The sequence below is a fragment of the Cyprinus carpio genome, chromosome B15 (assembly GCF_018340385.1).
Source record: "Cyprinus carpio isolate SPL01 chromosome B15, ASM1834038v1, whole genome shotgun sequence".
Classification (NCBI taxonomy): Eukaryota; Metazoa; Chordata; class Actinopteri; order Cypriniformes; family Cyprinidae; genus Cyprinus; species Cyprinus carpio.
In genome coordinates this window covers 5,532,484-5,604,572 of record NC_056611.1, presented here as the reverse complement: position 1 = coordinate 5,604,572, position 72,089 = coordinate 5,532,484, and the positions used below count along the sequence as shown (strand labels likewise).

Genomic DNA, 72,089 nt, shown 5'->3' with positions numbered 1-72,089 from the left:
AACCACGGCTAGTGGTGGGAACGTTGTGCCAGGTCCAGCTTATGAGCTGGCCAGGGGAGATTATTGCTACTCGTCCCAGTGCTGCCAGTGACCAACAGGCTGTAGTTTCCTCACAAGTTGGAAGTGTTGATGGGGTAGAAGAGGTGATCCAGCAAATGGATCTCTCGCACCTCTCTGTAGAGGAGCAGAGGCAGGTGAAGGGTCTGTTGGGTAAATATAAATCTGTATTTTCAACAGATGATTCTGATTTGGGGTGTACCAACCTGATAACACATGAGATCCCACTATTGGATCCGGCTCCTATACGGCAGAGGTATCGTCGTATCCCTCCTTCTGACTATGTGGTGGTTAAAGAACATGTGCTACAACTGCTTGCAAGTCAGGTGATTAGGGAAAGTAGTAGTCCCTTTGCTTCTCCCATAGTTGTTGTTAAGAAAAAAGATGGCAGAATACGGTTGTGTGTCGATTACCGACAGTTAAATCAGAGGACTAGGAAAGATGCCTTCCCATTGCCCCGCATCGAGGAGGACCTTGGATGCCCTTTCTGGGGCTCAGTGGTTTTCAACTGTTGACCTAGTAAGTGGCTATAACCAGGTTCCGGTGGCAGAGCAAGACAAGGGTAAGACCGCTTTTTGCACACCCTTTGGGTTATTCGAATTTAATCGGATGCCCTTTGGGTTGTGCAATGCCCCAAGTACATTCCAGCGGTTGATGGAACGCATGTTTGGGGATCAACGATTCCAAACCTTGTTGTTGTACTTGGATGACATCATTGTCTTCTCGACCAGTGTAGCCCAACATCTTGTGCGATTGGAGTTGGTTTTCAGCCGTTTGCAGCAGGAGGGCTTAAAGGCCAAACTGGACAAATGCTGTTTTTTCTGTCAGGAGGTCCACTACTTGGGGCATGTTGTTTCAAAAAGAGGAGTTTCTACCGACCCGAGTAAAGTTAGCACGGTGGCAGAATGGAGGCGGCCTAGCAATGCTGCAGAGTTACGATCTTTTTTGGGCTTTGTGAGTTACTATCGGCGTTTCGTTGAGGGGTTTGCCAAGTTGGCTGCTCCTCTGCATCGCCTAGTAGCAGAGTTGGTAGGCACAAAGAAAAAGAGGGGCTCAGGCAGACCCTTAGAGAGCTGCTGGACCCTAGAGTGTGAGCAAGGGTTCCAGTCTCTCAAGGAGAAATTGGTGGCCGCCCCTGTGTTGGCCTATGCTGATTTTTCTAAGCCCTTTGTTCTTGACATTGATGCTAGCCACTTGGGACTGGGGGCGGTCCTTAGTCAGGAGCAAGGTGTGACGTTACGTCCAGTGGCCTATGCCAGTCGAGGGCTTAGGCCTACAGAGAAGAATATGGAGAATTACAGTTCCATGAAGTTGGAACTCCTCGCCCTTAAATGGGCGATGGCAGAAAAATTTAAGGATTATCTCCTGGGCCACCAGTGTACTGTCTATACAGATAACAACCCACTGAGCTACCTGAATTCAGCTAAGCTGGGTGCAACTGAGCAGCGTTGGGTGTCCCAGTTGGCGATTTTTGATTTTGAAATCAAGTATCGCCCTGGTCGGGTTAATGGTAATGCCGACTCATTGTCAAGGCAGTATTCCTCTTGTGTTCCGACACAATCCTTTGGTACCTCATTGCCGAAGACACTCCGCACAGTTGACACCCGCCAGGAGGTGGAAGGTGAGTTGGTAGGGGCAGAGCAGCATGCTATTGCTGCCTTCCCATCCCGTTCTAAGGAAGAGCTCCGGCAGATGCAGTTGGATGATCCAACCTTGAGGGGATTCCTTGCATTTTTTTTTCCAGAAATAAGTATCCATCTAAGGTGGAGCGACAGTTAATGTCAAAGTCTGGGCTTGAGCTCTTGCGACAATGGGGCCGATTGTTTGTTAAGGAGGGGTTGCTGTACCGCCGCCTCCAACTTCCTGATGGTGGGGAGGAGGTAGATCAATTGGTATTACCAGAGGTTTTATGGAATGAGGTATTTAGGCAGTTCCACAATGGGCATGGCCATCAAGGCAGGGAACGGACCTATGAGTTAATTCGTAGGAGATGCTATTGGCCAAGTATGAGTGCCTACGTTCAAGAGCATTGTCAGAACTGCAGGCAGTGTACTATTTCAAAGTCCAGTTATCCAGTAGCTCGTGCTCCCATGGGCCACTTGTTGGCATCTAAGCCCAACCAAATATTGGCCGTTGACTTCACCTCCTTGGAACCATCTAGTGATGGACTGGAAAGTGTCCTAATTATGACAGATGTATTTTCCAAATACACACTGGCTGTGCCAACTAGGGACCAGAGGGCTACCACAGTAGCCAATGTTCTGGTCCAGGAGTGGTTCTATAAGTTGGGTGTGCCAGCCAGACTTCATTCCGATCAGGGTCGGAATTTTGAGAGTGCAGTAATTGCCCAGTTGTGTCATCTTTATGGGATTCAGAAAACTCACACGACCCCGTACCATCCTCAGGGTAACGGACAGTGTGAAAGGTTCAATCGAACACTGCACGATCTTCTTCGTTCCCTTCCACCTGAACAGAAACGTTCCTGGACTCAGCACTTGGCGCACGTGGTCTTTACGTATAACACCACTTGCCATCATACCACCGGTGAATCTCCTCATTTTCTGATGTTCGGACAAACTCCGCGGTTGCCGGTGGATTTTCTGCTGGCAGGAGTGGAGGATCCAGGCGGGGGTAGTGTGGAAGATTGGGTGGCTAGGCATCAGAAGGGGCTAAGAGTAACCTATGGATGGGTAAAGGCCTGTCTTGAAGCCGCTGCAGAACATAGAAAGAACTTGTATGATCAGACAGTAAGGGGTCAACCACTAATCGAGGGCCAGTTAGTACACTTGCGTGAGTGTGGAGTTTGAGGCCGGAATAAGATTCAGAATCATTGGTCTACTGCTTTGTATAAAATAGTAAGAGCTCCTCGGGAAGGTGGTCAGGTGTATAGTATATCTTCATTGGATGAGCCTTTGAGGGTAAAACATGTGCATAGGTCTCTGTTGAAGCTGGCTCCTGAAATGGTACAACAGGCTTATCATATGGATCTGGGCTTACAGGGACAAGATTTTCAGGAAGGTTTGTGTGATGGGGACTCTGTGATTGTGCTTATTGAGCCTTCACCACCTATCCCTGTAAATGACACCTCTGTGGAAATTGTTCCAAATGTGACATCTGAATGTACCCTCCCTTTGGTTTCAGTTTTAAATTCACCATCTAGTGAGGCCTCTATCGTGGGAGCGCAGGGTGTGCGGAGATCAACTAGGATAACGGCTGGCAAACATTCGAATCGTTATCATTTGCCCAGGACCCTAATTGGTGATGTATCTGCTAGTGTATCACTACCAGCTGAGAACTCCCTCCTGGAACAAGGAGGGGATTGTCATTTCCGCCCTTGGCTGTAGAAGGTTAAATCATTGGGACAATGATTGAAAATCTCGGGGTAGATTGTAGTGGGATTGCCCCTTTAATAAGTCTGCATGGCCCCTTTAAAAATGGCGCACTGATTGCATAAGGTGGGTGGGTACGTTAGGTAATCACGTAGCTATATAGACACAGGTGAGATGTAGTTTCCTCATGACTTTGTATCGATGTGACCTGTTTGCGTAGGTCTTGTATCTCCTTCACTCCTCGGTAAAGGTAGGTTTTGTTCAGCTGGAGAATTATAGATGGAAGGGAATTATAGACTTCGAATATGGGTGTTTGTGGGAATTTAACTTAATTCACATGCTTGATTTAATGTGCTTGTTTGGTGTAATTTTAGATTATTCGGTTACGTTCGGGCATTGCTAGTGAGCATGTGAGTGTTATGCACGTCAAAGGTAATTTTATTTTTCCCTTCCCCTATTTGTTATTTTTAAAATGGGAGGGGAGTGGGGAGGAAGTAAATGAAAACATCTTTATTTGTTTTACAGAAGTTGCTAGCTGCTGCTTTGCTGTGGCTTAAATGCCGTTTCCAATTTTGGGACGCAGAATTTTGTGTGCGCACGCGATTGCACTGAACGTCTTCGCGGTCGCCTGTATAACGTTCGCGTTGGATGCGCTGTAGGACCATGGCCTTTGATTCTGGCGCCACCTGGTGTTCACTGGTAACTCCATCGTGTTTGTTTGTTTTTGTGTTTAAGTGTGTGTGCAATGGAGTTTGATTGAAATTGACTTTGTTTCAGTTCAAGTTGCTTCATTGTATTTTGTTTATTAGGTTTTGTTTATTAACCAATTTATTTAGTTTATATTATTTTGGTTGGTTGTATTTCTTTGTCTTGTTTCACACTGATGCTGCTCCATTATGTAGTTGAGATTGTGGTTTATGTCTTTTTGTTCTTTCTGGTTTTGGTTTATTTGGTTGATGTGGAGTGGGGTTAAATTTATTGTACTTTTGGTTTTTGGTTTGAAGTGTTTTTTTTTTTGTATTTTGTTTTATTATGGAGCAGTGAAATGTGTTATGTCAAGACATAATTTCAAAGAAAGAAACCTCCTTGTTAAGTCTATCTGTTTTTGTGAACTGTTCTTTGTGTATTAGATTTCCTTTCTTCGTGTGTGTGTTGCCCAGTGCAAGGGTGGTTGACCTATGTGAACTGACTAACGATGCCCATTGGGCTGATTCATTCACATTGATTAACGTGTTTTTTTTTTTATTGATGTTGAGCTCAAGTTGTTTTAATTTAGAAATAAAATTGTAGCTTGTGGTTTGGTCTCTGCTTGTCCTTTTCATTTAGTTGGAAGCCTGTTATCGGGGAGGCTTCAAAATTGGGGTCTTGAGTACGGGCCTTACTAGTGTAAGTTGATCGAGTCATACGGTCACAAGTATTTATGTTATGTTATGTTATGTTATGCTATGTAAATGTTGTATTTTCAGAATTATTTTTAGTGGGGGATGGAAATCTAAAAGCTCGCCTAGGGCCCCAACAGAGCCTGGGCGGCACATACTGGAAACTAGAGAGCTGTTTTATTTGAAATGTCACAAAGCATGCACAAAAGTGGAAGCAGTCGATTGGTGGAGCATGATGATGATGTCATGGGTTTGAGACACACAGAGATGGCATACTTTGAAAGCTTGAATGATAGGATGGGGAAAGAAAGCCTCATAAAACACAAAGGTTTTCCCCTGACTGTTCCAGGATAAGATTCAAAACTCGGAGACCCTCACGAGAGCGAAGGAATGAACGACATTTAATTAACTGATTGATGATAGTAGTAGTTGAAGTAATAATAATATATCATCATAAAGCTCTTTCTGATTCTGAAAGTGTAAGAAACAGAGCAGCCAAAAGCCTGTGAAAGAAGCTCTGTCAAATGAAGCAGCCTCAATAGTCTTGTCACACGGTCCTGCTTGTAGTAAGGGTGCTGAAAAAGGAGGAGAAGTAAAGGAGTCTTTAATTAGCATCAACATGCTTAAACCATTGACAGCAAAATTTATCCTAATTGAGGGCTTATAAACACAAGGATCCCACGAGTAAAGGAGATGAGTAATATCACGCAGGTCAACAGAATGAACGATGGTTAACTAATAATGAGAACAGGAAATGAACCAAATAAGGACAGACAGGAACTAAACCGAAACCAACACCTGACAAGTCTCAAAGTCATGAGCAAAACTAAATGTTTCTCTCTCTGTTTAGGCTACCTATTAAATTAAATGTGCCTGTTAAAGTGTGGCGATACATGTCAGTATGAATATCAGTGTGATGTAATAGAAGAATAATATACACATATATGATTAATGGGTTTTCATTTTATTTAATTGAAATAATTTGTATTCTTAACTTTACTTGTATATTCGGCATTTAAAATGTAATCGAATAAGTGTGAATGAAAACCAGTTTGTAAAGTAAGATCACGGGGTTTGAACAGAGCAACACGCAAAGCGAAATGGACTTGAAGCGGCTCTCACAGACCGATTGCTGTCATGACATCAAAGTACCGCGAAAGCCTCCTGCTTTCTGATCGCTTTGGTGGCACTTTGATGTCATTGATACTTTGATACAGCGATCGGTGTGCGCAGCGCCTCTTCAAGTCGACACAGCTTGAGGCTTATTTGGTCGTCAGTCACGTGACTCTGTGAAAGCAGTTGTGAAGACGGTGCTGCGTGCTCGATACGTGCCTCCAGGCTTCTTCAGTGTTGTTTTCTTCAGTGATATTTTACTTGTCAATTTGAACCAGAAGTGAAGCATGTTAGGTTTTTAAACAAACAAATACATATATAGACCTACATACATACATACATAAACATAATCTACATAGTTTTTCTCACCAAGTTGAATTCCGAACATTTTATCAACTTATTAAAATACTGATGATCTCAGAGCTCTTTATCTGCACTTCTTCGTGTTTAGTTTAATAAGCTAATCATGATGACCAGAATTATTCACAAGTTCCAGAAGGTGGGATTAATTTACTGTTATTGCTATGGTATATGCATTACATGTAACAGGGACACATTAAAATAAAGCACGAGTGTCCATTACTGCTCCTGCCCTTACCAAAAAGAAATATACTTTGTTTATTTTATTAAGTTAAGTTCAAGTATATTTTTTTAAATATTTTTAAGTATACTTTATGTAGTAAGTATACAAATACCAGTGTACTAGTAGTATACTTGTAAATGTACTATTTCAATACTCCTTGGGACTAAATTGGCCCACTGTCTAGTATATAAAAGTACACTTTTAAGTATACTTTAAGTATAACAGTAGCAAACTTTGAGTACACAACTAGTTTGCCTCTGTTTGTAGTTTGTACTGCAACTATACTAAAAGCGAACTTATAGGTATACTGATAGTTTATTAATTAAATACTTGTAGCATTTTTTAGTACACTTTGAAGTATAGTCTCAGTAAACTAGTACTTTTATACTGTAAGTATACTCAGAAGTTTTCTTTAAGCAAACTTTACATCATACTTTAAGTAAACTACTATGTCACTTTTTATTAATTTGTATATATTTTGTTATATGAAAATCTGAAGAGACAAAACATGAAAAAGAAAGAACAGGATGCTGTTTTATGTCTGATGATCATGTACAGAAGATGATTATAGCGCCCCCTACTGTATAACAACAAAACATTCTCGGAGCATAAAGCTAAAATAAAATTTAGACTTTTTCCAAGTATAAGTCAAGTATATTTAAATGTTATTTTAAGTATATTTCTGAGAAGTATATAAGAAGTAGACAAAGTATACTTTTCTATTTTTTAGTTTAAAAGAATAGCACACTTGAATAAACTTGTGGAGGAGTGGAATATCATTGTGTCTCAGTGAAGTATCATTAATTAATCCTTGCACATCAATTAAGATTACAGTATACAGACTTTAGAATAATTTTATGATAGATTTTTTTAGCAATCAAGTCGTGTTTTTCTATCGGCTGTTTAGAATCAGAATGCAGATTTGCGAATGAAGCACTGTTTTGATCTAATTGGTCAAACGGGTTTGCAATAACACCTGAAACTGTTCGTGATTCACTTTGATTCTTTTGGACAGTTACTCATACAATCGATCATTTGCAGTGGTTTCCTCACACTAAAATAGTAACAGGCAGAGCTGGGTAGACACTGATCACATGTTATCCGGATTACGTAGACTAATCAGATTCCAAAAATTAACTGCTTGTTATTCAATTAAATTACTTTTTAAAATATTCATGATCAGACTACAGTTACTTTATATTGATTACATTATTAAATATTATTCTCATAATAGCAATAAATTATTTACATTTTTTTATCCTCCCTAATTTTTCTTTTTCATCTTTTAATTTTCCTTTTTAAATAAACTTACCATTTTTATAGATTTGAAATGCACAAATTGATGTTATTTCTTATTTATATGTAATGCAGGGATTTCCTAACTTCATTGTCATCTGAACCTTGTTTATATAATATTATATATTTTTTGAAGTTGAACATTTGAATGTTCATGGTTGGTCAATTGTCACATGGCATGCTGGTATACAAAATATTTCATCTTTTTTTTTTTTTTTTTTTTTTTTTTAATTTTTTATATATATATATATATATATATAGATAGAGAGAGAGAGAGAGAGAGAGAGAGAGATAGAGATTTTTTTTATTTTTATTTATTTTTATTTTATTTTGCATTTTCATGGTTTAATTGATTATATGCTTTTCATTAAACCCCCTGCGGTTTCTTCACAAACCCCAGTTTGGGAAACCTTGATGTAATGTAATGTGTAATGCACTTCATGTTTTTAATAACAATGAATGGAATATATTGTCTTTCTCTTTGATTTTTTTTTTTCAATATTGTACAATATTATCCTATTTAAATCAATTTGATAAGCGAATTGGGTCAAAGGTTTTACCCATATATAACATTATAATATTACCCATGTGTAATACAATGGATTATGTTACTAATTATTAGTTTTTGTCATGTAATTTGGAATCAGTAACAGACTACAATGTCAATTAAGTTGACATTTTAGAAGATCTGGTTGGTCATTTTACATTTTTATTATTGTTAGATAAAGAAGTAAACTCTGCTCTGGATGCTGATTCAACATTTGACTACTGGATTTTGTTTTTGGTTTCATTTTCTTTTGGACTCTTCGTTCGTTTACCTGTCTTTTATTTCTTTGTTTCTTTAGTTCTCATATGCTAATTTGTTTGCATTGATAATGTTCATCACCTGTGCCTTGTTTGGTTGGTTCTTTACCTGTGTGTTTATTCCCTCACTTTTCACAGTTCAGTGTCCGGTATTGACTTAAACATTGTGATGTTTGCAGAGCTGGCCTGTTTATCTTCTGTCAGATCTCTAGTTGTGATCTTTGTTCATTTGTTTAAATAAAGAAAAGTTAAGCTGCGTGTAGATCCAAGCTTCACCTCTACCCTTTGGGGGTAACGCATTACAAGTAACACAAGTTATGTAATCAGATTAACTAGTAAAATAACACAATACTTTTTAATTTCCAGGGAAATTTCTGAGTTACTTTTGCAAATATGAAATGCCAGTTACTTTGTTTTCTAGTGTATTGACTGACAGCTCTCCTGAAGCACAGCTGAAAGGTTTGTTTGAGCTTTTGAATTTGAATTTGCAGCCTGAGGCATGTTCATTTTACTTTTGATCAGTAAGTAATCTTCCCAGCACTGGTAACGGCATATTATATAAGACAGAAAACAAAAAGAGCTCTGGATGAGGTGGATATTTGACTTGCAAATGTCTTCTATAGTGTGTTAATAACGAAGCAGCTCTTTCTTGCCTGTGCAGCTTGTGAACCACTCTGACACTGTAGTGCAAGTAAAGATGATTCATTTCCGTTTATATCCATATGGGTGTTTTTTGCTGCCCTGCACTGATGAAAACTGGCTCCAATCTCAATTAAACACCTGAATCAGCAAAACAAGGTCTTCTGGAAACTTCCAGGCAGATGAGTTGGAGTAAGTTACAACAAAACTCTGCAGGATATTTGGCCCTCCAGAAGCAGAATTGTACACCACTAAAAATAAAGTGCTACCTATTAAGAAGGCATCACTGGAATGTTGTTGAACCACCAAGTCCTTCTGTTTGACCTCCCAAGTTTTTTCCTCCTATACTGGTGGAATTTGTCGATTAGTGTGACCAAACAAAGAAATCTTTGAGGAACAATAACAAAAGAGCTGTAGCTAGGAAAGTAAGATCAGGCTCTCTTACCACTGTTTGCTTTAGCTATGGATTTTTTTATAGACAGCATTTTCCTAAAAAGGTTTTATTAAACCAAAACTTTGGAAACACTTTATTTAGGCCACATCAGACATTCTGCTAACTATAAGTGACTTTGCAACTCCATGTCATCTAGCAGTCATTATTAGAGTATCAGTGGCTTTATATCTGCTAGCACTTTATTTTGATGTACATTCTATAAGTGACTTTGCAAGTGTATGTCAACTTATTGTGCTAACTCTACCCTAACAGTCTGCTAATACTAATGAGAGTTAGTTGACATATAGTTGCAAAGTTACTAGATAGTAGAATATCTAAAGTAGACTAAATAAAGTGTAAACAATATATTTATTGATGTGGATGGAGTTATTTTTTAAACCCATACACAACTGCAATATATTTACTCATATACATTTCCATATGTGAAATATATTGTCATTTGAAGTGAAAACATACATGAAACCTATTAGAAATTAGTACAATATCATATATTAACACACACACACACACGCGCCGTTGACATGGTTGCAATATATAACACTATATAAATAGCTTAATATAGATATTATTAACATGTACATATACAATCTATATGCCTACATATATAAAACATATCTTCCTCTATGTAAAAAAAATATAGGTAACATAGCAAATTCACTCTTGATATAGGGCAATATATGTCTCATATTACATTTCCATATGGAAACAATCAAATTACAATACAAATCCAGGAAATAAATAGTTTCAAAGACTTTCATTGTCTTAGTAAGGATGTAAACTTTGTCAGTATTGCACACTCAACTGATCCCTATTCATGTCTCGTCGTGTGAGGAAACAGAGGGATTTGTTATGAAACCATGGCAAAAACACAAAGGGATCCTCCACGTTTCGACCGCAGCGTGTTTCTCCACCCACAGCTGGAATGCAGTAAAGTGAGTTTCCATGCTATGAGAAATAGTTCAGCTCGGCGCTGCTGAATAAACACAGACATGAATATTAGGGTAGAGTTCGCTGTTTTAGGGCTGGCCAGTACGGGCTGGTTTTTCTCTGTCCTCACAAAATTTCTACCCAATGTGGCATGTAACCGGAATGGTGGAAAACATCCCAACAACACTTCCATTGTACTGGGATGGAGTTTGGCTGAACTGGCAACACCACACGACCGGCAGACTTCACTGCGCCTTCTATCAGTCTCTGCTGAATCTAACCGAGCACTTCAACTCCTGGAAAATCCTGGTCATCACATCCATAGGATTGGGAGCTCTTGCCATTGCAGTTTACCCCTTTGGCTGGATACGATACCCTAAGAACATATCGTTAAAAATAGCATCCGGGCCCATGTTTGTTGTGAGTGGGCTGGTTTTACTGGTGGTGATTTCCTGGACTACACATTTAACTGCATCGAAAGCTGGTGCTGTATTAACACGGGAGTTCGGCTCAGCGATCTACACTGGCTGGATAGGCACAGTGCTGCTTGTGGTGGGTGGAGTAGTGCTAACCATTATTTGCAGTATAGCACTCGGGGAGCAACGACGGGATGAGAGAGCGACGCAAACTTCAGAGCCAGGCGTTCAGATGCCACTCCAGGCCACACACAGCACTGCGCTTCCACAATATCCCTAAGCGGATTGTAGACTGTGAGTCTAAGAGTGACTGTTGTTGCGTCTGCTGAAGGAATTAAGTTGACGTTTTAGAAGATCTGTTGGTCATTTTACATTTTTATTATTGTTAGGTAAAGAAGTAAACTCTGCTCTGGTTCCTAATTCAGCATTTGGCAACTGGATTTTGACTCTTCGTTCGTTTACCTGTCTTTTATTTCCTGTTTCTTTAGTTCTCATATGCTTATTTGTTTGCATTGATAATGTTCATCCCCTGTGTCTTGTTTGGTTCCTTGTTTACCTGTGTGTTTATTTCCTCACTTTTCACAGTTCAGTGTCCGGTATTGACTTAAACATTGTGATGTTTGCAGAGCTGGCCTGTTTATCTTCTGTCAGATCTCTAGTTGTGATCTTTGTTCATTTGTTTAAATAAAGAAAAGTTAAGCTGCGAGTAGATCCAAGCTTCACCTCTACCCTTTAGGGGTAACACACTACAAGTAACACAAGTTATGTAATCAGATTAACTAGTAAAATAACACAATACTTTTAATTTACAGGGAAATATCTTTTTCAAATATGAAATGCTGGTTACTTTGTTTTCCAATGTATTGACTGACAGCTCTCCTGAAGCACAGCTGAAAGGTTTGTTTGAGCTTTTGAATTTGCAAAAAAAAAAATTTTTTTTTTTTCTTAACATGCCTGAGGCATGTGAAGTGTTAAGAACAGCCTTTGGGTGAACCAAACTGTTTAAAAAATATACATAATTTAAAAGGGGTCTTGAGTTTCATGAATGTGACCATTTAATGACTGCCAGATGTTAGTTATGATTGTAACAGTCTTTTCGTAACTGTTGTTGCCACCTTTATTGCAGTAATTTATTTGAACTGAAATGTGTTTATTTACTGAAGAAGTAGAGGGACAATGTATTGTGTGATCAGAGTTTGACCGCTAGATGGCGGTAAAAGAAAACAGAGGGAGAGACTATAGAGAAATTGAGTTGATGATGACCTGTTCTTCCACACTTATTGACATTAAAGACTGTTGTTGTCACTGTATATGATTTACATTTTTAATCATTTAATTTATTTAATTTAATTGATTAATTTTAGCAAGATTAGTTATGTAGTGTTTTCTAGTCTGAGTTAGTTATGGTTAGACTTGGTTATTGATTGCTGTTGAAATTAAATGTGCAGACAGGTAAAAATAAAAATGCAAGCTACCATTATCAACACTGGGTTTAACAGATAAATTACAAAAAGATGCACCAAATAGATAGTGAATGTTACTTCATAGTTAATGCTAGCTAGATTGTAAGATTGCTTGGAGCTTTTTATAATTAACTAGCAAGCTGGCAATTTCTCACAAATTAATCCAAACATTTAAAAAAAAAGTGCTTATGTTTATTTATTTGAATTAGTTTAACAAAATCTGTTAAATCTGAAGTCTGTACATATTTATGGCAATGAAGTGTATGTATCTGTAGTAGTATATAAGTCAATTTTGAATTTCATGAACTTTTAATGCAACTTATCCACTGTTTGTACAGGCAGTCAATGTGAAATGTTTCACTCCAGATGTGTTTTCATATCATTAGTGAATAGAAGTTAAATAGTCTCAAAATAGTAAATAGTCACACAGTGCTATATCACACTATTTGTGCTTTAAACATGAATCTGAGTGCAGGATGCAGTGGAGGGACAGTCCATAGAGCTCAACGGAAGCTGTGCTCATTTTTGGCCAAGACCCAGTCATTGTAACAATTTAAGATCCATGTTCATTTGACAAGTATTGTCTGGATGCTATGCTTTGATAACAACAATATTTACAACACTTAGTCTTTTATGGACAATGTGACAGTGTTGGGAAGGTTACTTTTAAAAGTAACACATTGCAATGTTGTGTCACTATATTAAAAAGTAACTAATTGAGTTTAATTAATAAATGGTATTACATATTTGAAAAAGTAACTGAGATACTTTGTTGCAAATGTAAAAGTAATGTGTTACTTTACTAGTTACTTGAAAAAAAGTAATCTGATTATATAACTTGTAATCTGTCACTCCCAACACTGCATTGAGATTCCAGTCATTGCATTTTTGTCCCAATTGAAGGCCTGGCTTCTCAATAGTCAAGCTCTTAAATAATTATTTACAGTACAATTAAAGACATTTAGGTAGTAATGAAATGACATAATGCAAACAAGCTTTATTATGTATTAGTTATTCTATTTGTGTTTAAATAGAATTTCCAGATTGAGTGTCTTTGTCAAAAATCATCACTGGCGTTCCACCCAAAACAGTTTTCCTGTACAGAGCGAGGCACCTTTACCCAGCTGTGCTCTGTTCATTTCCTTCCCTTCTGCAGATACAAAAGAAATTCTGAACTCATATGACAGATAATTGCTGAGCTCTTCAGTCTCTGTAAAAGGTGCATGCATGTGAGGTGGCAATGTGTGATCACTGAATCAATCCGAGCCTTTAGGAAAGGAGTAGACAACACGCTTTTATCAACATCCACTATAACATGCTGCCTAGCTTCAGGTCCAGGTGATCTATGCTTACTAAACCCATAGAATTTGGTATGGATGAAGTTCAGACACTTCTGAATAATTCTTAATGTTTAGCGATCTTATCTGTGACTGAACACTGAAGTACTGGAAATATATGTTATAAATATTGTGTAAATAAAGTGTTGTGTCGTTCCTAAAACCATTGCTATAATGTGCTTGAGGCCCCGGAGACCAGGGTTTCTGCTCAGGGTTGCCAGGTTTTTGGAACAATTTCCAGCCCAAAGCAGAATCAACGCCCGCCCAAATTTCCCCCATCCAATAATATTTGACAGCTGCAGGTTTCCCATAAACAGCCTTAAAATAAACATTTTGATTTTATTTATTCTATTTTTTTAATCTTATCTGTATGATTTTTAGCTATACTGGTGTGGTTATAAATGTGCTTGCTTAATCAAGAGAGCAACTCGTTAAATATTAGCAAAGTTTGTGTCTGCTTATTCATTTATTTATGCAAAAGAATTATATCTATAAATAACTATAGTTGCATATATATATATATATATATATATATATATATATATATATATATATATATATATATATATATATATTATTTTGTTTTTTTGTTTTTTTACATTTTGGGGGGAATTTAGGTGTGGTTTGGTTTTATTGTGCTTTAAAATGCATAATAAAATTACAAAAGATAAAATGTCACTAAAGATGGTGCACGATTTTGTTTAGGACTCTGAAATGAAATTTTGTTCAGAACGGTTGCTTCACAATAATCAGCGGTTGTCATGACGACCATGCACACATCTGAAGTCATGGATAGCAGTGTTTGGGTGATAGGGTTTCTCTCCCACACAGACAGCCTCATGCATGATTCAGAGTCTAGCGTGCACACTGGAGAATCAGATAGCTTTCTGTTAACAACACACAGACAATGTTTTGGTATTCAACAGCAAATATGCCTGTGGTTTTGGCACTATGGCAATGAGGAAACAAAAACAAACAAAGATCATCATTTTCATATTGTCTTTTTAAAATAATTTTGTGATTTTAACCTCATAATGGTTCAAAAGAACATCATATTTGTACATTTCATTAATCTAATACTATGTATTTGCTTGTGTGCAAAAAGAACAGAGAAACAAGTACAGCATCAAATATGGAAATGTTCTAAACCACCCTGTGCTCTCTTTGATTAAATTGTGATCACAGTAGTGTGAAGAGAAGAAAAAAAATATTAAAGCAGAAACAACTGAGCTAGCCATTTTGTGCTTATGCATATTAGGGCAATTTTCTGTAATTTCCCCCATTGTATGTTCTATTGTACACTTTTATTTGATGTGTATTCGTTAGAATTAATTCTTTGTTAGACTCAAACACAGTATTCTTTATTCTTGTGTCTGTGCTATAACTAAAGGGTAATATCCTTAACCTCTCTTTATGCTGCCTTGCCAGATGCATATTCATTGGAGCTCATAATGACGCTGGATAATGGTGTATGAATAACACAAACATTTCTTTAAGGGTGCTAATTACAGATAATTACTCAATGATTGTGGTTGGTTTTCACTGATTGTCACTTCCTCTTGTTTCTAAGGTGTACAAGATGTTGACGTCTATCATTTCTGTTGCTAAATGTTGACATTTATTTTTGGTATGGACATTGGCAAGTCTCCTAGAACTGAGAACAGAATGATGATGAATGAAACATATTTATATGCCAACTGCTTTAGTTGTAATAAATATATAACTACAGTCGGTTTGCACAATGCTGAAACCTTTAATAACAAATGGAAGACATTTTTAGACATGATGTGAAAAAGATCATATCTGATGACACCAAAACTGATGGACCACAGTGTAAAGGGGACATGTATAATGCTTATGAAGAACTTTTCCATCCTAGATTTGTTGCTACTTGTTGACTGACCTGATGAATTTTTTAAGCTCCTGGGGAGGCGCATCAGTTACCACTGAATCTATCGCAGATCTTCATCTCTGTCTGATGACAACTTAATTGCATTTGTCCTCTTAGAGAAAGAAAATTAACAAAGTGGTTTTTGTAGCTAAGTGTTCTATGTCTATTTAGTTTACTTTGTATGGTTATTTTACCTCCATATACACCATTCTGGGCAAAGCTAACAAAGGAAACTCAACACTCTGTCTGTGATTAATAAAACATCGTCTCGAGGCCCAAAGGGCCAGCCACCCGAATGCTTTCAGCTGTATAAGTGGTGAAAGGCGACATAATCTCCTCGGGACAAGATTTGGGCTGAGATTGAAAGACGCTGTGGGAGAGGTCCGGTATAAGTGGTGGAAAGAGGACTCTTCATGCTGCACTCGAATGGACGGATAGTCTGGAAGCATGGAGAGCGGACGGAGATTGGCGCAGGTCATCTCTGAAATGCAGAATGAGATCAGAAAGCTGGAGAGCGAAAACAAAGCACTCCGTGGGCAGCTTGACCGGCCGGCTTCAGCCTTGGACTCGGTGAAGCAGAAAAGACGGGTCACAGGACACCTCAACCCATGCCAGCCTGAGACGAAACGTGTCCGCACCACAACTTGAAGCACAGTACAAAGGTAAATAAATATCTTGTGTTGCTCAAACTTTAATAAACTGTAAAAATGGTTACACTTTATTTTTATGTCTCCTTTATGAATTCTGCTGACTATAAGTAACTTTGCAACTACATGACAACTAACTCTCATTAGAGTATTAGTAGACTTTTTAGGTTGGGGTTAGTACTTGCAAAGTCATTTATAGAGAGTAGAATATCTGACCATCACAATAAAGCATATTTTAATGAATGCTTGCTGACATGTACTGTAGCTGCAAACTTACAGTCAGTATGTGGACTTTCAGAATATAGTGTTACTGTTGCTTACTCAGTGGTGATGTTAAATAACAATTTTGACTAATAATAATAATATCATTTTTAAATAATTTGGATATTACATGGTAAAGAATGCAACCTGGTATTTTGTAGTTACATGCATTGCTCTTTTTGTTGTTGTTTTATATTTTCCACACTTTGCATGTACAGAAAAGTTGTTTAATTACGGTCCCCATAGTAGGCTCTAAGACAGGACTGGCCAACTCTGGCATAGGCTATGTCTACATTAATCCAGATACATCTGGAAATTTACAATTTCAAAACACTGTCCATCCACACTTTCTTTTTGAGCATTTTCCAAAAGTTTCTAATTCACACTGAAACATCAGAAAACGCTAATATTATCTTACTGTGTATGCGTAAAACCTCATAAAAGCTCACTGAGATGGTACAGAGAGACCAGACATAGTTAAGTTCCCACACTATTCATTTGCCACAATCATGTTATTATCAAAAGTCTAACCATGTACTGGTGCATCCAGGTCGCGCTCAATCACTGTTATAAATTTGGTCTAAATGCAACTACCCACATTTTGTTTCAGGCCAGCAAATGCGCAGACATCTTTACAAGAATCTCATATTAAGATTGTACAAAGTAACATATATTTAGCAAAACTGTGAAAGTGAAAAGCACCTAACAGACACATACTGGAAAAAAACAAAAACAGGTTTGAAAAACCTGTCACGTGACTAAACATGTGTCATCATTTTTAAATACTTCTGTTTTTCACACTGGTTTCAAATTTATCTATTAAGAAGAGCATCTTTAAAAACCTCAATTTTTGCTGAACAAATACACCATCTCAGTTTGCAGGCAAAAACTTTGAGGAAAAGAGTAGATGTAGCTCTAGTTTAGCTCCAGCCCTAGTCAAACACACAAGCCTGTCTTTTTAAGCAATTCTGAAGACTGTGGTTAGATTGAAAACTGTAGATATGACCATGGAACTGGAAGGACAGAGTTGCCCAGCCCTGCCCATTCATGATAAATGCACTGATGAAAATGATAAAGATGCAGAGATCATTACATTTATCGCTTTCCAAACCAGTAATGCCATTCTTAGTCAAGTATTGGTTGTTATTCAAAAAGAGGTTATAGTTCATGCCTTCTGCTTTATTTCTGTAGAAAACATTATTATGACCGTGCGAAGATACTCCGTATCGTCAAACTCTGAGAATGAGATTTTGCACAAGCCGAGACGATATGACGGAGACTGTGAACAACAACAAATGGGGCAAAACTACATGATGGTTCACACAGCCGTCCTTCTAGTGCCTATTCTAAACCAGACATGGAGAAATTAACCAACAGACATTCCCTTCAGGAGTATGTCAACAAAAACAGGTGAGTTTGGCTTTAGTCGGTATGAAATATTAACCAGCACTTAGTAACTTTAATGCTAATTGTTATCTGACATTATAGAGCCAAAGTCAAGACGGTAACTTTCCTGTTGCCAGTGGATGACATTTACACCAATCGACCTGTACTAGCTGAACACCTGTCAGAAAGAAGCACCTGTGAACTCCAAGCGATAGCGGAAACAGACTCGTGAAGCCCAAACTAATGGCGGGAAAAACAGAAACACCCAAAAAACTGATGCTTGTGAAGCTGACAAAGAAGAAGTGCAGTAATGCGGTCAAAATCTATCCCAATGCATCCTGCGGTGAATTAATACCCACACCTGACCTCAACGCTTTGACTCCTGTTACAGATTTGGTTTCTCAAATTCATCCAGCTAAAGAAACTCAAGTCATCCCATGGTCTCGTCCGATGTCAGTCCCCACTCCAGCGTTCGGATCGGGTGTCTGCTTGTGTGAAAAAAAGCTCACTAAACTGAGTTTGGTGCAACTGTTAGTTTATAACAGCTTTGAATGATGGACATTATTTACATCAGTTTGTTCTCCACAAAATCTCCCACTATTTATTTCAGCATTAGCTTGCTCAACTTTAACATAACAGTTTACTTAAAAACATGTTTAAAGTGATAGTTCCCCTAAAAATTAGTTAAAATGACAAATTCTCTTATAATTTCTCATTCTCAATTTGTTCCAAGCAAAGGAAGATATTTTGAAGAATGTTGGTAACCAGACAGCTGACGGTAACACTGATTTCCCCAGTATTTTTTTTTTTCCCCAAACTATAGAATTGGCAGTGGCTACCATCAACTGTTTGATTATCAATATCTTTCTAAAATATCTTCTGTGTTCACCATAAGAAAGAATCTCGTTGAGTAAATGATGATAGAATTTTCCTTTTTGGGTGACATATTCCTTTAAATAAAACTGTTATATTTAATCATGTTAAAATGTATTAAAGCAGTGACACTTTTGCTACAAGGAAGAGAAAGCCAAAGGAAGGTTTACACATTATTATTTAGTTAAGATAATGAAAAATTTGCACAAGGTATTAGGGGTGACAGTCCAAAGGCTGCTTTTTTTACACTCCTGAAATCAATTATTGCTCAGGGGTTGACATTTCTTTTAGGTATCACTTCCATGTTTAACCCAAAGGTAAAACAAAGCCACTCATTTGTGAAATTAATATAAGAGAAAATAGTCAAACCTAAATGCTAAAAACAGAAATATTTATCTCATAGACTATTTGAGGTGTAGAAAACACTTCAATAATAATTTTAGTACATGACCATTAACTTGTCTCTGACTTACAATTTCCATATTAACAGCATAGGTCATTATATTAAACTCTTTAGAGTTACAGTGTAACATATTGGATACATCTGGGGTTTAAGAAAACAGGTCAGAATAACAAGCCGAACCTAGTGTGAACATGTTTGCTGCGTTTATCAGATGAAGGTTTTTATTCTCTGTCTTGTTGGGTGTGCCGTCCTTTGTGAGCTCAGAGGCTCATCCTCACTGTAAAGACTGCCGTAACTCTCCGAATCTCGTGGCTTACCTGTTAGTGAATATAGCAGTCAATGTGAATAAGCAATGTCAGTGCACCTTTTGTTATCAATAAAACATACTTTTTTTTAAACAGTTGTATTACATTTTTTTTTATTTCTACTGTACTGCATGGTGATACCTGTTATAGTGCTGTGCTGAGGTTCAGTAAATTGTGTGGGAGGTTTGCTCTCTGTTGGACTATCTCCATATTTTCATTGGTACCATTGGAAAACTGTCTCCTTTCTGCAGTCTCTGGGTAGCTTTGAGCGAGAGATAGACGAGGAAGAAGACAGAGGGTGATTACAAATAGAAAAAACCATAAACATAACTTATGTTTATGTACACAATTTTTTTTTTTATTATTACTTATTCATAAAATTAATTTCTTCTGGATATGGTGGAAATACTGTCACTCTAAAAATGTTTGACTCTGTTCTTACTTAAAAGCATATACAACACATACTGTATCCACTACAGGATACAAAACAGGTTATACAAATGTGCCACTTGTTTTTGACAACAAAGAGTCCATGAAAGAGTAACAGAAATAGGTTAAACTAAATATTATATGTGCTGTTTTATTTTATTTTAGATTTAAGGGACAATTCACCAAACAATTAAAATGAAAGATTCTGAAGAATGTAGGTAACCCAAACAGTTCCAGGTAGTGTTGTCACGGTACAAAATTTCAGTATTCGGTACCGATACCAGTGAAAATCCACGTTTCTCGGTACCAATTTTTCGCTACCAAAGCAAAATACAAAACATGCTAATTAAAAAAAATTTGACTATACTTTCATTTATTTCAAACTGTTGTACATATTTATTTTAAAAGGGCTTTTGAAAACATTTTAGAGTTATTCAGCGAAGAATAACATCTAAGTTAGCTACATTTTTTTTTTAAACCCAGAACTGCTTTTTCTGACTGATATGACACAATGTTAACCATTTGTTAACGTTCTCTTAAAAACGCAAATTTTAGATTCAGAATTCATTTAAAAGCCTCTTGTGTGTAAAAATAGTAAATAGCATCATGTCCTCGGGTTGTTTTTTTTTTTACCCTAATTAAAAGTTATAGGAGCATTAAATAGTTAATAAAGAAACTTAATCTAATGCTCATTATGTTTATAGCAGTTATAATTCATTATAGGATTAACTACTCTAATAACAGCATTCATTTCAATTCGAAATACAACTTACAAATTTTAATAATATTCATAATAGAAGCGGTGTTTCCCACAGCCTTCCACTTTATTTTGGCAGCATTTATATGCAAATTCATTTTCTGCCAGCAGGAGGCGCTTGTAGAGCTCGAGAGAGAGGTTTCCTCAGTAATGGCTGTAATCAAAAAAGCGCTCCTTTCCTTAATTCCTCCTTTTGATGTAGTCATCTCTCAGTGCTTTGTCTGAAGAGAGCGTGTATTCGCAATTTTCTGATAGTGCATCAAGAACCGGGTTGACCGGGCACTCGGTACCACCAGTACTTAAAAAAACCTGGTACTGTAATGTTTTCATTTTTTTAGTACCGACTTGGTACCAAAGTACCGGGTCTTTTGACAACACTAGTTCCAGGTGCCATTGACTTCCATTGTATTTTTATTTATTTTTTCCATGCTATGGAAGCCAGTGGGGACCAGCAAATAATTGTTTTTCAAAATATCTTATTTTGTGTTCAGCAGATGAAAGAATGTCATTCCTTTGGTTTCTTCCACATGTCTAAGGCACGTAGGCGCCTCCGCATGACCTTGAGCATGCGAAGCGGGTTTCCCCTCGAGGAGAACCCCTTGGTCTTGAGCCACCACTGTAGGAGTTTCATGTACAGCAGGCCAAAAGTAATCACATTGGAAACAGCTGCCATCACACCCAGCAGTCTCTGAAACTGCTTGACAGTGAGTGACTGGCCTTCTTTCACTCTCTTGACTGCCGTGAAGATCGACTTGATCTGAGACAAATGTGCCTGCATCATGGTCGACCCACACCACGCCTAGATAAGTGGTCCTCTGTAATGGAGAATGCACACCTTTCTTGATGTTTTAATCTTAACCCCCAGCTCTTTCATGAGAGCAAGAACGACATCTCGATGTCGAACCACCATCCGCTCTGAGTGAGCTAATGTCAACCAATCATCGATGTGGTTGAGTATGTGGATGCCCTGGAAAATTGCGGTGGAGCCAGAGCAGAATCCACACACTTCGTGAAAGTGTGGGGTGAGAGTGCAAACCAAAGGAAGAACTCAGTGTTGGTAAGCTTTTGCCCCCAAAAGCAAACCTCAGGAACTTCCTGTAATGAGGAAGGTTGGAGACATGTGCATCTTTTAGATCGATCGTGCCAAACAAGTCCTCGGTCTTGATCTGAGACACGACTTGTTTGAGTGCGAGCTAGCTGAACTTCAGTCGCCTGACTGAGTGGTTCAAAAGACACAGATCTAAAAATAGGACTCCACCCTTCATCTTTCCAAGGAGCGGTGATAAGTACCGGCAGTAGAACCCGAAACTCTGCTACCTGAGGAGGGGACCACCTAATGGCCTTCTTCCTCAAAAAGAGTAAACTACTTCTGTTTCCATGACCAGAGCCTGCTCGGGACCCATCATAGTGGGGATGACCCCATTAAACTGAGGTGGAGGAGAACTGGATTCTATAACCTCACTCTACACGTGTGGCAGGACCCACCGAGACACGTTACTACTTTACTAAGGAAATCAGTCTCTCCAGATTGACCTCTGGTGTAATTGAAGTAGCTAGCTCGGTGCCCTGAAGCGGCACACCTTCAGGGGATGGCCGAACTAGCTGCTCTAGAGACCTCCGTGGAGGCGGCAAGCCTCTTTTTACCGCTACATTTCCAGGCAGTAACTGAGGAGAAACACTCACGGGAGACCGCTGAGCCCAGGAACACCGGCAGGGTTGGCAGATCGATCTCCTGAGGGCACTGAGGAGAGATGGGCACCGTGTAATGCGATGAACCCAGCTCTACCCCCAGAGGCTCCTTTACCTCCTCAGAGGAAGAGACAAGTAACAAGTGCTCTCAATAAATTTTTATCCCAAGAGCCCCTGTATATCGTGGGGAAGTCGTGGCCTAATGGTTAGAGAGTCGGACTCCCAATCGAAGGGTTGTGAGTTCGAGTCTCGGGCCGGCAGGAATTGTGGTGGGGGGAGTGCATGTACAGTTCTCTCTCCCACCTTCAATACCATGACTTAGGTGCCCTTGAGCAAGGCACTGAACCCCCAACTGCTCCCCGGGTGCGCCGCAGCATAAAATGGCTGCCCACTGCTCCGGGTGTGTGTTCACAGTGTGTGTGTGTGTTCACTGCTCTGTGTGTGTGCACTTCGGATGGGTTAAATGCAGAGCACGAATTCTGAGTATGGGTCACATACTTGGCTGAATATCACGTCACTTTCACTTTCACTTTCACACTTTCCACTTTCATATCTAACTTCTCATAGTCAGATAATAATTAATTTTATTCCTCAGAATTAAATGCAATCAAACAAACCAAATGAGTAAACACAGTCTGGTGTAGTAAGATTCACATCAAAAAACCGAAAATGATGTAATACACGCAATTGCCTCTGCAGTGCGCGAGCCGCTTGGTCACACAAACAACTATCAATCTCTTCATAGAAAAATAGCTGCAGCAGCGAGCTCTCACTCAGAGGGGGAAAGAAACCGCAGCGCGGGCTTCCGAGCCTCGAGAACAAGCTCTAGATCTAGGGAACACGGGTGGAAATAGGAAGAGCCGTCTCCAACCCGTCCGCTAGATCATGTGCGTTCCCCGCGATCTTAGTCACCGCCGTGCCTCAGCAGCAGTGGGACCAGAACCGGGCACCGGATCTGGTGGTTAAGGAAGAAGACAGGGACTCGTCCATTTACATTCCCTCCACCAGATTCATATGCGAAACTCCAGCACCATGAGAAACGCTAGTGAAGGCTCCCTCCTCAAAGAAAGCCCTCTGAGAGCGAAGCAAGGCAGTAACAAAACAATCGCAATGCTGGCAGTCAGCCCCCTCGAGAACTGACTCTGTGTGCTTTGCTCCCAAGCAGACAACACACAAACTGTGTGTGTCCCCCACGTGAAATATAGCACGGGCAGGGAGGAACACACAGCCTGAATGCTGCCTACTCGCCCAAATGCTTCTCTTCACTGAAGCTTTGAGCTTGACATAATGGAGCTTATAAGTGGACAAACAACTCTAAATAAGACTCACAAAACAGATACCGACTGACACACACACAGAGCACTTGCTAAATGACAGAAAGCTGACGCCGGTTTCACCGCACATGCTTTCAAGCTTTCAAGTCACCCCATCCATGACGTCTCGCCCATCCATTGGATTGATTACACACGTGATTCAGAGCATGGCCATGCTGAAGGCATTCCCAAAGCGTTTTGATGCAGCTCGAGTTCCTGAAGAGGAACTAAAGTATACTTTGGACTTAAGAATCTATAGTGGGACAAAATACATATGCCGTTGCTTATGACTGGTAACCAAATAATAAAGAGACATTCAACTGACCTTTTAATGATGGGCTATAGTGAAGAAGCTGTGAAGCTTGTGTAGAATGATTCATCTTCCTGTCTGAGTCAGCGTTGGGCACCAAAAGCCCCATGATCTCACTCTCTGTGACTTTTAGGTTCCTCTGCAGGAAGTAGGTGCGCATTCTTCCTTTACCTTTTACCTCTATCTCTCCACGCTCCTCCATCTGATAGCCTTTATTTCTTAGAGCACTGGTAGAAGAAATCAGCCAAAGAGATTCAAGTCATGATTTCTCATCTAAAGTCAATTATCAATTTACGTTAATGTTTATATATGCTGAAATCTTTACAGGTCCAAACAGAGATTATGTGAAGTAACTAAGACAGAGACATATTTTTTGTGCTTCTCACTGATAAACACTGGGACTGAGGTGGATTTTGTCAGGCAGTCCATGACTCTCCATTCGGGAGGCCGTATTAACTGTGTCTCCAAACAAACAATACCGAGGCATCTTCTCAACCACCACCCCTGCCAAGACCGTTCCACTGTGCAAGCCCACTCGAATCTGGGACACAAAACTGCAAAAATCTAAAAAAAAACTCTTTTTCTAAATCCCCAAAACAGCTGGGGATGAAATGTCAATTACAGGAAAGCAGTACAGTTTTGAGGTTACAGGCTGAAAGGCTGATCTCAAGGCTGAAGTATTAATCAAAGATAACCCTCAATCACCTGTATAGGGCCACCAGTCACAGGGTTAGTGACCTCTTTTGCAGCTATGATCATGCCTAGGGCAAAGTTGGCCACACGCTCAGTCTGACTTGACATTGGGATGGGGCACGCCACCGACAACCATGTAAGCATCTCCATTGTCTCAACCTACAGAACATGTTGCAAGACATTAAAATCAATAGACTTACATTTAAGAAGAATCCTTAAAACTAATGCTCACCTTGTAAACATTGTGTATAGTGGTAAGACGGTCAAACTTCAGATACATGGAATTGAGCATGGAAACAATCTGGATGGGTTCACACTCAGAGCAGATGTTGGTGAAGGTCACCACATCGCTGAAGAGGACGGTACACTCTTCAAATTCACCTAAAAGAAAAGCAATGTAAAATTTAATTGTGATTTAGAGGTCTGCGCTCCGCTCCCGTAAGGATATTTATTACTGTTGTAGAGGTTTGCGGTGTTTTTTTTTTCTTTGTTCACCCGCTGTCCACTTAGAATAATTTTCTTCCCGACCCGACCGTTCCCGCCAAATTTAGATCTCGTTTCCAGAATCTCACATTTAAATTTCCGCTACTGAAAGCAGGAGAGATAGGCTAACAAATAAAAGTGTAGTCTGCACAAAATTGTATGTCATTATATTTATCTTGTCTTTTGTATTGAATTCTAATTTATTGAGATGCACCTGTAGTATTTTTTTTTCAGACACAAAATTTGTTTAATATTTTATGCAACACATTAAAAAGTGTCAGAGAAAATAAAAATGTTGTACAAAAATTGTATTTCTTATTTTTATTCATCTTGTCAGGATACAATTTGTGTAACATTTACAACACAATAGGAAAAAGTGTTGCAGAGAGAAAAAAAATATAGCCTATTAGCAATTTTTTTTCATCTTGTCAAAATACTAAATTTGTTTGACATTTTTCTGTTAACACAGTAGGAAAGTGTCACAAAGAAAAATAAATAAATACGACATCTGATGTTCCACCAATTAAGATTCATGACCATAATCATATTATTTTGTTGTACGCTGATGACATGTCAATTGATATGTCAATAACCAATATAATTAAGGAATTTGACCACTTTAGTAGTTCATCGGGGTACAAGTTAAACTGGACCAAATCTGCTTTAATGCCAATGTTAAAGTTAACTCTCCTATCCCCTCATTCATTCCTATTAAAGATTATATCATCTATTTGGGTATATATAAAGAAATTCATAAAATTGCCAGAAACAATTTTAATAATATGTTAGTCCAGATCAAGAGTGATACTCAAAGATGGAACAATTTTAAAGTCTCTCTCCAAGGCAAAATCTCCACCGTCAAAATGAATTTGTTACCTCGGTTTAATTTTCTTTTTTCTGTGTGTTGCCTCTTTCCCCTCCTCCAGGTTACTTAAGGAGATCAATTCCATACTTTCCCAGTTTTTCTGGAATGGAAAACGACCAAGAATAAAACTTGCCACGTTGCAGTGTCCTATATTTTCAGGAAGATTGGCTGTACCAAATATTGAATTATATTATTTGTCCTTTCAACTTAAGGCTCTTCATATTTTGATTGATTCTCAATCTAAAGCTTCATGGAGAGTAATCGAAGCTGACCAGGTTAAACCACATAGGCTCCAAGATATTCTATTTGCTGGCACAGGAAAATATAAATGATAAATATAAATTTGGCCCGGTTGTGGCCAATTCTATTAGGATATGGAAAAGGGTGGAACGTCTGATGGGAGGACCTTTCAAATTTTGTAACAACCACACCCTTATGGCACAACTTTCATTTTTCATGTGGAAATCGGCCATTTGTCCAGCTCTCTTGGTCTACATTGGGCATAAACACTTGCGTGACTTATATGATAGCCAAGGACTCTGCTCGCTTCAAGAAATAAGAACTTAATTTTGTTTATCAGCATCATCATATTTTGTCTTTTTTTTCAGTTACGTTCTGCTCTCAAGGCTTATGGAGTTCCCTGGGCATCCCCCATTTCCTCTCGTCCTATGTGGGATTGGATCACACCATCCTCTGGTTAGCCATCTGTTTCTTTAATATATAGAAAACTTAATGATAACACTGCAAAGTCTCTCTTTCTATTAGACATATATGGAATTGTGTATTAACAGAAAACATGCCGGTCGACTGGGAGAGGGGTGTGGTCTAATCTAATCTTAACTTCTAAAAACTTTGCTCATTGTCTTATCCATTTCAAAGTCATCCATATAGCATACATAACTCCTTACAAAAGGTTTTAAAATGAAACTGCAATCAACCTATAACTGCCATATCTGTAACACTGCATCATCAGGTACTTTTTCTCCACGAATTCTGTTTTATCCTTTTTTACAACAACTTGATTACATGTCTAATACATGTTTATGTCTTCTCAATGATTATTCTAACTCCTGTATATGTTCATTAAAGAAGAGAATGTTGCTTGCTGGTTTTACAGCTGCAAAGAAGACAATAATACAAAACTGGTTTACTCCTCACAGCGTGCAAAAACATTTTGGATTCACAGCCTCCTTAAAATAGTGACTTGTGTATACACAAGAGCACAGATGAACAGGGCTAAAACCTAGTACCATTGATGCATGGCAAAGTTTTTTCTACCAAAATTTTGGATTACATAAAGGAATGACTATATTTTTTTTTTCTTTCAGATTGTAAAAATATTGATATGTCTGTTGCTCCCCCTTCCCTGTTTGGTTTGTTTGAATGGATGTTGTTTTGTTGAATCAAAAATAAAAAAAAGAATACTTTTGTGCACAAAAGAAAAAACATAACGACTTTATTCAACAAATTTGTCTCCTCCGCATCACCCTGGTGCCATTTTGGAGAATATCTTCTGGACGTATACTGTTCTGTATCAGCTGCGTCACGCCGGATACACTGTTTCCATTCAGATCAAATCACAACAACGTAGGAAACGGATCCAGCATGACGCAGCTGACACATGTTTTACGGATATTTTCCAAAATGGCACCAGGGTGATGCGGAGGAGACGAATTGTTGAATAAAGTCTTTTTTTTTTTTGCGCACAAAAAGTATTCTCGTAGCTTTGTATAATTGTGGTTGAGCCACTGATGTCACTTGTATTATTTTACAGATCTCTTTGCTACGTTTCTGGACTTGGGAACATTTCAGTTGCGTTGCTGTCTATGGAGGGTAAGAGAGCTCTCAGATTCCATCAAAAATATCTTAATTTGTATTCCGAAGATGAACAAAGGTCTTACGGGTTTGAAACAACATGAGGGTGAGTAAATAATGACATAATTTTCATTTTTGGGTGAACTAACCCTTTAACAAGCCAAGCAATTCAACATTAATTTCACGGCGTGTTTCCTTTTCCATCATAGTAGTTTCGTGCAAGCGTGAACGTCATGGCAAAGTACCTCACATGGGAGACACTTAATGTAACGCGTAAATGCGTGTAACTAATGTAAATCAAGCAAGCTAGTATGCATAGGCCACGAAGTGTTGGCGAAATAACACATTAGCAGACCAGAGGGAATAATATGGAATTTTTTCCAGAAAACTTCTTGCACAAAATAAATTCAGGTCAGTCAGGAATTGTTGGTGGGGTAGTGAATAACCAGCGCTCTCTCCATCCTCAATACCATGACTGAGATGAGAACCTTGAGCAAGGCACCGAACCCCAACTGCTCCCCAGGCGCCGCAGCATTGGTGCATCCTTCCTCCTCTGCTGGTTTCGTCAAGCATAATTTACCCTTGGTTCCACCTGGGTCCCCTAGCTCTTTCATCCTCCCCTGGTCTCATCCAGCATGAAAGACTTCCAGCTAATCCCTACCAAGAATAATTGTTCCTTCTCTTTTGGCTTTGCCATGGTCTTCATCTGCTCTCCTTATTCTTCATCACCTTTCTGCTCTGCCGGTACCACTGGCTTTACCAGCTTGACCACGGGTCTCTTAGCCAGCCAGATTGTCACCTCAGCTAAGGTACTTGGATCCACCCCCTTCAATCGCTTGGCTCCACCTTTTCTCCTACCTTGGTACCGCTGTGATGGTCTCCAGCTCCACCAATCCCACCATGGTGTTCTCCTCCACTGACTCTACCATGAGCAACTGACTCTCCACTGACTCTACCTACTGCTCCACAGGTGCCAAATAGACAAGGTCCTCTCCCGATGAGAATCCTAACCCTAGGTATGTCTAACATGGTTAGGAGGTAACGGTCACATTTCTGTGTTTCTAGGGGTCTTATGTTTACAAAAGATTCTTGATGGTAGTTAATATTTTTTTTTTTTTCTGCGATATCTTTATTTTACTTCCCACATCCCAGAATGTGTGATAGAAATTTTGAGCTAATCAGCTATAAACCAGTCTTTACAACATGTTTTATACCCTCTTCCTCAATAAATTCCCACATGTTTTAAATAATCCCTCATGATTCCTGTCCCCAAAACCCCTGTCTCAAAAGCTCTTTGAAAAAAACTGATCAGAACCTACATCTGCTCCTTCCTTCCCATTTGCCTGGACCCATTACAGTTTGCATTCTGATCCAACAGGTCCACAGATGACACTATTAAAGGGTTAGTTTACCCCGAAATGAAAATTCTGTCATTAAGTACTCCCCCATCATGTCATTCCACACCCGTAAGATCTTCATTCATCTTCGGAACACAAATTTAAAACATTTTTGATGACAGAATGCTGTCAGATTTTCCTTCCATTGACTACCTTTGTAACCACCACTTTAACACTTAAAAAAACTTCTTAAAGAAATCGAAAAACTAGTCAAAATTTTCTGAAGAGAATCGATAATTTTTTATGATGAACATATTTAATTTAGGCTTTTACTCGAATGTAAACATTGATCAGCGAACATAACCAGAAGCTCAACTAAACCTGAATAACGCACAAGAACGAACCTCTTCCGGAAGCTCAAACGATTTGCATGACACACGTGAATGAACCTCATTGGTTACGCAACGTTTGAGCTTCCGGAAGAGGTTTTTTCTTGTGCATTACTCAAGTTAGGTTGAGCTTTTAGCTATGTTTGCTGATCAATGTTTACATGCAAGTAAAGTGAACGAAGTCTTATGGGTTTTGAACAACATGAGGGTGAGTATCTAATGACAGAATTTTAATTTTGGGGTGAACTAACCCTTTAACCACACCCCTACACACTTCCCTTTCCCACCTTTATCAGAGGAAAGAGATCTACATGCAGATGCTGTTTGTAAATTTCATCTCTGGTTTTTAACGCAATTGTCTCTTCATAAATTCACAAAAAGCTTCAGAACCTTGGACTGAACCCTCCTTACTGACTAGATGCACCCAGGTGCTTTAATCCCTTGACACCAGCAACTGCACAACCAAACACAGCTCCAACAAATCATGGAAAAAAATTACTTTGCCAACATCAGAGTGGCCTCATCACTAATAATGGCAAGATGGCCTACTTAGAGGAAGTGGACATCCTAACAATCTCTTCCTGAATGCCACCAAGACTAAAGAGATTATCGTCAGTTAAGGGGGTAAGCAGGAGAGGAACTACAGTTCCTGATGAGCAGTGTGGCTGCTGTCAAGAAGGCGACCAACTTCAAATACCTTGGGGTCCATCTCAGAGAAGATCTCTGCTGGACAACACAGCTTGGTGAAAAGGGCGCATCTGCACCTCTACCACTTATGACACCAGGATCAGCATCTCCCACAGAAGGCTAAGGGCTTTCTATACTGGGGCTGTGAAGAGTCCTCTAACAGAGGTAACATGGCCTAAGGTACCATGGCCCAAGACATCACATGTTTGGATGATTGGATTGTTTGGAAGAAGAAGGCGGAAATCAGCAGACATTTGTCAAAACTCACTGACCCCTCACTGGCTACCTTCATAAACATAAAAAAAAAACACAACTAAAGTGGTCCAGGCCTGGTCCTGTCTCATCCTTCACTATCATCACTCCACCTTTTATACTTCCGGAGCTCCTCTGTGGGACTCGAGAGACCAGTGAGTGGCACAGGTGTCGCTATTATCATTTACTCCACCAGTCACACTCAGCTCCCACACAGCTCTCAGCCCCATCCTACTCGTCACAAGGATGTTTGGATGACATCTGAGCTGCACGTAGACCTAATCCAGCATGGACTGAATTACTCCAAGGGAATGTATTAAGAAAAACAAATCCTTAGCCAAAGATGCCCTCGAGCAGTGCTTCTCCAGCCTGTCCAGTGGACCCCCAACCATTGCATGTTTTGTATCTCTCCCTCATTTAACACTCCTGATTCAACTCTTGATTCAATTGTAATTTTATGGCCTCAAACCTGTTTTTCCAGTCCATCTTTGCCCGTGCCAACTTTCAGAGTATACTCAACCATGGATGACTGTGAATGGACTAGTTTGACATATGCACAGAACCCTGTGAACTCCTCTAAACATTTCAAACCTCATTTATGATATTTTTTTGTATACACATCATCCACACAGACACAAAGAAAGCGGAGTGTAGCGAATGTTAACAGCCAAAGTATACTTCAGGCATAAGAATTTTAAAAGGAACGACTGCCTAGATTTACACCAGGAGTTCTCAACTCCAGCTCACAAGGTTCACTTTCCTGCAAAGTTTAGCTCCTAACTTGATCAAAACTCACCTGCCTGTAACTTTCTAGTGATCCAGAAGACCTTGATTAGTTTGTTCAGGTGTGTATGATTATGGTTGGAGCTAAACTTTGCAGGAACGTGGACCTTGAGGGCCAGAGTTTATCTTTACACTATAAGGCACACTTCTGTTGTCTCACAGAAACCATAGGTTTTTGCATTGTCTGCTCTCCTAACCATCCATCTTTTTCTTTGATTCACCTGCCTCTACTCTCTTGCCCTCTTTCAGATGGTTGGCCACGTGTTTGGGCAGCATGGCATACAGTAGATTCCGTCTTACCTTCTGCTTTTCCTCCTCAAGGTGTTTTTGAGAGCTGATGAAGCTCTTCCTTTTTTTTTTTTTTTCGTTCTAGCTGGTTGGAGAGCTCCATCTCTGCCAGTCGCTGCTGGTTGAGCAGGATCAGGTCACGTGTAGCGTTCATGTGGAGCAATATCGGAGAGGTGCATGGAGTGCTCCTCCAGCTCCTGCAAGCTGCGAAGTAATGGTGATGCTAGGTAAAGCATGCAACGCAATGGAGTCATCCATAACATTTGTCCTGGGAGAAAGAAGTAAGTAAGAAAAAGATAAGCTTATTTGATATTCCCTTAAGGTACAAAAAAAACATGTGCGATGGACACGAGATAATTTATTCAAATTTGGTCAGTGTGGAACTAATTCTCAATTAAACGAGTGCCCGACAGTTGCATTTAAGTTCTAATTCTGTGACAAATTAAGAACTTCTGCCTATCTTCACGATCCCTTGCCACAGCAACCACAATTAAAGGGTTAGTTCACCCAAAAATGAAAATTAGGCTGCGTTTTACTCAACCCCAAGGCATCCTAGGCGTATATGACTTTATTCTTTCAGACGAATCCAGTCAGATATTAAAAACTGTCTTTAATCTTTCAAGCTCTATCATTGCAGTCAGCGGGTGTTGCATTGCTTCAGTCCAAAAGAAGTGAAATAAAAAGCGCCCATCCCATAAAAAAAAGTGTCTCACATGACTCTGGGGGGTGAACAAAGTCCTCCTGTAGTGACTTGATGCATTTTTGTAAGAAAAATATCCATATTCAAAATGTAATAAGCACTTTAATCTATAGCTTGCGCCAACAGTTGTACACAGAAGCAGTTCTTGGAGCATGACGTATGGAGGTCAGCGTTGTGCATGCGCCGGTGAGTCTCTTGAAAACCAGAGTTTGTTTACAGGATCAAAGGAAGCAAAGTTTCTTACTTTAGCAAAGGAAAACCAGAATCCTTTTGGCTAATATTGATATCCTCCGACATTCTTCTTTACAAATCCTCGTTTTGTACTTCTAATTAGTGACTGTTGTTTTTGTTTTGATCTCTCGGCTGCATCTCCACGTGCGTCACTTCTGAGCGGCGCATGGGCAAAGCCAAACCTCCATACATCTTCAGCCTGGAACTGCTTCCATGTACAACAGTGAGTGCAAGCTAGATTCAAGTGATTATTATGTTTTGAATATGGATATTGTTCTTACAAAAACACATCGATTCGCTACAGGAGGACTTTGTTCACCCCCTGGAGCCATGTGAGACACACTTTTTTTTTATTGAAGGTGTTATTTCACATCTTTTGGACTGAAGCAATGCAACACCCGCTGACTGCAATGATAGGGCTTGAAAGATCAAAGACAATTTTTAATATAACTCCGACTGGATTTGTCTGAAAGAAGAAAGTCATATACTCCTAGGAAGCCCCGGGGATGAGTAAAACACAGCCTAATTTTCATTTTTGGGTGAACTAACCCTTTAACAGGTAAATCAGCGATAGGCAATAGCCTTCAAATAATACTTAACAACATGCTAGTCTGGCGTTGACAAGGAAGTTCTTATTTTATATAGTTAATATAGTTACATTATATTGTTAAGCAATAGATTTTAATAAAATGCAGATTAATTATATAAACTGACTAGTTATAGAAATATTCCCAATTTTGACTGTTTTTTTTTATCTATTTTGCTAATAAAAATCATTCCAAACAAGGCAGAAGTTGCATCACAAGCAGCTTCATTTTTGAATGAATCAGAATTTTTGAACAAATCAGTTGAGTCAATAATTCATTGACTGTTTCATAAAAACAGTGGTCAGTTGCTTCATTTATGAATGAATCAGCTGTTCCAATGAATCATTCAAAACAATGATTCTATAATTCACTTATTCTGGTGTGAAACTTATTTACTTATAAGACTTGACGCCACTATTGGTGGTTTTAGTTTCATAATAATTTCATAGTTCTTTTCATAACTGCTATATTTAAAAAGGTTCATCTCATAACATTATTTATGCAATTGTAATTGCAGTGTAACTGCATTTTGATCAGTGGTAAGATGGATGAATGATAGCAAATGGATGCATGCATGCAAAAAAAAAAAAATTCTAAATGTAGTTAATAAATGTTTTTCAAAGTATATAATATATAAATCTGGAAAGTAAATATAAGATAAAATAATCAAGCTTACAGACTGTACAATATGCGGGGTTGGTCTAAAAAGCATCTTCGCTATTATTCAGGAAGCTGATGTTTCAGAATGCATTCTTCAAAGACAGTGGTTGTTAAATCTGTGTTCCTGGAGCTCCCCCAGCTGAGCACATCTCATTTAAATGAATATACATAGTGCTCATATAGGGGGAAACACAATTTTAGACAGAACAGCAGTAATAATGAGGGTATAAATGGCTGAAGAGAGGTGAAATACAGAATTAAAAGTAATAAAAGACATACATAACATACATGATCGTATATTAAGTCATCACCTTTTCTAGAATTCTCACCTCTCAGTTCTAGCATGGGTCTCTCTCTCCAAGCCATAGGCATTCTGTCTCTTCGTGTCCGCAAAACAAAATGGCTATTAATGAACTTGCGGATGCTGCAGATGTTGAAAGTCACCTGTGGATGCTGGATGTTGAAATATTGATCCAGCTGGCCGCACCTGCTCTGTAACCCTGGCACAATTCTCTGAATAGTCACCCCTGCCTGTCTGACCTGGAGCTGAATGGATGCATTGAGTAAAAGAATAAAACAGCAATTATATAACAATGCTCCAACTATTCAGCGCTCAGCAATGCAGAAATTATTTAATACAATGCTTTCAAACTATAAGAAAGCAGAGGGGTTTTCCACACTCATATTATCAACACCTCTGTCACAACTGGCAATGTTCCATATTTAAATATGCAATAAATGTAATGATTTCAGATTCTGAAGAAACAATGTCCTCAATCACCCCTTACTTCTTCATCAAACACAATGTGGAAAGGAAAGGCATTGCAAAATGTCTTCAGATCGATGCACAGATTATCTGGATACACAGGCTCAAATGCCCTTAAAGTTTTACCTGAGGTTGAAAAAATAAAATAAAATTAATCTCAAATATATACACCAATAGAAATAAAAAAAATTCAAACTACATTTCCTTATATATTCGTTACAAAGAAAATGTATGAATGTTGCTGATAACGAATCAGACCTCATCAGAGAATCAGTTCCTTGATTAAAAAATGATTTAGCTTTACTGACTGCTCAGTTAAGATTTATATTTAGCTGTAGAATTCAAATAATAATTTTGTTGTATCTCATGAAACAAATCATTTTAAACCATCTTTACCCTTTTCTGGATGCACCAAGTTTCTGACTGCGTCATTTTTTTCTACATGATTTAGAGATTTCATCTGCAGGGACCTTTCAGGAAAGTCCTGGAAAGACAACAGAGGTGCATTTTTCTGCAAATTGCATAAAACCAAACAAAACACTAATTCTCAACAGTACTGTATATATAAGGTTGTATATGACTGTGAAATCTTTAAAGCATGAGGATTCAAATACTTAAACATATACTTTAAAAGCATTTTCAGTGTATACTTTGTCTAAGAACGCTGGGCTTTGGGTGATGAGGAAAACAATATGCTCTTTTCCCCCCATCCTCTCAACTTTCTCGATCTGGTTCACAATTTCCTCTTTATCTCGCTGTTGAGAAGTCCTTTGGCTACAGCTCCGATGATACCTACAGGATTAGAAATCAGTCAACTAGGAAATCAAATTACTTCCTGATTATTTCTTATATGGTGGCCAAAATGATTAGAACACTAGTATTTTCACCAGCTAAAAATTATTTTAAGTCAGTCATGTCTATCTTATATATCTAATCTGATCATCATCCAGTCTGTCTGGAATAACATGAAGAAACAGAACAAACCAAGACAGACTCAATCCAGAAGATCTGTGGAGAACAACGTCTCCAAGGTGCTTCAAGAAACCTACCTGCAAAGCTACAGTGCTGTTTAAAAGTTTTAGGCACTTGTGTAAAAAATGCTATAAAATGAGGATTGCTGTCAAAAAATAATATCATAAATATATTTCCTTTATCAATTAACTTCTATTTAACTAACTTAAGATAGAAATAACTGACTTAAAACCATTTTTAAGTCAGTGGGGAAAATACTAGTGTACAAATAATTTTGGCCACCAATGTATATATGGATTATTATTTAGATAGATAGATAGATAGATAGATAGATAGATAGATAGATAGATAGATAGATAGATAGATAGATAGATAGATAGATAGATAGATAGATAGATATCAGTAATTGTTTACCAGGGACGATATGACAAAGACCTCGTCGGTCTGAGTAGTAGTGTAACAGCAAAAGTGCCATCATTGTTTTTTTCTACACGGAATGATGGTGCATTCATTTCCTAAAATAAAATAAAGGCAACAGAGATTTACTGTATATATTTTGCACATACGAAGGATCACTCTAGATTGTTTGTAGTTCTTCTCACAAGATAATAATCACAAGAATAAATATTTATAACTAATTCTGAATGCATGGCTCGAATGAATGAATGAATGATTGAATGAATCAAAATTCAGGAAAAGTATTATTGAGTGTGAGAAAAAAAAGGTCTATTTGGCACATCAAAAGTGCGCTATTCATTCTGGATTAACAAATAAATTATGAAGCAGAGTCTTTGATCGAAATTATCCTCAAGATGTTTATGAGAATACTAATGTCCTGCTCACTCGACCTTGTAGGAAAGAGAGAGAAAGCCGTGCAGCGCGTCCAGGTTCTCCATGAACTCAAACAGATTTCCTCCAAGAGTGCGCAGCATATGATCATATCCAGCCCTTTTGCAGAACTCAAAGAAATATTCTCCAAACTGCCCCAGCACCACACTTTGCTCAAGGTCTTGGGATAAACAAAGAAAATTGTATATCAGCTAACAAACAATGCACTTTTAATAAATACTGGCTGCTTAAGAAGTGATAGTGTTTTGTGGAGTGTATTTTTGATAAATGCTGGTTGCTGTGTGGTTATTTTATATGTGTACACTTCATAAGTCATGAAAGTGTCTTGAAACTAACTGCATGGTGATATTATCTGTGTACACTTCATAAGTCATGAAAGTGTCTTGAACCCTTGCTGCATACCTGCAAAAATCCCAACAAGACTTGAAAAATGTGTGTAAAATAATCAAGTAATTCAGTGTTATGGAAACTCACCTAAGTTTGTCCCACGTCTCTTCTTTAAATCTGTCAATCACTAGAGACTTCAGACATGTGTTGATGAATCCATACTGGACTTAGAGGTAAACGCGTTTAGACATTTGATGATTTGTAGCCAATAGTGAAAGTCTAATTAACATCTGCAATAATAATTCATAAGACCCATGCTAGTTTTCAGAAGGGCTATATTTCAGTTTTGGAGTCAAAAGTTCTGTTACACAATGTGTGACGTGATTTTTTTTAATTGGGATTTGTATGTTGGTTTCAAACAATTAACTCAAAAACATATTGTCTTCCACAACTTCAGGCAACAGTAAACTACAATGAATGCAGACTATTTTTCACATTTTTTTTATATAACAAAAAAAAAACATACCAAAAAAAAAAAAAACATGGATCATAAAAAGTGCATTTTGCTTGTTATTTACAACCCTGACTATGCTTTTTCACATGAATAATAACTAAATTGCTGCACATTTTTTAATTTTGAACAGGTGTTTTCTCCGTATTGAATTAGCCCCACACATTGTGAAGATAATCGGTGTATATTGTTAGGAAGTTAAGGTAAGCTATTTATGCACCCAACTCTATAGCTACACATCAATAAAAATGCAATAAAGCTAAATAAAGAGCATACAGAACATCTAGATATATAAAAAATGCCATTTCCTCACCATTTCTCTGTCAGGTTGTTTTCCTTGGGCAATTGAAAGGTAAATTAGTGTCTCTTTTTTACAGTCCATTGATAAACCATTCATTCACCTCCATGACCATCATGCTCCGCTGAAGAAAAAACACACAATACAACGCTCTATCCAGCAAACAGAGTTTTCTGCATCGAGTCCCACAGCTGAACGAGCATGAGATGTCCTCTGCAGCGCGCGCCGCGTGAATGAGAGCGGTGGTGACCCTGGGAGAGACCTCCTCAGCAGTCTGTTCATACTAAGTGACGTTTGACATTCATTAGACATTGTTTTTCTTTTTTTCTTTTTTTGCCAGTTAAGCTTTTTTACATTCATTAGACGAAACCCAAACTAACTCAGATAGAAATCAATACATGCCCTTTACGTTGCACACAGGCTTCTTTTTTTTAATTAACCATTTATATTAATTAAACAATTTAACTACGTGACATTATAATATAAAACCAATACTACAATGTTCAGAAAAACATCCCTGTTATTGCACAAAGCTCTATTTTTGGAATTGCCATTTTATATGTTTTATAATAATTTTACAACTTTTAATGTATGCAATAATATAAATCCAATTAAAGGACGACATCATTTGATCTAAAGGTGTCAAACGAACTGTAAAATATTCAGAATATTATTCCCTATAAACAGGGCCGGCCCAGGCTCTGTTGGGGCCCCAGGCAGGATTTAAGATTTCCGCCCCCACTAAAAATAATTCTGGAAATAAATTTTTTTAAAACTTTACTATAAAATAACATAACATAAATACTTAAGTATTAACATTAATAAGTAGTAGCCTAAATAAATTGTGATGATAAATAAATGGAGATGTTGAAGTGCCTTGTTGGTATATTATTGTAGTGAATCTGTTAAAATCGCTTATTGAAGAGACCAGACCTGAGCTACTCCCACAACTATGCCTACAAGTACTTATTACAACAAAGGAAATATGGGCAATATAAAAAGCCTAAAGTAGTCTAACAGACAACAAAGACAACAAAATAAAGGCTACATTTTGTAATTTTATTTGTACATGTTACAAGATAACTAGTTAGTCTAATTAGCATTCCCATACCTTTCATTTCAATTATGTTCATACATACAGTGGAAAATGACATACTTAAAATTCATTATTTCATTTATGAATGCTAGATTATAGTCGTAGTCATGGACTTTTTCAAAAGACATTTAGACACTTTTTGGTTAATTAAAAGCCAACAGTAATGTAACTGATCTTAAAAACAACATTAATTAAATAAGCAGTCAACTCAAGCACAAACTGTTCCCACGGTGTGAGTGTTAAGATGCTCTAAAAAGCTATTTCAAAATACTACATAAAGCATCACGGGCTAATACACAGTCGTCAGAAGAGGGCGCACTTCTGACCAAAAAAACAAAAACAAAATACACAACCGTTCCCTGCGGGGCCCCCAGCATTTTGCACCCTAAGCAAACTGCCTGTGTCGCCTATGCCACGGCCGGGCCCTGCCTATAATGCACAAGGCTTGATTTGTCAGATTATGCCTTTATTGTTTTTATATACAGTACTGAATCCCATTTTTCACATGTGGTTTATGATACTGTACCCACTTATATTAATTAACCTCTGACACCGTTTGAGATAAAGGCATCAAACCAACTTTAACATTTTTAAAATAGTATTCTCTATGATGCACCAGGCTTGATTTGCCAGATTATGCCTTTATTGTTTTTATATAGTACTGGAAACCGTATTTTTCATGTTTTCTATACTTTTACCCACTTAAAATTAATTAAAATCTGACACCGTTGAGATATAGGTATCAGACAACTGTAAAAATCTCCGAATATTATTCCCTATAATGCACAAGGCTTGTAAAAAATGTAAATATTTACTATATTAATTATTGTAAGTGCATCTCACGAATTCTAAACCAAAAGGAGAGATTTTTTCCGTCTACTTTAAAAAGGCTGGCTGTGGTGCCGAAAGGTCCTCACAGTCATTGACACTGCTGATACCCATCTTTTCTGCAAAGTTCAGCGTGACTGAGAGGGCTAGGGGCAAATGTCAATCACAAATAGTGACTGGAGTGAATAGAGACAATTGCAGCAGCATATGATAGACAGTAATAATTAAAATAATTAATTTAGTACAATATCTGCATTGATACATGTACAGGATACATAGACATACTGTTTTAATTGAAAAAACAAGAACATCTGCCTGTTGATATGCCTAATAGTAAAGATATATTTATGATGAAATTTAGATTTTATATATATATATATAAAAATTCACAATTTGCATTATATATTCAGACATAAACAATATATTCAGAATTATAACTATGTATTCACAATTTACCATTATATATTCAGATTAACATCATATTCAGATGTTTTATATTAATTATTTCCTGTTTGGCACCTCATAATACACACACACACACACACACACACACACACACAACACACACATATACATATATTTCTATGATGTGCAGCTGAATTTTCAGCATCATTACTCCAGCTTCTGCAGTATCACATGATCTTCAGAAATCATTCTAATATCATGATTATTATCAGTGCTGAAACTGTTGTGGCTGCGTCGTGTGATATTATATATATATATTTAACCTGTGATACATTTTTCAGGAGCTTCTTTGATGAAAAAAAAAAGGTTTTAAAAAAAAGAGCAGTTTATTTAAGATAGAAATCTTTTCTAACAATACACGACAGTTCAAGATGTTGGGGTCAGGTACATTTTTTTATTTCTTCTTTTTTGAAAGAAAATTAAAACTTTTATTCGGCAAGGATGTGTTAAATTTTTCAGAAGTGATAGCAAAGATTTATTGTCACGGTTGGTAAAACCGTGATCTCTGGGTTTGCACTTTGTGGTGAAATCTGTGTGTTTCGCGTCTGCACTGATTAGCTTGTGGGCGTCTCCGTTAATTGTCATCAGCAGCAGCTGACACTCATTACCCTCTCCCTATATATATGGCTTTTCTCACGTCTTGTGTTTGTGGAGAGCGTTGTTTCAGTTTTGGTAACTGTTTTTTGCTTCTGTGTTTGTTCGGCGTTTGGATGTCCGTGTCTGTCCCCCGGAACCTCATCCACTCAGTCGCACCTTCACAAGCATCACCACTTACCTTTGGCTCGATTTCCCCGCAAGTTCCTGTGCCATTCCTCTCCTGCTGCCAAGCCTCACCATCACCATCTGGATTACTCAAGCCGTCTCCTCCACCATCTTGGATTGTCGTCTTCCCCAGCGTTTGTTTGTATTTTTGTTTTGTTTTGTATTTGGTCTTCATTAAACTGTTTTCATACTCGCACTTGTTTCCAGCTTCTCCTTCACCCAGTCGTCACAGAACGCTCTCACCCTTTAAAAATGGAAGCAGCGAGCACCACCTCTTTAACGGACTTTATTCACCACAGCGTCAACCGTATGGATCAGCAGCAGGAGAACATCACGAACACCGGACGCGCTATCCAAGCGCTGGTGGCACAGGTGTCCGAGCTCACCCAGCAGATCCACCAGTCTCACCTCTCCCACTGCGCCCATCGCACCGCTTGCGCCGCCCGTCCCCCCGGGAAATTCCCCACGGATCACTTCGGCCAGAGCCGCGACTCCCGGCAGGGGCCAGAGGAAACTACTCCGGCGTTTGACGGGCCAACTTTCTGCAGCAACTTTCCTTAAGTGTTCCATGCCACTTTGCCTTACAGCCCCGCACCTTTCGCCACCGAGGAATTGAAGGTTGCGTTCACGCTGGACTCTACTTTCGGCAAGGCCCCGCCTTATGGGGGACACGGCGGTGGGGAGAACCAAGTGTTCTCGCCTCGTTCCACAACCATCTCGGAAAAAAAAAAAAAAAAGGAGATGAGAAGGGTCTAATCGATCGAGCCGCGGTCCGACGAGGGAAGCCGGCCACCAGGCTCTCGACCTACATCAAGGGACCTTCCTCTGTCACGGATTACTCCATCCAGTTCCCGCACACCTGGCTGCCGCGCGTGCCAGTGGAACGAGGCGGCGCAGTGGGGATCGATTTCCTGCATGGGCTGGCCGACCGTGTGTCAAAGGAGATCTACCTCCTCGAGCTGCCCCCACACTCAACGGTCTCATCGACTAGCCCTAACGCGTTGATGGCCGGGATTAATCGTCTGGGGTCGACACACCAGTCCTATACACCGCCATCCCATCTCATCCGGAGAGGGGCCGCTCGAGTCGAGAGAACGCGGTCGGTCCCGTTCGACGCCCACCGAACCCATGCAGGGTGGGTAGAGCTTGGCTGTCCGGAAAGCCAGAAGAGGAGCGGCGGAGGTCCCAAGGGATCTATGCTTGTACGTGGCGGCTCTGGACATACCCCAGTGGTGGACGAAGTACACAAACTTTATCAAGTACTTGAAGTAAATAGTACAGATATGTATACTAACATATTCCTCCAGTAAAAGTACCCGTTTTAATGTTACTCCCGAGTGTGAATGAAAGTAGGAAAAGTACTTGATTTTAAGTAACTTGAAGTAAAAAAAAGTTACTGCCAGATTTAGTTGGCAATTTTATATAGACTAACTACTTAAATTTTATCTTAAGCACCTATTTCATATAATCCTATTTTTTCATAATACTACGCTCAAACTACCTGTGGAATTTTCCAAAAATAACAACTATATGGGAGTCAAGATATATTTTCTGTTGTTGTAATAAATAACCTATGCTGATGATAGGTGATGTAGTAATGTTCACTGGTACAACAGCTTATACACGCGATGTACCGGAGAGAAACCAGATTTTGTGACCCTTGTACTACAAAACAGTCATAAGGGTCAACTTTTGTTTCGAAATTGTGAATTAATGCATCATCTGAAAGCTGAATAAATAACTCTCCATTGATTTGTGTTTTGTTAAAGGACAATATTTGGCTGAGATACCACTATTTTGAAATCTGAAATATAAGGGTGGCAAAAACATAAAAACATTGAACAATCACCTTTAAATTTGTCTAAATGAACTTCGTAGCAATGCATAGTACTAATCAAAATTGAAGTTTTTGATATATTTATGGTAGGACAATGTAAAAAATATCTTCATGGAACATGATCTTTAGCCCAATATCCTAATTGTATCTTGCCATACTAACACTGTATAATTTTGACCCATAAAATGTATTTTTTGGCTGTTGCGACAAATATACTCCAGACACTTAAGACATGTGTTTGTGTCCGAATCACAATGTGACCATCAGTTTCACCAGTGAGACATATATATATGTATATACTATATATATATCGTATTATCTATATATGGATATATATATATTATATATATATATTATGTATATATATAATAATTTGTTGTTTGCAGAACATCACCGATATTCAGTACAGTCAAAAGTTTGAAACATGCCTATTTTTTACCCCATGTTTTTTGAAGAGAATTTTCTTCTGCCAGGGTCACATTTGGACCATGCGAATTTATTTGATCAAAAATACGAAAAAACTCTTTGATATATATTGTTGTATATTATACAATTGAACTAATTGTTTTTAAATTTATGATACTGAGAATTATCATTTATTTATGTGATGCAAAGCCGAATTTTTTGGACCATATCACAGATTCCTTTAGAATCATTCATAATGAGAGGTTCCTGCCCAAAGTTTGAACAGTCTGCTGCTAATATTTGGAGCCCCGGTGATCTTTTTTTAGGATACCTTTGATGAACTAAAAAGAAAAAAAAACGAAAAAAAAAAGAAGCTAGTTTTAAATGATCAATATTTTGTAATAACAATATAACACTGCGGGGCAGTAAGTGGGGTCAGTATTATTTCTGCTTGTCTTTTTTTAAAATGAAAACAATCTTTGAGTTAGCAAGGATGTGTTAAATTGATAAAAAGTGATAGTATCAGAAATATATTATAGAACCTATTATTAGAATTTTTGTTTTTTTTAGGAAGTCACATGCAGTTCTTTTTAACGTGGTTATTAATCCAAACAATATAACAGCAGACACTGTTATCCAACACTCATAATAAATCAGACATTACATAGGGCATGCATTTCTACAATGATATGTGATTGACCTGGATGTACATGTGACACTAAGGCTGTGTAATGATGTGAAAATTCTCGCTTTGCAATCACAGGAATAATTATTTTTAAATGGTATCCATTCAACACATAGTTTTTTTTATTATTTTTAAGTTGTAACCTACAAGTCCACTTATGCTGTATAGATCGGTTTTTTCTGCCGATTTAGTTGATCAATAAATGACCGGCTTGAATTACAAAAGGACTTCTCACTTACAATATTAATCCTAAAAGTCGACTCAGTATGTATATTTACTTCAGTTTGTTTTGCAGAACATCATAGTTATATATGACTGGAGAATAAGGCCTGAAATTAGGAATAACATTTTAAGGAAAATATAATTATATTTTCATAATGATTTTTTCCTTCTCAAACCTTGTCTGTGGTGTAAAAACACCCCTGGCCAAATCACTTCCCACTTTGATAATTACTGTAGTTAATATGTTCGAACATCATATCCTTTCTTTTTCCCCCAGATGTAATCGATATAGGTGGTTGAATAAAAATATTTGGACTTTATATCTAAAAAATGACCTCAACTTAGCACCAGCAAGCTTGTTAGCTCGACAGTTGCATCAGCTAACCATATTTACTTATTTTCAGTATGGTTAGAATAGGAAACAATCATATCTGTCTACTTGGGTGGTTAATCCAAACAATATAAAAATTTACACTGTTGATAAACTATAAAAACAGACATTACATAGGGCATGCATTTTAATAAATCTGTTAACATTACGGAAGCGGGGAAATTGAACGTGTAGGAGTTATTTTAGTTAATCTGTGTTATTTTAATGGTTCCATTTTTTTGTGTTTTTTTTTTGTGTTTTTTTTTTTTTACCTACGAGTCACTTATGCTGTAAATAGATCACCCTTTACAGCAGATTTAGTTCACAAACAACTGACAGTTTTGACCTAAATATGTTTTTCAGTTACAATAATTAATCCTAAAATTCGACATAAGTGAGTTATATTTAGCTTCAGTGGTGCGCGCGCTCACAAATTCTCTGGGTTCTTATTTGTGAATTGAGTTCACTAGAGACTCGCACTAAATGGTTCATTTGAATCAGTGAGTTGTCGACTCTAGAACAGCTGCAATCGGATCATTATAATTCGTGAAAGAATCGTTTGGTGTGATTTGAGAACCGATTTAAAAGGTTCATTGAAAAGAATCATTTAGTTCTTGAATCAGACACCGCTTCTGCGTCTCGGAGCATGTGAAATATTATAAGGAGTAACAATATGTTTTATGAAATGTAGTGAAGTAAAAAGTACGATCTTATGCTTTGGAATGTAGTAAAGTTAAAGTTACTCAAAATAAAACTACTCCAGTAAAGTACAGATACTTGAAAAATGTACTTAAGTACAGTAACGAAGTAAAGCTACTCCGTTACTGACCACCACTGGACATACCATCTATTCCTGCCCGGTAAAAGAGCCAGCCCGGTAGTAAGGATGAGGCTACTATCGGGTGGGATCTCCGCTGGGAAGTCCTCAACAACATCCTCGACTCTCCTTCCGGTGAAACTGCGGTGGGGGAATCACACACACGACTGTCACGCCCTTCTGGACTCGGAGCCGAAGGTAATTTCATCGATTCACTCCTTGCACGTCACCTGAACATTCCTGTCCGGCCTGTGTCTCTTCCCATCCAGGTCAACGCACTCAACGGCCAGGAACTGCCTCACGTCACCCATTACACTGAACCATCACTCTGCTCACTTCAGGCAATCATTGCGAAACCATATCCTTTTTCCTCATGGACTCCCCTGTAGCTCCCACTGTCTTAGGTCACCCCTGGTTAATGAAACATAATCCACAAGTGGATTGGGGTTCCAACACTGTCACATTGTGGAGTGAAAGTTGTCATGAGTCTTGTCTGGTTTCTGCTTGTCCTGTTGTCCCTGTCTCTGTTTTGCAGAGAGAGAACATGGTATTATCAAACATGCCCGAAGAGTACCTGGACCTGAAGGAAGTGTTCAGTAAGTCCTGTGCTGCTTCTCTGCCTCCGCATCGTCCCTACGACTGTGCCATAGACTTAGTGCCAGAGAAGTCTCCACCTAAAGGCAAGTTATACTCTCTTTCTATTCCAGAGAGGGAGGCCATGGAGAAATACATTTCTGATTCCTGGCCTCTGGGTTCATCCGCCCTTCCTCTTCTCCAGCGGGGGCGGGGTTCTTTTTTGTGGGTAAGAAGGATGGTTCTCTGCGACCTTGTATTGACTACCGAGAGCTGAACAACATAACGATAAAAAACACCTATCCGTTACCACTCATGTCTTCAGCTTTTGAGAGGTTACAGGGAGCATCCGTATTCACAAAATTGGATTTACGTAATGCTTATCATTTGGTCTGCATCAGGAAGGGGGATGAATGGAAAACCGCCTTTAATACCCCTAGAGGGTACTTTGAATACTTGGTGATGCCGTTCAGGCTCTCCAACTCGCCCGGGGTTTTCCAAGCACTCGTTAATGACGTGTTGAGAGATATGGTAGATCAGTTTATATATGTTTACCTGGATGACATACGGATTTTTTTCTTCATCTCTCCAGGAACACGTTCAAACACGTCAGACGAGTGCTCCAGAGGGTTACTTGAGAATGGTCTTTTTGTCAAGGCGGAGAAATGCGTATTCCATGCACAGTCTGTTCCCTTCCTAGGGTATATCGTCTCGTCCGAGGGAATACGTATGGACCCTGACAAAGTTAAGGCTGTGATAGATTGGCCATCTCCAGATTCCCGTAAGGCCCTACAGTGGTTTCTGGGGTTCGCCAATTTCTATCGGCGTTTTATTCCCAATTTCAGCCAACTAGCCTCACCTCTGACGGCCTTGACCTCTCCCAGTACTCTGTTCAGGTGGTCGGACGCAGCGGAGACTGCGTTCACTAACCTCAAGAGCCGCTTCGTTTCGGCTCCCATTCTTGTGGCCCCTGACCCCACACGGCAGTTCGTGGTGGAGGTCGACGCATCAGAGGTGGGGGTAGGAGCAGTGTTGTCCCAACGTGCTGCCTCGGACGATAAGGTACATCTTTGCGCGTTTTTTTTCCCATCGTTTATCTCCTGCTGAACGCAATTATGACATTGGTAACAGAGAGTTGTTGGCCGTCAAATTAGCTTTAGAGGAGTGGCGTCACTGGCTGGAAGGCTTAGGGGTACCTTTCATGGTTTGGACCGATCATAAGAACTTAGAATAAATTAGAACTGCCAAAAGACTCAATTCCAGGCAGGCTCGGTGAGCACTTTTTTTCGGTCGCTTTGATTTTACCTTATCGTACCGCCCGGGTTTCCAAAAATGTCAAACCCGATTCTTTATCACGTCTTTTTGATCCCTCCGCCTGCCCAGTGACTCCCGAGTGTATTTTACCTGAGAGAGTAGTGGTCTCAGCACTCGTATGGGAGGTCGAGTCGAAGGTCAAGACGGCCTTAGAAGGGGTAACGCCTCCGCCCGGTTGTCCACCGAACCGTTTATTTGTGCCAGAGGAGTTAAGGTCCGAAGTCATTTAGTGGGGTCATTGCTCTAACGTTGCTTGTCATCCAGGGATAAGTCGAACTAATGGGTTGGTTAAACAACGATTCTGGTGGCCACTTATGGCTCGTGACGTCCGCGATTTTGTGTTGGCTTGCTCAGTTTGCGCCAGTGGTAAGTCATCTAATCGACCTCCTGATGGGCTCCTTCAACCGCTGTCTGTCCCTTCGAGACCCTGGTCCCACATCGCTCTAGATTTTGTTACCGCCCTCCCGCCCTATAATGGCATGACGGTCGTTTTGACCATAGTGGACCGGTTCTCGAAGGCGGCACATTTCATTCCCTTGCCCAAATTACCGACAGCCAAGGAGACAGCGGTCACTGTCCTAGATCATGTCTTTCGGCTTCATGGCCTCCCGGTAGACATGGTTTCTGACAGGGGATCTCAATTTATATCCAAATTTTGGAAAGAGTTTTGTAAATTGCTAGGAGCGTAAGTTAACTTGTCTTCGGGTTATCATCCCCAGAGTAACGGACAGTCTGAGCGAGCCAACCAAGATTTAGAGAGGACGTTGCGATGTTTGGTCTCCAAGAATCCTTCTTCCTGGAGTCAACAACTCTCTATGGTGGAGTACGCTCACAATTCGTTACCAGTGTCAGCAACGGGCCCTTTCTCCGTTCCAATGCAGTTTAGGTTACCAGCCACCAGGTTTTTCCCAGTCTGGAATCTGAAGTCGCGGTCCCCTCCGCTCACGCGTTTGTCCAGAGGTGCCACCGCACCTGGACCAGAGCCCGCGAGACTCTGCTACGGATGAGGGAGCGCACTAAGGCCAAGGCCGATCGCCACCGGTCAAAGCCTCCTGTTTACGTCGTGGGTCAAAAAGTGTGGCTTTCTACCAATAACATTCCTCTGCGATCCGTATCTAACAAGTTAGCTCCCAAATTTATTGGCCCGTTTACTATTACCAAGATCATTAGTCCGGTGACAGTCCGCCTAAAACTACCTCCAGCGTACAGGAGGATAAACACCCCGCCTTTCATGTGTCCAAATTAAACCCGTGTTTTATGCACGTATTAATCCGCCTACTCCGGTTCCCCTGCCGCCGCGTCTCGTAGATGGGGAACCGACCTATTCGGTTAATCGCATTCTGGACTCGAGGCGGAGGGGGCGAGGATTCCAGTACTTGGTGGACTGGGAAGGTTACGGTCCGGAGGAGAGGAGTTGGGGTACCTGCTAGGGACATATTGGATCACTCCCTTATTGATGATTACAATCAGCAGGTAGGACCTTCTGGGAACTCCAGGAGGCGTACTTAGAGGGGGGGGTACTGTCACGGTTGGTAAACCGTGATCTCTGGGTTTTGCACTTTGTGGTGAAATCTGTGTGTTTTCGCGTCTGCACTGATAAGCTTGTGGGCGTCTCCGTTAATTGTCATCAGCAGCAGCTGTCACTCATTACCCTCTCCCTATATATATGGCTTGTCTCACGTCTTGTGTTTGTGAGAGCGTTGTTTCATGTTTGGTAACTGTTTTTTGCTTCTGTGTTGTTCTGCGTTTGATGTCCGTGTCTTCCCCCGGAACCTCATCCACTCATCGCACCTTCACAAGCATCACCACTTACCTTTGGTTCGATTCCCCGCAGTTCCTGTGCCATCCTCTCCTGCTGCCAACTCACCATCACCATCTGGATTACTCACCGTCTCCCACCATCTTGGATTGTCGTCTTCCCAGCGTTGTTTGTATTTTTGTTTGTTTTGTTTGGTCTTCATTAAACTGTTTCATACCTGCACTTGTTTCCAGCTTCTCCTTCACCCAGTCGTCACATTTATATTGTTAGAAAAGATTTATATTTTGAATAAATGCTCTTCTTTTTATCTTTTTATTCATCAAAGAATCCTGAAAAAAAGTATCACAGTTTCCAAAAAAAATAAAAATAAATTTTCAGCACAGCTGTTGCCAACATTGATAATTCTAATAATAAATCATCATATTAGAATGATTTCTGAAGATCATGTGACACTTTATGAGTAATGGCTGATGGAAATTCAGCTTTGCATCACAGAAATAAATTATATTTTGAAGTATATTTAAATAGAAACCATTAATTTATATTGTAATAACATTTTGCAAGATTATGATTTTTTCTGTATTTTTGAAAAAAATGGAGCCTTGATGAGCATTAGTGTGCGTGTGTGTGTGTGTGTGTATAGCCTATATATATTATGGAAGAAAAAAAATCACCTACTATATAAGGGTCAAAATTTAACTATAATTGTTTATTGAATTGATTAGGTTGTATTATTTAATAATTACAATTGTAGTTCTAGACAGTTTACCTATGGCTATGATTTTATTAATACTGTTGTCTGATTGATTTTATAGTCTCAAGCATTCAGAAATCATAAAAAAAAAAAAAAAGTAGTTTTACTATGATAAAACCATGGTTTGTTTTTGTAAGGGTTGTGATGTCCACATGTTTCTGTTGAAGAAATTAAAGAGGCTGTGTCATCATATAGCAAAAAGATGGCCAAAAATGAAAGATTAAGTGAATATTTGAATTAAATGTTTGGCCAACAAGGATTTGATCCTCCTGTAAGTGTAACAGCAGCAATAACCAGGCCTTTGGCTCCCTTTGCAGGCATTTGTAATAATGTGTAATGTACATAGATTGTTTATTTTTTATTAGCCTACATTATGTATTTTAACAGCCTTATTAACCAATCAATATTGCCTCATTGCTTTTATATAATGCATTTTAAGTCATTTTAAATGGTATTGTTGGCTTAGGTCTGTTTTTATAACCACACACACACAAAAAAAATTCTTTTCTTAATACTTCTTTGTAAATTATTATTTGAAGTAACAAAAACATGGTTAATTTGCAGTTACCATGGCCAAAATAACGATACGCTTTGGTGTTATTCGTGTTAAAACCATGACTAATTTTCGTAAAGGAACCTGGAAACTCAGAGAGAATATTAAATGCGTTGGTGATGGTCAAATTATTTCCGACATTAAAACACGCTAGTTTTTTTGCTATCTTTTCTCTCTTTCTTGGGTTTATTTTATTTTTTTATTTATTTATTTTTTTCTCTGCAGCGGATTGCTGATGTCTTTTCACTGGCATATGTCCATCCATCAGTTATGATAATTTGCATTCAGCAGCAAACATGATGCGCAAGCGGTCGCGAGCGCGGATGGGGGAATACCGCGTCAAGTGTGTTTTTTTTTTTTTTTTTTTTGGGCAACTGGGATGGTGCCCCCCCTGGGAGTTAGTGCCCTACGCAGGCTGCGTACTCTGCGTATAGGGAGCGGCGGTACTGAGTGATATGATAACTTAAACGAATTTATATATATATAGGCCTATATATATATATATATATATATATATATATATATATATATATATATATATATATACATATACATATATTGTTTGCATCAAATGCACAAGTACTGACATGAAGAAACGCGGTCTCTGATTGGTCAGCTTTGATGGTTTTAAACAAAAATACTCCTATTTCAATACTGTATTCTCAATTTAATGGCTATTAACGTTTATTATTAAAATTATTCAGTATCATATATTGTTGCGGAAAACAGATTGTCACGTGATACGTGTACAGTTACAATACAGTTATTACACGTTTCTAATACGTTTTCAAGGCTGAATATATTCAATATACTGTAGTCTGCAGTACATGGTGTAAGATCTCGCGAGAGTTTCCTCGGTGGTGCGACGAGAGTCTGCGAGATTTGCGCGTCCGCCATCTCTTGGAGCGAGAAAAGTAGCAGAACGCGAAGCGCCTGTCAACAAGTCCGAAGAGTGAGACTCATAAAGAAGGTCAAGCGGGGCTCAGCGCTGCCTCTTTGTACCTGTTCCCCGTCTTTTGTCAGAGAAGACTTTCATGTGAAAGGAGACAACGGCGGGGAATAAGCCAGACATGTCAAACCTCAGCAAAGGGGGGACTAAAAAAGACACCAAGATGAGGATACGAGCCTTTCCCGTGAGTATGAGCGCTCCGAGCCGGCGACACCGTCACTCGAGCTCCGGGGATCCGAGCGGACAGGCCCGTGCGAACACATCCCTTCACACCGCCTCTGTGTTCACACAAATCCCACTAATAGTCAAAGAACCATCACGAGGGAAGCGTCACTTTGGTCTGGGGTTAGGAGCTCTTGCGTTGTTTTTATCTCAAGCTAATGAAACAAGTTAGCGAGCCTGCTAACGTTAGGTGGCTAACCTGTTTAACAGCAGCAGATGATCACAAATAATCACGCAGTGACCCAAATACTCTGGTTTTATTGCATAAGCTTATTCGATCAACAGTAAATGTGTCACTAATCAAAACATTTGTTCTAGTATCGTTGTTTGTGGGAGGTCGGTTTGTCTGTGACGAGGGTTTGCGTCATGTATGTAACGTTACAGTTTGACGTGGTATGACGTGATACGCACTTCTTAACGTACTGCCAGCGAAAGAAGCTTGTTCAGTAGCACTAATGCTGCTGTAATGTTTGATGTGGATATGTGCAGGTGCCTCGATCTAAACAGTCAATACACTGTAAACCCAAATGCACTGAGATTCGCCCGTCAGCTGTAAGATCATGAATATTAATGAGCGTGACGTCACATGATGGGGTATTTGTGCGAAAATGATGAATCATTCCTGCCATCAGGCAGCTCCTGTTCAGAAACACATCTGTCCGAGCTGCATGTCCACATGATTTCACGTGACAGCTTTATGTCAAGACAGTTGTATGTCAAAAGAGTGCTGTATGATCAAACAAATACAGAAGGATGATGTATATTTTCTTAGAGCTAGCTAGCTTGGATCCTGAAAGTTCACTCAGGTGTCTTTGTGGAGTATGTCTTTTTTAGCGTGGCTTGGTGCGATGTCTGATTTAGGTTAGATTGATAATCTAACCAGTCTAACCAGTCCAAGGTTATGCTGAGCCACAGTGAAAGCCTCTTCATACCAAGAATGATAACTGTAATTATGACTATAATGCTTTAATAACCATTCATACCAACAGTAAAATCTATATTGGCATCCACATCAGCGCACAATGACATTCTGTCTGTTTGCATGCGCTCCAGTTTTTTTGTCTTCTGCTGCTTTAAATGCTTGAGCTCTTTAAAGCAGAATGGATTCTGATTTGCTGTCGATGTGTTTATTGTTCATTAGCAGTAAAAAAATAAATCAAAGTGTCATTTACGCTTGTGTTGTGTGGACTTCCCTGCTCTTATAGAATTGGTAAGATCATTAAAACTGTATAGTTATCATTATAGATATCGTCTTTGGAGTGAACGGCCTTAAAGGGATAGTTCACCCTAATGGTAAAGTTTTATCTTCATTTACTCACCCTTGCATCGTTTCAAACCAGTATGACTCTTTGCGGAACATAAAAAGACATTTAGAGGAATATTGGTAACCAAACTGCTGCTGGTAGCCATTGACTTTCACAGAATGGAGAGAAAATAAAATAAAATATAGAAGTTAATGTCTACCAGGAACTGTTTGGTTATCAAATATCTTCTCTTGTGCTCAACAAAAGAATGAAATTCATACAGATTTGGAACAACATGACGGTGAGTTTTCATTTTTGGGTGAACTGTCTCTTTAAAAGGAAGGGTAAAAGAGTGCATAGCATTTGTATTTGGTAGCCCTCACCTTTTCTCCCTTAACGGTTTCCCCTCTTCTCTCGGCTTCATCTCAGATGACCATGGACGAGAAGTATGTCAACAACATCTGGGACCTCTTGAAAAATGCCATCCAGGAGATTCAGGAGGAAGAACAAACAGTGGGCTGAGCTTCGAGGAGCTCTACAGGAACGCCTACACCATGGTCCTGCACAAGCACGGAGAGAAGCTCTACACGGGCCTCAGGGAGGTGGTCACAGAACATCTCATCAACAAAGTAAGAGCCAGACGTCTCCGCCGTGCCTCTTCTCCACGGTGAGGGTGACGGGGTCTAACCTGGAACCGTTCTGTTGGCAGACCTCCCTGGTCCAGATCTGGCACGAGAAACGATGCATGTACATGTGCTTTCATGCGTTTGGTAGATGCTTTTGTTTGAAGTATCCAGAGAATCATATCCTGGGTACTTGACGATGCTAATGCAGTGCTCTGCTGTTTAGCTACAGGAAGATCTGACACCAGTTCGGTGAAAATGAGTAGAAAGTAATGTTTGGAGGAGATAAACACCATCTCGTATCAACATGAATGTTCAGCACACAAATCTACTCAGATTTTCTCGTGCAGTTTGTCTGTTTAGACCAATGTGAAAAAAAGTTCACAGCTTTTTTTGTTTCCGATGCACTGATGTATTGGCCGATAAAAGCAATCATCAGCAGCACCCTATTGGAAAGTCGTTTAAATCAGCTGATGATCAGAGCCTATTATATCCTGCTCCTGCAGACTCCATGTTGAATTTAGGTAATAATAATGCAGTAAAAACACATTAATGCAATCTCCCTTCTTTAAAAAAAAATGCACTGTTAACCAGAGCATGTGACGCTCCGCTACGTTTTCCGCTCTATGGACGTGCGCTCCACTCAGTCGCTCAACCGCCCAAGCAAGCGCTTCGTTAATATTCCGCTCACGCTCGCCGTAAACCAATTCTCGCTCAGATCCCGCTCCGACATAAAATTGCTCTAGTAGGCCTAATTGTTTACTGTTTGTACCGAAATTCTTGGATAATTGTATACAATTTTTCATGCTGAGTTGCTGATAAATAGCAATTATCATGTTTCAAAACAAAATTCTTACATTCTTCTTAATTGTATTAATTAAAATGTATTAAATATATTAATCTAACCTTAGCAAACATACCTAAAATGCAAAAACTGAAAAAGTGTATTTGATTTTCGTTAACTTTTATTTCCGTGAAAATAGGCTAGCTGCCGTTGTTGTGCAATAGAACATTCAAAACAGGTTCATTAAAACAAACACACACACACGAGATGAAATATGCGTAGATCCATTTTTTATTTCTAACATTTGTTTTTCGAGAGGTCACATTTTTATAACATAGGGCTGTATGTTATTATGCTTCATATCTTTCATAACTAATTAAAATAGCCTAACTAAACGGTAATATATTATCTTTCATAACTAATTAAATAACTAAACGATAATATAATAAACAATTCTATTTCATGTTAAGCATAGATTAATCCTTTTAAACTAATTAAGTAATTTAATACTTAATTCGTGACCATAATTTAGACTAAAAGAAAAAAAATAATTCTTAATTCGTCGCTTCAATGTAGGCTAGTCCTAGCATAAAACAGAATAGCCTATTCTAAATTCGTGGCCGTGATTTTGTCTGCATGTTTATGATCGGGGCTCCGTTACAACCGAATACTAACCTTAGCCTACCTGTTTATTTGTTTTTTATGGTAGCTCACCTTTTGCTGCACCATGTTTGCGTGGCACATCCTTGTGCTTTCTGGCAATGTGTCGCTTCAGATTCCAGTATGAATCTTTACTAACTTTAAGCAGCGTCCCCGCACTCCCTCTCAGTTTCTTCTCCCTGCTCATTCTTAACTTTGATTTTTACTTTACGTATTTTTTCATTATAGAGTAAAATATTAGAAAAATTACTATTTTTAATGTTTTTGAAAGAAGTTTCTTCTGCTCATCAAGCCTGCATTTATTTGTTCAAAAATACAGAAAAAAACAGTAATATTGTGAAATATTATTACAACTTAAAATAAATAGTTTTCTATTTTGAATATACTTTAAAAAAATATAATTTATTCCTGTGATGCAAAGCTGAATTTTTCAGCATCATTACTCCAGCCTTCAGTGTCACAGTAACATCCAGTCTATCACATGATCATTTAGAAATCATTCTATATATTCGATTTATTATCAGTGTTGGAAACAGTTCTGCTGTCTAATATATTTGATGAATAAAAGGTTAAAAAGAACTGCATTTATTAAAAGAAAAAAAAAAAAAGTCTAATAATATATATTCTAATAATATATTTTCTTTACTATCACTTTTTATCAATTTAACACATCCTTGCTGAATAAAAGTATTGATTTTATTTAAAAAAAAGAAAGAAAAAAAATTACTGACCCCAAAATTACTGACCAGTACGTGTATATTGTTATTACAAAATATTTATTATTTAAAAAACATAGCTTCTTTTTTTTTTTTTTTTTTTTTTTACTTTTTATTCATCAAAAGTATCCTAAAAAAAGTATCACATGTTCTGAAAAAAATATTAAACAGCAGAACTGTTTCCAACTTTGATAATGAATCATCATATTAGAATGATTTCTAAAGGATCATGTGATAATGATCCTAAAAAAATTCAGCTTTGCATCACAGAATAAATGATAATTTAAAGTATAATAAATTTAAAAAACAATTTTTATTTTAAATTGTATAGAAATATATCACAATATTACATTTTTTCTGTATTTTTGATCAAATAAATGCAGGCTTGATGAGCAGAAGAAACTTCTTTCAAAAACATTAAAAATAGTAATGTTTCCAAACTTTTGGTCTGTACTGTATAAGGCTTGCAACTTCGTTGAATCTGAATATCTGGACTCCATAACTGCTCTACTATTCTCGACCTCTACATGCTCTGCTGTTAACACAGGTTTTTCCCTTTTGCTAACATTCTGTTAAGAAACAAAGTCTCCGCTTTCAAATTCGACCCGTTTTATCATGAAAATCAAACAATAAATGCTGTTTTGAAGCTCTTAAATGTGGAGTGACGGATGGCTTTAGCTGCTTCAGTTCAAGTAGCATCATCTCTTTTTTCACTTTAATAAAAGTTATAAGCGCACAATAAATGTGAATGAATAGCCGAAGTTATGTTTGAGAGATAGTAAAAACTACTGAGATACATCGTTGCCTCAAGTAATCACTCAATTAGTGTTTCAAACAATTAAAACAGCTTGTGAACAGTAAGCCCACTTAACGTTACATTTACCTCAAGAAAAAATATGCAGTGTTTTTCTCAGTTAGTTAGTTAGCTATAAAAGGGAAAAACACTAGAGAGGAGCTTATTTTCTGTGAATTATTTGTGTATGTTTGAGTACATCTGACACATAAGTGTTATGTTTTAAGTGGGTTCGATATGTGATGTTCACCGCACCGCATATGAGACGAGTGCTTCATTAACTGATTACACAGAGTTTGTGCTTCTTACTTGCTGGCTTGGTATGAAATTAGCAGGAAAGCCTTGTTTATCCTGTACTTATGTCCAGTTTTTGTCTGTTTAAAAGGTACGAGACGATGTGTTAAACTCTCCTGAACAACACAACTTTCTTCTGCAAACACTGAATCAAGCCTGGAATGACCACCAGAGAACAGCTATGGTGATGATCAGAAGACATCTTGATGTACCTGGTGGGTGGGTCCTTATGACGATCCCTTCATTGCATGTTGATATTGATTTCGTCTTGATGATACTTCTTCGTGAGTGGTAGCTTATTACAGAAGCTTGCAAGGCATTGCTGGGTTTTGATGAACCGCAATCATTCTGGGGGTGTGGTTTCCCAAAAGCAACTGTTGCCGCTAGTTCAGTCCGTCTTTACCAAGAGTGTTCAGTGGAACAAATGACTCACAGACGATGCTTTTTGGGAAATGCAGCCCTGGGTTCAAAGTTCTAATCCCCATTTTACAATGGTGGGCCAAAATTATTAGAAGACTAGGGGTATTTCAACAATTATTACAATTAATGGCTAAAGGATTGTTTGGAAATGTAAACTGATATATTTCCTACTGACACACTACAGCAAAAGAGTAGAAATAAACTGACTTGAAACACCAGTTTTTATACTAGTAGTCCTAATAATTTGTGTCCGTCACTGCTGGAGAATTGGAGGGTCAGTGAGTGTATGAATATTTATTTTATTTTATTTTGTGTATTTTACAAAACACTGTAAACCCGTTTTTTGAATGGTTCCTTGCAAACACCTTAATTAGCAAGCCAAAGATGACAATATTAATTGCATTCATTTTAAGATTATTAAATTGATGCAGTTAGTGCTGCTGCATATGTGTATTATTACTAGGAAAATGCTTTTGAAAACAAAACTTGGATGATAGATTGGTACTATGGGGCTATTTTTGCTGTGCAATAGCTTTTATAATTAATTATTTAATTATATTAATTATTAATAATTCTGATTGCATCAGTAAAGGTTTTTTAGAAAACCATTAAGGATTTTTAATGAAGTGATTAGGCCAAAGAGATTTCTTTGCAGCACAAATGTTGTAACTTAACCCTTACATAAGTATTTATAATAGCATGTTCACGATCATTTTTCTTGGTACAACTAAGTGATTGAGAAGCAGTTGCTATAGCTTACAACATCCCACAATAAACTAAATATATAACTGTAAACACTGTTTTTTAAACAACTTTCATCTTTACTACACGCTGTACTGCGATATTTGGGTGATGGAGATTACTAAGGAGCATCCTAAAATTTGAATGTTTTCTGTAAATGTCTGCACACTGAACCCAGATATGGCTCCAGAGGCTGTGCAAAATCCTGCTGAAGGAAAAAAATCTGTTTTTTCTTCTGGATAGTTGTGTGTTATGTTTCCAACCAAACTGAGAGTTGCTTGGAAGAGCTTTACCTTCTGCATCATGCTTGATTCTCCTCTGCCTCTCTCCCTTTTCTGTTTCTTGTAGGCAGGAGACCCGGGTGTATTTTCAGCAGAATAAACAAAACAAAAAAACACAAAAACGTAGAGAAGTCTATAATTAGGTTCATCATCTTCAGAGACCAGGTGGTTCGTTACGGCTGCATTCGGGACACCATCTTCCCACTTGAAGCAGACTTACTCGACCTGATTTGCCCGTGGAGAGGAAGGGGAGGGTGGTGGACAGGTGGGAGTTCAGTGTTTGTTTGAGTAGCAGTTCAACATATAGACCATGCAGAAAGAAAACTGTGCGAGTCTCATAAATAGGACTTTTTGTGCCACAATTTATTTTTTACTTAGTGCTGTCAAATTATAATGCCGATTAAATCGCATCAAAATACAAGTTTTTTTGGCATAATATATGTGGTGTGTACTGGTATATTAATTATGGTATATATAAAATTCAACACAATGCTGTATAATTTTCAGTTTGATGATGTGGTATATATATATGTAACATATTATATGCAAAACAAAAGTTCTTTTGGATGTGAGTAATCGTTTGACAGCCACTATTTTTATGTATCAACCCCTCTTCTTTGCTAATGTGCACACACTAATGCTTCCTTTTTTTCTTTGTGTTTTTTCTCAATTCCTTTTGTTAAATCCCTTTTATGTTAAATTCATGAGCTCATAAGTTTCCACTTTTCTGCTCCGTTGTTGTGCAAACACATTCGTACATGCCCCTCTGGCTAGGACGACCTGCGTGGGGTGTACAAATTTACCAAGACATTTCTGCTTAAAGAAAAAAAGGTAATTTTTGTCACTGTATTTAAAATTATGGTATTAAAAATCAAACACCTGACATCTTTGAGAATTAAAAAAGGGCCCCATTAATCGTACGAAATAATTTTTTCTTTTTAGTTTTTTTTTTGTGAAATTAAAAACAAAAGCGTGGTGTTTGTTTTTTGTTTAAGGGTAGTTTAAATAAAAAATGAATTCTGTCTCAGTTGGGCCCCCTCCATTTCGTCCAAAACCCTTTGGAAGAATTTTTTCCGTAAAATAACAAATTTTTGAGGAATGTATTTTTTTCGACATGGAATCAATGGCAACCAAAACGGTTTTGTTACCAAAATTCTTTAGAAATCTTTTATTTCCACTGGGAAGAATACTTTTTTGAAAAAAGTATTGATGACGAATCTCCACTATCCTTTTTAAATGACTTTATTAAAGAAAGAAAATAACAAATTACCATTTTTTTCTTTTCTTTGGGCCCAATTAAATTTGTCTTAAAAAATACTTGGGGGTTGTTGTTATGTTTTTGCTCAGCCAACAAAAAAAACAAAAACCCACGATTTTACCTCTGATAAATTTTTAAATGTTTTTAATTTAAAGCCTTTCGAACATATACTTTATTAAAAATTATTTTAATACAAATACAAAAAAAAACAACACAAATCTACATGCATTCGAATTTTAAGGGCTCATTCAAGAGTGGGGAGATCTTCCCACAGTCGAAACAATTACAAAAAACCCCCATAAAAAAACCACTGTCATAATTTCCTAAAAGGGATAATAAGCGGTCTGTTGGTGTAAGCACATATTCACTGATCATGAGCGCGAGACTGTAGACACCATGACCGCTGCATTTTAATTATTTTTTTCCCCAAAAAAAGGGGGAAATTAGGTAGGCGGGGAAAAAGTTTTTCCCTTAAAATCTTGCATATTTATTAGATGCACTTTTTCCCCTTTATTAAATCAATAGGAAAGAGCCTTTTTTTTGGGTGGTATTGAAAGAGTGCTGTTTCTTTTGGGGTCCATTCGTAAGTTGTCAGATGTGATGTTTTTGGGCTTGGAGGACTCCCTATGAAAATTTTTGGGGCCCCTTTCTTAGAAATGTCTGCTAAATTTTTTCGGTTTGTCATTTTATTGCATTTTTTCTATTATATATATAAGTAAGACCAAAGTTTGGAACATTACTATTTTTAATGTTTTTGAAAAAAAGTTTTTTTTCTGCTATCAAGCCTGCATTTATTTGATCAAAATACAGAAAAAAAAGAATATTGGATATATTTTACAAATTTTAAAATAATTTTTTTTAAATTTTTATACTTTAAATTTCTTTTTTTGATGCAAAGCTGAATTTTTAGGGTCATTTTCACTGACCTTTAGAAATCATTTAATATTATTTATTATCAAAAATTGGGAAAAAGTTTGCGCTTAATATTTTTTCAGCAGTGATACTTTTTTGGATCTTTGAGATAAAAATAAAAAAAAAAAAAAAAGCTTTTTTTAAAAAAAAATATTTTAATAACAAAACACTACTGGTCTAATTTTTTTCCTTTCTTTTTTTTAAAAAATCTACTTTTATTCGGAAAGGTTTTTTAAAAATTTTAAAAAAATGAAGTAAAGAAAAAAATTTTTATTAGAATAATTTATTTTAATTTTTTTTTTTTTTTTGAATAAAAGCATTTTTTTTTAAAATTTTATCATAATATTTAAAACAGAAATGTTTTCCCAACACTCAAATACATCAATATTAGAATGATTTCTAAAAGATCAGTGATAGATGAGTTACAGTGCACGAAGGGTGGGTAAGATCTGAAAATTTTACTTTGCTCACAGGGGTAAATTATTTTTTTAAAATATTCAAAAACCAACTATTTTTTTAAATTTAATAAAAATTTCAAATATTACGTTTTTTTCTGTATTTTTTCTCAAAAAATGCAGGGTTAACAAAAGACTTCTTTCAAAACATTAAAAAAAGTAAGTTTTCCAACTTTTTGGGCTGGACTGTGTTTTGTTGGTATCACGTGAATGTGACTTTGCATTTTAAATGTCTCTTTTGAGTGAACATTTTCACCTTTATTTGTTCCAAAAATGTGTAGGAACCTTTCTTTTTTTCTTTCTTTAAAGAATGAATGTTGAATTTAGCAACTTTAAAGTGAAGACTCCCAAAATATTTTGAAAAAAGCGGTTTTAAATGCATAAGTGGAGAAAAATTGACTGAATATTTAATGATTTTTTCTTAATGTGATGTTTTTCTGTTTGTTTTTCTTATGCTTAACCCCCTTAAATTGTTTGATGTATTCATTTTTTTTCCAGATGGAAAATCAGAAATTTTGCGAGAACAGTGCGAGGTGTACATAAAGAAAAGGGGAGGTAACGAGGGGATCGAGCGAGTGATACATGTCTGGAAAAACGACGGAGGAGCCGATTGTGAAGGTGGTGGAGAGAGAGCTGATCCCAAAACACTAAAGACCATCGTAGAGATGGAGAACTCGGGCCCTGGTGCACATGCTCAAGAATGGGAAGACAGAAGGTGCGCTGTCTCATCTCAGTCTCATTATTACTGTTGTATTACATCACTGCTAAAGATTAGTGAATGAAAGGTCCTCTTTTTTGGTTAGTTGTCAGTTTTATCCCATTGTCCAAAATTTTCTGAGTCTGTTATCTTTTTTCTGAACATTTGACCGATTCAAGATAATGAATTTGATTATTACGAAAAATGTTTTTAACTAGTCATCTTACAAACTTAACTTGCAACATGATTCAGGTAGCATTCACTTTTTTAAGATTGGTTAAGAAAGATCGTTCCCAGTGCAGCACACACAACGTTCAACATAGTGCGAATGTAAAACAAATTACTGCTTAAATATCTTTGCAGAAAATATGCATGAAATATGAGACAAGTATTTTCCAAACTTGCCTAAAAAATAACCATATGTGGCCTGCAGCCAAACCAGTCTTAAGTCACTGGGGTATATTTGTCAACAGCCAACAATACATTGTATGGGTCAAAATTATACTTTTTCCTTTACGCCAAAATCATTAGGATATTAAGTAAAGATCATGTTCCATGAGGATTTTTGTAATGTCCTACCGTAAATATATCAAAACTTTAATTATTTTTGATTAGTAATATGCATTGCTAAGAACTTCTTTGAACAACTTTAAGTGATTTTCTCAAAATTTTTCTGCCCCCTCAGTTTCCAGTTTTTAAATAGTTGTATCCCCGACAATTTTGTCCCCCAAACCCAAACCTCCCATCAAAAAAAGATTTTTTATTCACTTTCAATGAGGATAAATCTAAAATTTAAAAAAATTGACCCTTTGACTTTTTTTGGGGTCCAGGGTCCCAATTTCCAAATTAATACAAAATAGGAAAAAAATGCTAAATTTTTTGTAAACCAGGGCTTTAAAAGGAACCATTTTGGGACGTTGTCTCACATTTCGGTTTTTTTTCAAAAAAATGGGGCCCCGATAAAGTTAAAGAAACGCCGTGGCCCCCATTTTTTTTCCTGCATTTTTTTTTTTCCCCAGTGCTTAAAATATAAATTAATATTAAATTTAATAAAAATTGTCCAGCCCTATTTTTGAAAGTGATTTCGGGTTTTGGAGCACTCCCTTCATCCCTCACGGGCCTTTTCACATGGACCTAATGTGACCAACCTTACACTAGGCAGAACCTACATACAGGCCCAGTCATTTTGGGTTTTTAAGTTGTGACGGTGCAAAAACCCACATTTTTGAAAGAAGTTTTGGGGGCGTTTAAGGGCTCGAAAAAATTTTTGATTAATCCCAACAAAAAAAAAAAGAAAACCGGGAAAAATTTTTAAATGACTTAAATTAAATTTAAATAAAGGGTTTTAAGGAAAAGGACACCGGTTTTTGGGAAACCCTTTAGGGATTTTATCAAAAGATAATATCCATGCTTGTGGGGCAATCGGGGCCTGCATGTCAAGCTTTTTCACAGAGTCCCAAAAGGCCTTTAAGACCAGGGTGGAGGGGATGAGCTTATCTGAGGGAGCAGGGCAAAAGCTCTGGTGTTGGGGAAAGGGGAAAAAGGCAAAACCCCCCCCGGTTGATACATCCGGGAAACCCAGAAAAAAATCAATAAAAAAGGACACGGAGATGTGGGGAAGACCTTATTCCAAACCTCCCTTTCTCTCACCCTTCCCTTGGGGGTCTTCTGGATTAAGACGGTTTGTTTCGCTTCTTGCAAGGGGCCTTTAAAAAAGGACCGTTTTTTCAAGCAGACCTTTTGCGGGGGGACTTGAGTTTTTCTAAAACCTAAACTCTTTTCGCCCGGTACTCCGCTCTTCTTTGCGACAAGTTTAAGGGAAAGGGATTAAAAGGGGGGGGATCCGTTTCTCTAGTGCTGATTAGTGGAAGTTTTCCCAAATATAGGAATCATGACTTTATAAAATCGTGAAACCCTTTAAACCCAAAATGATCCGGTGGATGACGAAAAAAAAAAGGGAGTGTTTTGTTTAAACCATTATTGTGGGAAACCCCCAATAAATATTAAATTTCATTTCTAAAACCTTTTGGGTCCATTAGGGGGATGGAGTTTTTGTTGGAAAGTCAGGATTTTTTCTTTGTTTGTCTGGGCTTCGGGCTGACGGGGGCAGGGGGGGTGGAGTCGATCTTGGATAAACCCAAAAGGGTTTGCGGTTTCAGGTTCATGCGGAAAAGGAAAGTGTTCGAGCGCTACTAAAGCAAAAACCGGCCAGAAACCCTCCCCAAAAAGAGCGTGTTTTACGCCCGGAGAAAAACATGATCTCGAAGCCAGGCAAGATCGTGCGGGCCAAGGGGAGGCTCGGGTCCCCAAACACTGTGTGTGCCCTAAACGTAAATTTCTCCTTCCCCCAAACGGAGTGTGGTTTGGTCAGTTCCACCCAAAACTGGAAGGCATGTTCAGGGACGGAGCATCTCAAACAAACCATGGTTTAGTTTGGGGCCCAGCCCCTTTCCGTCGCCCGGGGTGAATGCAGCGGAAAAAAAACGCCTCGCTTGTTTTTGGTTTCGTGGGGTTTACGGGGATTGAGTTTAAAGGGGGGTTTTCTTCTTGGGGTTCTTTGGGTGGCTCGACCTCATGGGTTGAGGGTAACGGGGGGAAACCTGGCCGCCCCATTCACGACCCCCAAAAGTAACACCCCCCTTTCCCAAGACAGGGTTTTCGGGGTTTTTTAAAATTGTTGTTTGCTGTATTTTGCAGTAGTTTTTGGTTGGGTTTTTTAAAACCCTCTTTTGGCAAGAATTTTGGCTTTGAAATTTTTGTGTGTGTTTTGCAGGGCCCAAATTAAACCTTTCATTGCAGATTTTATTTGGGCCAAAGAACCCCCAGCGGTGGCGTCACCCCAGCATAAAATTGGGTTTTCAGCAGACCTAAATGCCCCCTTTCAAAGGGGCCCATAAAAAAAGGTTTAACGGGGCACCTACAGCCCAAAAGGTTTTTAATTGTTTTAAAATCTAAGCTGTGAAAATTTTGTTTTGCTTCGTTTTTCAGGGGGAAATGGTCAAAAATGGTCGGGGGGCTCAGGCACGGGGCTGTAATCCCGGGAAAGCCCCCCCCTGCGGGTTTTCCCTTTCCCAGATGACAACCCCCTGTTTTTAAAAAAACCAGAGAAGCCCAAACATTCCGGGTACTGCACTCCTCCCAACTTTTGGGAAGCTTGGGGAAATTTCTCTTTTTAAAGAAAAAATGTCCCGGGTGTTCTTTACTTTTTATTTTGAAAAAGTTTTTTTGCCAAAAACCTCTGAATTTGACAAAAATTACAAAAAAAAAACCGGTTTATGGGAAATTTTTGTTAAATTTTAAACAATTTTCTATTTAATTCTAAAAAATTTTTTTGACCAATTTTTTATCCAGTTTTTAATGTAAAAAAAAGGTTATAAAGATATTTAGTCTTTAAAAATTTTCCAAAGGTATCCCTTAAAATTTTGAAAGCAACCATTTTACACTTTTTAAAAAAGGGCAAATTTTTAAAAGAAAAAAACCAATCCCAACAAATTAATTAAAAATTTTAAAATTTATTTTAAAAACCTGGGGAGTCTGGGTCGAAAATTTTTCGTTCATACTTTAATTTCAAGGAAGCTAAATTTTTACCTGTTTTTAAATTTTTTAAAAATTTTAAATGATGTTTGATTTTGTTTGGTTAAACTAGGGGGGCCCCTTTTTAAAAGGGTCCTAAAATTTTCTTTTTAAAATTTATTTTTAAAAACATCTTTAAAATGGTAAATTTAAGGGTTTAAAGGGGGATTAAAAGGGAGTCGCCCGGGAAAACTTTTAAAATTTTTTTTCAAGGCCAGCTAAATTACTCTTTAAAAAAAATGTAGGGGTTCCCAGTTAACCCCGGGGAAACCCTTAAAAATTCCCTATAGTTTTTTAGGTGCCCTGTAGCTCAGGGGAAACTTTGGTTTTAAAAGGGCCCAAAAGGGGGGGCCGCCCCCGGGAAAAAAAAAAAAATTTGAAAAGTTTTTTTTTAAAAGGGAAAATTTTTAAAAAATTCGACGGTTTGGATAAAAGGTTGAAAAGGGCCTAAAAAAAATTATTATCCCCTCTAAAAATTAAAATTAAGGGGCATTGGGGTCCTTCCCCCAACACCCCGTGTTTTTTTCCTCTTGCCCCTTGGCAGGGACCCCGCAGGGGGTTTCCCCCGGGAGAGAGGCGGTGCGGGCGCGCATTTTTGGGCCCGGGGAAAAGCCCACCACGGTCCTCACCAAAAAACCCAAATTTAAAGAGACCGAGAGGGGCCAACGTCTTCACTGTAAACGACCCTTCCCTCCGACTGCCAGAGCAAGTTTCAACAGGTAACGGTCAAAGCCAAGATAAATGTTTTCAGAAAAACCCATAAAATCCCATTTCCTTACTTTGAAATACTGGGGAAAAAAACCGTTTTGTCTATTTTGATGAAATTTTAAAAAATTGTATTTATTTTTGAAACTGTAAAGCCCCCCATCACGGGCACTGATCCTCAAAAACCCATTCTAGGGGTTAAATAACGTTTTTACATTTCGACTCACTTCTTTGCTTTGGGTTAAAATACCAAAAAAAAATAAAAAGAGGGGTTTAAAGGGAAAAATTAATTTGGTTTATGCTCATATAAAAGGCATGGGCTGTTTAAATACAGACGCAGACAGACGGGAGGCCCTGCAGTGTTAAACTTGCTTCCCCCGGGGTGTTTTCTTTTTTCTGATACCAAAAATAGCGCTTCATTTTTCATGTTGCACCCCTTCTTTTCAAGTGTAATTTCTTTTTTTTTTTTTTTAAATTTTGGTGGTTAAAGGAAAATTTTATTGATTTTTTTGTTACAAATGTTTCCCGTTTCAGCATTGGCCATCCCCCTCTGTTAATTATTTTTTGGGGCGCACCCCTTTTTTTATTATACTGTTAAATGAAAAAAATTTGGAAAGGGATCTTTTTTACATACATTTTTGCTTTTAAATGTCACAATGACCCCATATTGGGGGTTTTTTCCTCCCCCAAATACAGTTTTTCGGATAATAGTTCTTTATACACAGTTATACACTTTTAGACGTACACTCATGCTTTTTTCAACATTTTTCCGATTTAAAAGTGTTTTTTGTAACCTGGGTGTCACACTCTTTTGCGTTGCGGGCCAAACAGGGAGGAATCAAAGCCCCCGAGGGAAAGGGGGGACGGGGGACAAAAGGGGGATGGACGGGAAAACACGAGATTGAGGCGGCTATCTTTGGATCTTTAAGGGCCAAAAAAGAAATGCGCACAATGTTTTGTAGCAAAAGGGTGGGAGATTTTTTTGGGGAAAAGGGTTTTAAAATACCCAAAAAAGGGTTCACCCCACGCTTAAACCCGTTTTGAGATCTTTTTTGTTTCTTAAACAATTGTTTTAGAGCTTCAGTTTGTTAGGCGTGTTTTTCCCTTTGGGTCCCGGCATAAAGGGCGGTTTCCCTTCCCAGCCCTTGGTCTTTAAAAACCCCGTTTTGAAGGACTTACGGAGAGAATATTTGGAAAAGAACACCAGAAGATCCCCAAAAGTGAAACCCAAAAGTGATGAGCAGGGCAGAATTAAATCTGGCATGAAAAGAGCGGTGGTGTGGGATTTGGAGCGGCGAGCATTGTTTTGGGGTTTTTGGTTAACCCCTCACTTTGGATATTATTTTTTTTTTGCATTTTTTTTGCCTTTGTTGCCCTTCATACTGGGAATAAACTGAGAAAAAACCTTATTTTTTAAAATGAACTTTTTTTAAAATCTTTCCCTTTTCGTTTCCCCAGCCGTTTTTTCCAGGATTAGAAAACCCAATTTTAAACCCAAAGGTCTTGGTTTTATGAGGGAATTTTTTTTTTTGTGCCCTCTTCACAATCTAAAAACCGAGTTAATACAGAAAACCAAAACATTTTCCCCAGCTTTGGATTTCTTTTGCCCTTTCTTATCTGAAATACCTTCGGGTATTTTTTTATATTGTGTAAGGTGTTTGTGTCTGGGGCCCCTGTTTTGGGATGTACATTTTCCCCCAAATAAATGTTTTAACCTGTAAGGTTGTCAAAGGGTTTATCTGAGTAGGGGTGTAGCGTTTGGTTCAAAGCATGCTTTTACTGAAGCCAGATGGAGTAACACTTACGCAGCATATAAAATGGTGGTTTGGCTGTCTTTTTCCCTTGCCCTTTTTTTTTTTTTCATGTCTAACATGGCCAATTGTAAAAGATGACTTAAATATGCGTTTTATTTTGATGGGTCCTCTGAAAGCAGTTTAAACGGGGTTGGGCGCAGTTTGTGTTTTTTCAGCATTATTATATTTCAATTGTATAAATTGTAAAAAATTGTTATTGTCTCATGCTGAAGTGAACTGTACGGGGCCTTGTTTTCATCTTTAAATGTAGAAAAATACAGGGGGAAAAACAATAAAGGATTGGCCGTTTTGGGTCAGACTTTTTGGGTCTTGTTCTGATTTCCTCAGTGGAGGATCCTGGTAGGTAGGACACAAATGTAATAAAATGTGAAATTATACATATCAACTGAACTCTTTATAATGCTTTTTTTTGACAATATAAGCATTGACAATGTATGACATACACAGCACAATAGATATGGTAATGACATCTCAAGTGCACGCTTGACACAAAAGAGCCAACAGGTTTGTTCCCTTTCAAAGGGGGACCTTGCATTTGTGCCCTTTAGAGGACACTATGGGAATGGCTCCTGCATGACCATGTCCTAAATACGACAATCAACTTGATTTTGGTGGGCGACAGCCTTTGATGTTCCTACTAGGCAACTGTGAGTATAAAGGGGCACCTATAGAACACATCATGCTCTTCTTTGGCTTCAGGAGCCATCTGTTTGTGGTGTGTCTAGGCAAGCAGCTATGGATATTTCTGTGCTAAGGTTTTCAGGAAGTGTTCTCTGTCCTGGATGAGAAAAAAGGGATGCTGAACTGCATCATTGCAATGTTTTTTTAAAGAAGCTCCCTTTTTGTTGGTCCCCCTTTTTCGAGAGAATTGGGACAGCCATCCTCGGCTTGTGGATATAAAAATAATATAAAAATGTAATTGCGTTTGTTTTTTTTTCCCAACAATTCACTTTTTTCTTGCAAAATATTCATGAAAAAAAAAAAATCCAATTGTAAGAAAAACTGACAATTGTGTGTTTAAAAAAGTCTATTGGCTTTTTTATTTTCATTCCGTGGTGGAAGGAAAAAAAAAAAATACTCACTTGCAATTTTTTCCTTTTTTTTTTTTTTTTTTTAATTCTGTGGTCCCTTTCCCATATCGATTGTGTATTTATAAATATAAATTATATATATTTTATAATATATATATATATATATTATTATATATATTAGAATAAAAGGTTAATTAATTTTGTTCCCCATTGAATTAATCTGTCTATTCAGATGTTTTGTTTAAACTACCACTTCCTAGGATTACTTTATAAGTCTTTATAAACTTTTTTGGGGGAAAAAATGAAGAGGGTGATGAGTAAATTACTTTTTTTATTAAGCCACAAAATATCTCAATCGAATTTAAAAAAAAGTACCATGACTGTTATTAGTCATAAGCACACAATTTTTTCCAAACCTGGAAAAAAAACCCAAAACCTTCTTCAAAAAAAAGGGTTTCCCTGTTCAGTTTTTTCTGGGACACTTTCCATATACAAAAATGAAAGCAGAGTATTACAGTTTTATTAATTTAAGCGGAAAGTTTTTGCCCCAAAGCTGAGAAAGGGGTTGCAATGGTGGAAACAGTAGAAATTTTAAACTTTAAATAAATGTAAAAATGCCAGCCTTCTGACAGAATGAAAGCCTGTAAAAAGAAGAGATTTTTTTATTAATGGAGAGTTTAAAATTTTGAATTTAAATTTCAGTACAGTTAAAATAATCTTAAAGGGTGGAAAGTAAACACAATGTTAGAAAGAATTGTCTTTGTTTTGATGCAGAATTTTTTTTAGTTTGGGTTTTTTAATTAAAAAAAGGGCCCCTTTATATTTGGATCATAACTTTCCCCGTTTCACCAATTAAAATCTCTATTGTTAGGATGCCACTACTTGAGGGGGTTTTTTTAAAGTGTGGGCCCCACACGGGTCCGGTGAAAAAACCCTTCCCCGACCCCCTCTTTTCGAGCTGTTCTCGAGGCACCACGCTGTTCCATTGTTTTTTCCGATTTCATCAGGCTTTTTCCCTGGGAATTAAAAAGGGGCGGAAGTGGTAGCGTAAAACTCGATCTGCGGCGCAGACTTTTTTTTTCACGAGGCAGCCAAAGAGAGATTTAAAAGGTTTTTTGAGGCGGGTTTTTTGCACGCAATAAAAGGATAGGGCCCGAAACCGCGTCGCTTCACGAGCAGAGGACGGGATGATTAGCGGGAAAAAAAAAAACAGCACTCCTTTTTTTTTGCGTCTCTAAGCGGGCAAACAGAAAAGGACGAGCCGAACGCTTTAGACGAAGCAACAAACGTACACTTAAATTACAAAAAGTTTTGTCTTAGATACGCCCGATGAAGGACTAATCAAAATCAGGCAACTTTTTTATTATACATTTATGCATGAACCTCCCAAGGTTGAACGCCCATGAATTAAATTTTTAAGTTTTTTAACTCGGTTTGGCATTTTGGGGAATTAAGAAATACAACTTATTCAGGATGTTAATTGTTCAATGCACTTTTTTTAAAGATTGTATTCTTATTTTTAATAAATTGTAGTTTTGAAACAAAAAAAAAAATTGTCGGGAAACAAGAATCATGAGTGAATTAAAGATTTTTAAGGAAGACAGTGCAGCCCCCAAAAACTAATTCTTATTTCAAATATTTCGGGGTTTTTTTTTTTCAATCATTTCAAATACAATAAAAATTAGTATGATGATCACATTCTTTTATTTATTATTATTATTTTTTAACAGGTCAGAATAAATGTGTTTCTTTTACTACATGGTTCAAAATTTTTTACAAAATGTTTTCTAATGCGAGGAAAATTATTTTTTTTGACATTTTTCACAAAAATTATTAAAAACATTAAGTACTTTACTCAATTTATTATGCTTTTATTATATATGCCATAAATTTTGTAAATTTAATTTGATGTGGATATGTCTTTGCCCAAAAACACACACACACCCCCACACACATAATACAAAACCTAATTCTTTTTTTTTTTTTTTTTTTTTGATATTGTCAAAAGTATACCCAAATTTTTTTAAAGGGTTTTAAAAATTTTTCAAAATTTGGCTTAGTTTAAATGGATTTTTTTTCCCCCATAAAAAAAATCAAAAAAAATAGTACTTTTTAAAATGTTTAGTACTTGGCAAAAAAAAAAAAAAAAAAAACCCCTAATTAAATTTTGTATTACTATCAAAACATTCTAGAAATAAACCCCCACCCAATAATTCGAATATAAACACTAAAAAAGAATGAAAACTGATTCTTTTCTATTTGAAAGTTTCCATTGAAACCAAATCCCTCTCTACGTATTATTTATAAAGAATTATTTGTTTTTTGGGTAGATGGATATAATTGAACACTTTACACCCCTTTTTTTTGATCGACTGCGAAAAGTCCTGAGCAGCAGTAAGCCATTTCATTTTACTTTACTATCACATCACAGCCGGGCTTGGATTTGTTTTCCCCCCTATCCCTTTTTTGTGTCAATTCCTCTGCCCTTTGTCCGGGGCCCCTTCATCCGCCCGGGTAGGAGCTTTGTCCCCGGGCCCCCTGCGACCGACCCCGGGGTTCGCCCCTCCACCCACTTGGACCGCCTGCTAAAGGGGTCCGCCTGGCCTGCCCTTTTCCAGTGTTGAGGGGTGTCCCGTCATGGCCGCCCCCCGCGGCCGGGCACCCCTCACCGCCTCCCCCTATTTTACCGAGCCCAGGGGGAAAGGTTTCTAAGTGTGGATTCCTGCAGTGTCCCCGGGGGCAAAACCCATAGGGGTGCGGGGTTGGAGAGCCCGGTTCACGCTGGACCCGTCCAGCGCCTATACCCTTATCTCCTCCCCAGGGGACTTCACACCGGGCCCGGGGGGACCCGGTGTGGGCGTCCGACAGTGCACGGGGGGGGGTGGTGGGGGCTTTACACGACCTTGATAACTTGGGGAACCGTGGTTTTATGAGAGGGTCGCAGAGGGGGTTTGAGGAGCAAAACGGGCTTCTGGGTTCACGCTGCCACAAAGCCGGGTTAGTTGCAGCGGCCCAAAAGACTCGGCCCCGGGGTGGGCTGGAGCCGTTTTACTCCCCCGTGCTGCATTCGGGGTGGGGGAGATCGGAAGCTCGTGCCCTTATGCCCAAAAAATGCCCCCCCCTCAGCGCCACCCCTGGCACCCGAAGACCTGGACGGCAACAAGATCCTTTCCGTAGGCACCAAAACATGCTCTTTTTTCTAGGCATTTAGGGTACGTCAAGTAGGATTTCTGCGGTTCAAAAGTCAAATTCACTTTTTTCACAAATGAGGCCTTAAAATGGTTAAATCAGAGCAGAAAGTCTTTGTAAGTCTTTGCTTTTAAAGTTGCATGCACGAAAATATTAAATCACCTCAGAGTTTTTTGTTTTTTTTCGGACCTATCCGACAGGGGTTTTCTTGTTTTATTCAAAAAGCTCTCTTCTTTTTTGTTAGTTTCTTAAAAAGGGTTTTTAAAGTGTCAATTTCCCCTTCCAAAAAAATTAAGGCCTTTTAAGAGCAGAAAGTCTAAAGGGCAAAAAATTTCCCACATACCAAAAAAAAAAAATAATTTTGGTCTTGTTTTTTCAGACAAATTCTAAACATCCTTAAATTAGATACTTCTTGAGATTCAAGATAAAAAAAGGGGAACTCTTGTTTTCTCAAAAAGAAAAAAGTAGTTAAAAAAAAGAAATTGGAGTCAGGAAATAAACTTTTTTCTTTTTAAAAAATGTCATTTTTCTGTCCTTTTGGGCAGATAATGTTAAAACATAAAATCAGATTTTGAGGCATTATTATTTCCCCCTTCATTTATTTTTTTAAAAATTTTTTTACTTAATTTTTAAAAAGCTTAAGTCTCAATACCCCTTGACAAACAAAGGGCCCTTAAAAAAGCTTTTAAATTGGGCAAAACGTCGAAAGCGGGAAGTCGAAACTTTAAAAAAAT

General features: G+C 38.1%; 1 long non-coding RNA gene and 1 pseudogene across 1 annotated transcript; one reads left to right on the top strand and one right to left on the bottom strand.

Moving 5' to 3' along the window:
* Positions 1-19,763: 19,763 nt before the first annotated feature.
* Positions 19,764-40,880, bottom strand: LOC109094868 (annotated as a pseudogene).
* A 9,950-nt stretch (positions 40,881-50,830) lies between these two features.
* LOC109094869 lies at positions 50,831-56,414 on the top strand. Its single transcript, XR_006156523.1, has 3 exons — positions 50,831-51,127; positions 52,839-53,038; positions 56,371-56,414. It is a non-coding gene; the product is annotated as an uncharacterized LOC109094869 (long non-coding RNA).
* The last annotated feature ends 15,675 nt before the right edge of the window (positions 56,415-72,089 follow it).